The sequence below is a fragment of the Pinus tabuliformis genome, chromosome 9 (assembly GCF_031772625.1).
Source record: "Pinus tabuliformis cultivar Carrire ecotype Pingquan chromosome 9, CPIR1, whole genome shotgun sequence".
NCBI lineage: Eukaryota > Viridiplantae > Streptophyta > Pinopsida > Pinales > Pinaceae > Pinus > Pinus tabuliformis.
In genome coordinates, this window is record NC_142307.1 from 658,125,035 (window position 1) to 658,197,123 (window position 72,089).

Consider the following 72,089-nt stretch of genomic DNA (forward strand, 5'->3'; position numbering starts at 1 on the left):
TCCCACTTCCTTGACTGATGCATCACATACATCCTCAACATGTCCTCTAATATTCGGTTGACCCTCTCTGTCTGTCCATATGTCTACAAATGATAAGTTGTATTGAAAGCCAACTTTGTGCCCAAACCTGCAAATAACTCCTTCCAAAACTTGGAAGTGAACTTCACATCCCTGTCTGACACAATCTTCTTCGGAACATCATGTAGTCTAACCACATCTCGAACTAATACCTATGCTACATTGCTAGCTGAGAATGTAGACTTCACCGAAATTAAATGTGCAACCTTCGTCAACCTGTCCACAATAACCATAATGGAATCATGTTGTCTCACTTTCTTTAGCAACCCTATGATGAAGTCCATGGAAATGACTTCCCATTTCCACTTTGGAATGACAATCTGTTGTAGTAGTCCACCTGGATGTTTACATTATTCCTTCACTCGCTGAAAATTGAAACATCTGGCCACAAACTCTGCTACATCCCTCTTCAAATTCGGCTAATAATAAAATTTCTTCACTACAGTTAATTTCTTCTGATAACCTAGGTGACCTGAATAAGGTTTTGTGCAAAACTCCCTCAATATCACCTTCTTGAGCTCCTTGTTATTTGGTACATATATCTTGTCTCGGAACCTGATCAACCCATCTTCTGTAAGACAATAATCCATACCTTGTGCACCTTCACTTGTACCTGTACCCATAGCTATATTGCCACATGACCAACATCCCGCTGCAACCTGTGCATAATCTCCATATACTTGAGATCCTGCTGACCTACCTACAAGATCCTATCTTGTAAGTCTGACCCATAGGAGCTCATGGATGCCAAGTGATCTACTGGTACTCGTATGTTGAGAGCATCTTCTACCCTGTTCTATTTACCTTTGATGTGCCTGATCTCGAAATCAAAGTCGCTGATCATGGCCAACCATCTAGCCTACCTAGCATTCAAATTCAACTAGCCAAACAAATACCTCAACCTAATGTGATCACTCATAATTACAAACCTTCTACCAAGAAGATAGTGTCTCGACATCTTCAATTCATGTATGATCGGTGCTAACTCCAAATCATGTGTCGGGTAGTTTTGCTGCTTGTGCTCATTTATTTTCTGGGATTCATAACATACCACTTGTCCATCCTACATAAGGACTCCACCAACTCCTCTCTTGCAAGCATTTTCACATACCACAAATTCTTTGTCTAGATCTGCAATCTATAGCACTGTTGCATGCACCAACAACTGCTTAAGTTGCTCAAAGCTAGCCTCACATTCCTCAGTCCATTCGAACTTCTTACCTTTCCTTTGAAATGATGTGACAGGATAATAAATCTGCGAGAAATCCCTGATGAACCTCCTATAGTATCTTTCCAAAACCATGAAAGATCTCACATCATCCACACTCTTAAGAGCTACCCACTCCATGATGGCCCTTATCTTCTTTGGATCTATTGCAATGCCCTCATTGGAGACAACATGCCCCAAGTAGTGTACCTTAGTCTAAGAGAAACTACACTTGTTTAGATTAGCATACAACTGATGCTCTCTCAACAACCTCAACATTGTTGCTAAATGTTTGACATGTTCTTCATCGTTTTTAGAATATACCAATATATCATCATTGAACACAATAACAAACTTATCCAAATATGGACACAATACACTATTCATCAAGCACATGAATGTAGTTGGAGCATTAGTTAAGCCAAATGGAACAACAACAAACTCATAATGCCCATACCCCATCTAGAACGCAGTCTTGTAAATGTCCTCCTCTTTGATGCCTACCTCATGGTATTCGGATCTCAAGTTGATCTTTGAGAACACTATTGTTCGCTTCAGCTGATCGAATAAATCATCAATTATCTACAAAGGGTACCTGTTATTGATATTCACTTTGTTCAACTGCCTGTAATCAATGCATAATTTGAGTGTTTCATCTTTCTTCTTTACGAACAATACTGGTGTGCCCCATGGTGATACACTTGGCCTAATGTATCCCTTGTCCAACATTTCCTTCAACTGCAATTTTAACTCAACCAACTCAAGTGTGCTCATCCTGTAAGGTGCCTTTGATGTTGGAACTACCCCTGGCACTAACACAATAAAAACATCTACCTCTCTGTCAGGTGGCATCTCTGTAATGTCCTTAGGAAATACATCCTTGAACTATTGTAAAACTGGATACTTGATCAAGACATCTACATCCTCAACTTCCTTACCTTTATCACTAGAAATGTGCACTGAAAATAACTTAGACCCTTTCCTGCGACTATGCTTTGCTTGCATAACTGTCACCATCCTAACTGGGGTCACTTTCTTCTTACCCTGTAAGACTCTTGGTTCTGTATTTTTATCAACACACTCAATGGCTTTATCATAATAGTCTACCTTGGTTCTATGAAGATACAACGATTCCATGCCCAACAATGTACTGTATGAACCCAACGGTAATACATTCAAATGTGTTGTGGTAGGCATACCATTCAAATCAAATGCACAAGCTCTTACCTAATGATGAACTCATTTCTTTGTACATGTATCCAATTACACTAACCAAGACTCTGCATGCAATACCTTACTCAAACCACACTTTTCCACGAAGTTAGGACTAACATAGCTATAATTAGATCCAGGGTCAATTAAAATAGAAGTAACTTGATCACAAAGCTTACCACCCATCTCAATGATAGATGCTTGATGATCTTCCTATTTGTTATCCAATGCTGCATAGATACACGGAATACTCTGACCAAAATCCCCAATAGTTTGTGCCTCCTGTGCACTATATATATGAGGTCTACCACCCTGATTATGTGGGCAATCTCTCCTATGATGATCCTTTCCACAAATCCAACACTCTATAGGCTTCCATCATGTCTCCTTGTTCTGTTCTCCTGATCGGAATCCCTGTGTTCTATTTGATGCATTGAAATTCTTAGGTGGTGACACTCTCCTTGTTACTTGTATCCTGAGGTATTTCTCTCTTTCTATCCCATTTTCCTTTGTTCTTTGCATTACCTCTCTAGTATGGCTTAGTCTCTGTTTTGTGCTTCGATTGTTCATAGCAATGCCTTAGCTTTCGAATGGCCTCCTCCAATGATTTAGGCTCATCTAACTCAATTCTATCTTTAAATGCAATCGGTAACCCACTAATGAACCTTTGAATCTTGGCCTTTTCCTCTGTGAGATAAGGTACATAGTTCAGTAACTCTAAGAACCTACAAGTGTACTCATCTTCTGTCCTGGAACCCATCTTTAGCTCACAAAATTATTTTACTCTCCCATCAAGTATCTCTCTGACAAGTACTTATGCTTCAATATCTGCTCAAACTCACTCCAAGTCAAATCCTCCTGATGAATGCATCTGATATTCTTCACATCTTCCTAGCAAATGTCTGCTTTACCTTTGAGACTAAATGTAGCCACTCTAGCTTTCATGTTCTTTGAATATTCATGCAGCTTGAAGAATTTATGCATGCCAAGAAACCATGCCTTTGCATCCTATGGTTTATTTGTATCTCCATCAAATGTTAGTGGTTTTGCTTTCTTAAACTCATCCGATAAGTATCCCCTATCACTCCTCCTATAAGGATGATACCGATGGCAAGAATTTGCAAGCAGAACTAAAATCATACTTGTGTCTATCCCTTCTCCTATCAGGAGTTTCCAACCATCTCCCATCTCTGATTGTGTCATCTCTATATGATCTGTGACCACCATGAAACCGACTACCATATGCCCCATTAGTTATATCCTCCTACTCATAGCTGATTCGATGTCATCCTTGTCATTGAAAATATGACAAACTCTAAAGTATTACTACATTTACCTTTGCTTTTTTCTTCCGTGCCTGTATGATTTTGTCATTATCTGCCTTACAACTTCTTATTTCTTCCTTTAAGCTTCTCAATGTAACTGCCAGATCAGAAACCAAATCACAATGAACCAATGTACCTTATTATAGCTCGGGGAGGATAGCTTGTCTGCAATATCAACAAATCAACGTGATACATGTATAACATAATCATGACAACTTATAGAAACATAAGACATAAGCATATGACCATGCAACTGTCATTCTAGCTAGGGTTAAGTCATCAAATCATGACCTCAATAAAAACACACACCACGACCTCATGCATGAAAACCACCATCATTATGTCACTAAACACTTGACCACATGCAACCATGACATGCATAAGCGATGCATAACCATCCACACATATGCATAAATACATATGACCAAGCATGAATGAACAATACTTGAAACCAAACCTGCAAGAATGATACATTCAACCGAGCATAGAAGAATGTAACCAAACATGTAAGAATATCACCAAGCATACTATAAAGATACATGTAAGCGACATAAATTGGCATGTAACCATTCATACACTCACAATGATGCATTCCACAATAACACCTCAAATTTCACATGACGACATCACTACAACCATCAACAACATCATGCAAATGCAATAAAAACATGGAATGCAAGTGTGAGAGACACACGTCCAACTGACATGCATGCATGACCAACACATAGCCCATCCAGTCCGAGGGGTGAACCATGCTCTGATACCACTCTATAAAAACGTCCTCCCACATCTCCCCAAGCAACTGGGCAGTCAGGGTAAACATGTGACAAGAGGCCACTATGATATGATCTGACCTCCTAACTCATGTTAAGGAAGTGGAACCAACGGAAACACACCATATAGACATTAATCATTAGCTACAGGATCATCAAGAACCAATCCAATACTTTAGACAACTTTCCTTGGGGTCCCACTGAGATTTTGGACTATTTAAGGCTCAGTCACTCCCATTCAATAGGCATTAATGCGATTAGGAACCCAAAGTTGCTCTCACAGGCTTGTCTGCCAGAGACAAGAGACAAAAACTTTCAGTGCTATGCCAATGACTCCGGGATTTGAGCCACTTTTTTAGGCCTATAACCCAAGTCACTACCCAGAATTGAACCATCTCTTCATATTAGTAAAATAACATGGAAATGAAAGTACTAAAGCAAATACTTGTTCAAGACCTTGGCTAGACCCCTACTAGCCATGACAGACATTTTGTCAAACATATTGCAAATGTGTAATCTACAGGTGTAACTAACATTTCTGAGCATAGGGGTCTCATACTTAGCTGAGAATCGCTAAGAACCATTGATGCCTCAATACATAAACTATCATTCCATCCATTAGGTCATAGATAAATTGATCATTCAATTACAAGTAAAAACACGATGAAAGGCACACATGGCTGTTGTCATAAAACACATTATTACCAGTATAATAGCAGCAAAAATACTTATGAAAGTACAACCATATGGAACATATATAGTCCATCAAAATGCTTATAGGAATACAAGGATAAATAACCTTTCATTAATGATGCAAAATCCAAACCCGGGATGGGACTTCCGCATTCCACCTAACCGTAGAATGGCTAAGCCAAATCTCTCTTCACCCATTCACCCCCGTGTCATAATCCAAGAATGAATGTGGGATCTCATAGAACACATCAATAAAAACTCATCCAGGGCTTCCAGAGGCCATCCACCTCAAACCATCAAATAATGATTCCACCTCATGTCAGACATCACAAATCCATCATCAAATTGGTCTCCATCCAAGCCTTCTAGGGCTTCCAGTGCATTTGTTCCAACCAAGGCTTCCAGGAATAGTAACTCAACCCATAGTTTATGCCGAGCTTCTAGAGCATTCGTCAAACCAAGGCTTCTAGGACTAGTAACTCAACCCACCAAGGGCTTCCAAAGAATTTTTCCAACCAAGGCTTCTAGGACTAGTAACTCAATCCAAGTTGTTACAGGGCATCCAGATCGTTTGTCCAACCAAGGCTTCTAGGAACTAATAACTCAACCCAAGCTAAGGAAACACGAGAACCAACCAAAAAAAACAATGAAAGTAAACACATAATCACCATGGTTATCCATGAAATGGAAAGGTTAGGCAATCCACTATCAATCAAGGCAATCCTCCATGCCAATGACAGATCACAACCAACAAACCACATGCATGTGCCATGCATGCCAAAACTAGTGAAGGAAACATACATGCAACTTGGTACCTGTGAGAAAATCTGATGTAGCTACTGATTCCGATGCCTTCTTGCACTTTCCTGCTCTTCCTTTTCCTTCTTGCTCCAAAATCCAAGTATGCCACACCTACCAAGAGTGCTCTAAGAAAACTCTAAGTCTCCAAGAGTATGAGAGAGAGAGAGAGAGAATAAAGAGAGACCTCCAAAAATGAACTGACAAAAGGTTACCAACTGATCCTTTGAAGCCTTTTTATGAATGAGGCCTCTATTTTCTTCATTTTCCACTATTTTCCTTCAATTTCCTCATCACATGCAACATGTGACCTTTCATAAATAATTGTGCCAAAAATGTCATTTCGCCTTTCCAAAACCTTAGCCGTTACCTTTGTCAATTTCCTTAGCCACAAACAATCACAAGTAATCCCCATCAGTAGGATTTTGCCCAACATTTAGCTTGGAATAAGCGTCCCATCATCCCTGGTTATTATTTTTGCCTTTATTTACTTTTATTACATGGAATTTTCACCAGGGTAGTTAATAATATCCAATATCCATGGTAAAGTGAAGTGAGTATCCATGGTTAAAAGTCTTGTTAATTGTAAGTATTATTTCGATTGTGAAATGAGAGATGGTTTTTGGGCATGTGGTATTGATGAGCCATAGTATGGTATCGTTAATAATATCCATGGTAAAGTGGGGTGAGTATCCATGGTTACAAGTCTTTTTAATTGTAAATATTATTTTATTGTGAAATGAGGGATGGTTTTTGGGCATGTGGTATTGATGAGCCATTGTATTGGCCCATGGTATGGTATGGTTAATAATATCCATCGTAAAGTGGTGGTGAATATCCATGGTTAAAAATCTTGTTATATTGTAAGTATTGAGTTTTTTTTGGTGCCTATTAATAAAATTTAAATATGGATACAAAATTATTATTTTAATTTATATGGTGAAATGGATATTCATTTATATCTACTATTTATATCTTACATATATTCATGTGATAGAGGTGTAGATATATCTCAAAAGTAATTACAATATTTTTTCTTTTTAATTTAATAAAAATGTTATAAAATTAAATTCAAATAAAATATTTATAAAATATTCGAGTGTGAAATGAGAGATGGTTTTTGGGCATTGTATTGACCCGAAATGGTATTGTAAAAAATCCTATTTACAAGTTAATAATATCTATGGCAAAGTGGATGTGAATATACTTGGATTAAAATATTGTTATAATGTAAGTTTATGTGTTTATTAATTAAATTTAAATATGGTTACATAATCATTATTCTATTTTATAAGATAAAATGGATCTTAACTTATTGTTGTTACTTATATATTTTAATGTAATATGTATATTATGATTTTTTTTTATCTAAAAGGTTATTCGTATAATAAAAACAAAATTACAATGTAAAAAATTTGAATTTTATTGTTTTTGTTACCTTTAACTTTTTACAAACAGTACAATATCTCCCTTGGGCTCAATATTAATTTTAACGGACATGTAAATATTTACCAATTTACATATTATAAATGGGACATATTAATATAAATTCAACATATTAAGTTTACATGTAAAAATGTTTACAAAATTTCTTACATTACATCTACACATTACCCCTAAATGAGCAATGATTATATTAATTATATAAATATCATTCAAGTATGTAAGTTTGTTCAATGTTAACAATTAAAAAGAGTAATAGTTAATGTAGCATAGTCCTTGAAGCATAGTACCATTATTTAATTGATTCTCTTTACATGAAGCTTTCCGCATGGTGAAATCACTTTCACAGATAGCTACTTCTGTACTCAATAACACCTTTCAGCCATCCATTGACATTGGAAGTTATTAATTGATAAATGCATTTTCATCAAAGGCTTTTATTGCTAATATTTTAGTATGTAGTTGACGTATACGATAATGGTATTGGGCCACAAGGCCATGGGGAAGCCCATGCATTGGAAAATCATGACCTAGGGGAAGAAGTCGACCATCAACTAGTTCAATCTCCTAGCAGAGTTGAACTTCTTCCCCCTTTTGATTCTATGGATGACCGTCTTTAGCAAATATTGTTGCTTCTCGAACATATTGCCCATAATAGGCATGAGGACATGTACGAGGTCATTGGTTTCATGAATGACCTTTAATTGAACCAATGGCGTATCATGGATAGGTTGGCTTCTCTTGAACGTGGTCAAAATAGAATTCATGAGAGAATAGAGAGACGGGTAGGAAGATTGAAGCACATGGAAGGCCATGTTCATTGTGCTTTCAATCCCCCTCCATCACCAAGAAATGGACAAGATAACACAACTCCGATGTACTTTCCAGATAAAGGATGAACATTGGATGCTTCTAGGTTCTTGGGGTTTTTTGGTCTCATTTCTCTTTTGTATGTGGTTCTCTAGTATACTTCTTTTGTTTATCCTATATCAAGTTCAGTAGAAATGAGGCTGAAAGTTTGTTGAATTTATTTCCCCCATGATGTATCTTTGGTTTGAACTAATAGAAAACTTTTATTATATATATATGGATTTAACTTACCTTGTTGTACCTATTCTATTTTCTTATATCAGTGATCTGAATTTTCCATGAGGGCTTCACTGAATGAACATGGGAAATAACACATGCGTTCATGGCATACTAAACAATACCCTTAATTTGACTACATATTAGAAAATACCTCTAAAAATCACTTTATTTAACCCACTACCAATACGAACCCAATTCCCAATTTAAAAAACCCCTACTTTCACTAGATACTGTAGGTAACCATTTTTTCATTGACTTTTTTATACCCTTTAATGTTTTTTCATTAAATTTGAGCTCCATTTGTATACACATCATATAAAAACCATTTACCCCCTACTATATGTTCAATATATTATTTCATTTTTTCCTCAATATACATCCCCCAATATAATTGCACGCGGTATAATATTGTTCCTCCAGTGAAGTGGAATTTTCAACCTCCAAAATGTTTATTTTTAAATCCAATTTACATACGCTTATGGTTGTACCATGCACTTCATGCACCCTCTTGTTGATTGCATCATCTATATTACTTTCCTTCCCCTTGATATGTTCTTAATTTTGAAGTCATATTCATATAAAATTCTAGCCATATAATTTGTTTGGCATTCAATGTTAGATTTCCCAATAAATTCTTTACACCATTGGGGTATGTTCTCAATTCAATCCAATTTCCCATAAAGTGATTCCTCCACATTCTTAGGGCATGAATGATGACTACCAACCCTAGATCATGAGTGGAATAATTTTTCTCATGCTTGTTTAACTTATTTGACTCATAACATATGACATTCCCATAGATGTTTATATTTGGTCTAACAAGTCATTTATCCTTGGCAAATGACACTTATAATTCATTGTCACCTTGTTGAACTGCCTAAACTCTATAGACAACCACATTGTACCATCCTTTTTTTCTGGGAAAGAGTTGTAGGGTGCCCCAAGTTGACACATTTTAGTATATATATACCCCTTCTTGAAAATCTCTTCCACCTACATTTTCAATTCTTTACACTCTAGTGTGCTCATCCTATATGGTGTCTTGGACACGAGGAAAGCTCTTGGTACCAAATTTATGAAAAAATCAATGTCCCTCTTTGGTGGTAAACTCGGGATTTCAACAAAGACATCCTCATATTTTCTTTGCACTAGATAGTCTTTAATGCTTGGTACCTATTCCTTGAATACCTCTTCCATGTGGGATGCATTCCCTTTTCTAAGAGTTTTCTCTGACTACATAAATTCTATGTCTCTGATATAAATTGGCTGAGGAATCCCCTACACTTGTCTTTTCTACCCTTCTTCATTAAGCCAAGTGAAAGCGTTGTAATAGCAATTTGAGATAGCATGTCACTTTCTCTAACTAATCCATACCTATTAGGAATTTAGAGGAACCCAAAGGTATGGTATTTAGATATGCTTTTGTTCACAGTAAATTCATGTCAATTTGATATTATTTTACTATTTTCTTTATCCTTTTCTTAGCACCTTATAGCTTGCAGAAACAACGAACTCTAACCATGCTTGGTTCTCTTCAAATGAAATATTTCAACAAGTTTAAGATCAATATAACTATGACTAATTCTAGAGTAAATTAAAATGGTAATGGGATTGTCCTCTATGAGGGACATATTTATGCATATGCTCTCCCTCACAACCCCAATACTTAATGGGCTAAAATATTGGATTTTTTTCCCAATAAATCTACTCTCTTTGGTTCATTTTGGGTTCGATGAAGTTGATAATTTTCTTAAGAACTACTCCTAAAAAATGAAGTTTTGCATCTCTTCATCCTTTTCTCTATATTTTCCCTCTTCTTGTTATCCCAAGTTTTTTGGAAGGCTAGCTTATTTTTGTTTTTCTCATAAAGAAATTTTTCCTCCCTTATAGCTTCCACTAGTGTTTTGGGCTCATCAAACTTAATTTTTCACTATAAAATGATGGTAAACCATTTAAAAACTTTGTACTTTTACCTTCTCATCCTTAATGAAACAATCATACCTTAGTATTTCAAGGAATTTATTTTACACTCATCCATTGTCATGCTCCCTAGCTTGAGTTCAAAGAACTCCTAGAATTTCTTGTCATAGTAGCGATCAAATAAGTATTTCTTCTAGATCTATACGTCTTGAACTGCCTGTTGGGAATAATACTAAGAGGGGGGCTGAATTAGTATTTACAAATCAATAACTTTTTCATTTCATAATCAGATTTATATACGCTACTTCAGTGAAGGGAACTCGTGTGTGCACGTAACTATTCTTAAGGCAACCAATGTATATCCAGTGAGCTTATGATTCAATTAGTTCATTATATGTTGATCTTTAATCAGTGCATCGATACTTTATTAAACATTAAACAGTAACCATGTGCATTAATAATAGAATAAACCATCACATATAAGAAACACACATGAACACCAAGATTAAAGGTGGAAACCAAATGCGGGAGAAAAACTATAGAATTTCCTGCAAATTCTCTACAAATCTACCTTTGAGATATATGTTGAAAATCTGACTGTAGATTAACTCGATAATGCAATATACCAAAGAAAAATACTATAATATACTTCTACTATCAAACTTGTGGAAGCTTAAATATCGAGTTGAATCAGAGTTGAACACATATAACCATAAGAAGAAGAATCAATGCACATGAAACACAAAAAATACTCAGGGGAAAGCCTCAGCTAAAAACCCCACTATTTGTATTATCATACAAGGTGGAAATACATCAGAATTATACAAAGCCTTAGCTCTCACAGCTAGCCAACTCTTAGTACAATCCTCCTGGATGCTCACAAGCAAACAAAGCTTCTCACAAGCCTTCTCCTCTGCCCTCCAAGCTCCTATTTCCTTGCACAGTTACCTTTGGGATGATCTCCTTCACCCACTGTAACACTACTCTCACACACTGCTCTAATACATTGGAACTGCACAATCCTCAAGGAACCTTCCCTTGACTGCATGGATGAGTTTCCTTTATAGGAAAACACATGCAAACGATAGTAACCTGTCCTTGAAATTTAGCTCAACTAGGTCTTTCTCAGAATAGACATGCATGAGTTTCTAATGAGAGCATCTTCAGTTATCTGGAGTACACTTTTTGAGTGCATGCATGCATCAACTGATTGATAACTCAAAATTAGTTCCTCAAACAGTTTGTAACTAATTTAACTGGACTTAACTCAGTAAACTGAGCTAACTAATTACAACTAAAATATAACTCAATCTTATCTTCTTAATTTAAGGGATAACTCTTGCATGACTTCAGAAAGACATCTAACTATAATTTCTCCAACTAATTAGTCCATAATGAATTAATTAATTAACTCCAAGCAGCTGGTGAGACTAAATCCGAATTTTAATTCACAATTTTAATTCAAGGACAAATTAAAATTGGAATATTCTGGATTCTATTTTTATCATTTCTTGTTTCTATTTTCAACACTCCCTCTCAACAAGAAAGGAATTCAACTTGGTACCGACCCTGAACCTTTGGAATGTTCTACATGTAACGCTTCTCTCTAGTGTTGTTGCTCTAGCAATCTCCAGAAACAAAAAAACATCCAACCTAAATCAGAATGATGCCTTTGTCATCAAAGTCTCTAACTACTATTGCCTCTGTCAACTGAAAACTCTACGCTTCTGCTGACTCAGCCTTTTTGAATTGTTGTCAATCCTTCTCTACGCTCTTCAATATCTGAATGCTCTAGCCTCTGTCACTTTGATCTCTAACTACATCAATCCCACTGATTCCTCTCGCTACTATGTACTTTGGGCTCCCATAGCAAGGTACGATCCATGAGATAAAACCTCTCAATGGACCCTGCCCAATTTCAGCCTTCTTGAGACTATCACTTCACATCGCCCCACCTCACACCTGGAGGTATGGCTGCATGTGATCCCTCTGCCCACTCCAATTGTGGCTCCTCCACAATTGTCTAAGACTTCTTCTGGGGCTGCATGTTGAGAGGTAATTTACTCTCCCTCTCAACCACCAAGTCTCTAACATTTGCCTTGCTCCTCAAGGATTTTCATGCATCTTGACCCTTAAGAGCACACAGGTTCTTGACTCGTGAACCAATATATTTCACCTGTCTCGTGGCAATTTGTCTAAGGAAAACCTTTCCCTTACTGAAGACAACATCGTAGCCTTTCTCCTCCAACATCACGACCGATACCAAGTTCTTCTTCAGTCCAGGCACATACTTCACATCTGTCAAGGTGATAGGAGCTCCATGCTCCCTCTGAAAAGCAACTGTGCCTACTCCTGAAACACTAAACCTTTCGTCGTCACCCATCTCTATGTGCATCTTGAGGTCTTTCTTTTCCAAGGCACTGAATAAACTTTTATCGCCAGTCATGTGGAATGAGGCTCCACTGTCAAGATACCAACCACAAACCATCATTGATGACACCATGCATGCGATGAGCGTAAAGTCCATTTTGAACTGAGAGGTTAATGCCTCACCTTCCGATCCTTCCAAGGATCCCTTATTGGACTTCTTCGATGGGAAATTAGTTGCATAATGACCCATCTCATGACAATTAAAGCATCTCACTTTAGATGTGTCACCCTTCTTCCCTCCATGAGAAGAATTCAATTCGGAATGGGACACCTTCCCCTTCCCTTTTCTTGCCTTACTTGCTAAGGCCAGATTTTCTTCATCATCATCCTTGGATGAAGAACCATCTCATGTACTCCTCTTGATCTCCTCCTGCATGAGATCTGACCATAGTCGTTCCCAATCCGGTAGTTTCTCCCTTCCATTCACAAAATCCTGGTAGCTATTCCAGCTCTTTGGAAGGCCAAGGATAGTGAGGCTCACCATATCATCATCAGTAGTAGTTATTCCCACACTTCCAAGCTCATCTCTAGAGGTGGTGAGCTTGTTCAGATATGTGGAAATAGTATCATCGTTCTCCATATTGATTCTTCAAAGCTTATCCTTGAGCGCCAATTTCCTCTGACAGCTACTATTCTAGTAGAGGTCCTTCAATGTCTTCCACACTGAATATGGAGTATCATTCCCATGGAGACTTGAGAAAATATGGTCTCGAACTCCTTTAAGGATGATCTGTCTCTCCCTCGCCACACACTTCTTCCACTTAGCCAACTCTTGTGCATTAGTTGAACCTGGCTTTGGGATTTCTTGATCAATGAAATCATTCAAGCCGTTGTCTTCTAATACAGCCTCCATGTGATCTTTCCATGCTATGTAATTCGAGCTGCCTTCCAAGGCATACTCAAGTCTCAAGCCATAGAACACCATTGGCCAACCTTGAAGTATGATAAGAATTTTATTTGCACCTGCAACCCCAAACTTCAAACTTCAAATTCTCTTCTTCGTATACTGTTCACAACTTTGATAAACTAGGCTCTGATACCATGTAGAATTTCCTGCAAATTCTCTACAAATCTACCTCTAAGATCTATGTAGAAAATCTAACTGTAGATTAACTCGATAATGCAATATACCAAAGCAAAATATTATAATCTACTTCTACTATCAAACTTGAGGAAGATTAAATATCGAGCTGAATCAGCGCTGAACACATATAATCATAAGAAGAAGAATCAATGCACATGAAACACAAAATACTCAAGGGAAAGCCTCAACTAAAAACCCCACTATCTGTATTATCATACAAGGTGGAAATACATCAGAATTATACAAAGCCTTAGCTCTCACAACTAGCCAGCTCTTAGTACAATCCTCTTGGATGTTCATAGGCAAAGAAGGCTTCTCACAAGCCTTCTCCTCTGCCCTCCAAACTCCTATTTCCTTGTGCAATTATCTCTGGGATGATCTCCTTCAACCAGTGTAACACTTCTCTAACACACTATCAAAACTACGCAATCCTTAAGGAAACTTCCCTTGACTACATGGATGAGTTTCCTTTATAGGAAAACACATGAAATTAATAGTAACTTGTCCTTGACATTTAACTCAACTGGATCTTTCTCAAAATAGACATGCATGAGTTTCTGATGAGAGAATCTTCAATTATCTGGAGTACACTTGTTGAGTGCATGCATGCATCAACTGAGTGATAACTCACAGTTGGTTCCTCAAACAGTTTGGAACTAATTTAACTGGACTTAACTCAATAAACTGAGCTAACTAATTACAACTCAAATATAACTCAATCTTATCTCCTTAATTAAGGGATAATCTCCTTAATTTAAGGGATAAATCTTGCATGAATTCAAAAATACTTCTAACTTGAATGTCTCCAACTAATTAATCCATAATGAAATAATTAATTAATTCCAAGCAGCTGGTGAGACTAAATTCTAATTTTAATTCAAGGACAAATTAAAATTGGAATATTCTCGATTCTATCTTTATCATTTCTTGTTGTTATTTTCAACAAAAACCACCATTGTTGTTGTATCTGTCTTCTTTTTAATATAAAGAATTAGTTGTTTGCAATATTGTACTAGTGTAGACTCATACCAGTACGCAGGCACCCACCTTCAGAAGGCTACAACCTTCTCTCATTCTCCAACTTCTACTAGAAGGGAGATACAACCCCCTAGCTCTTGTACTGGCTAATATGTTTACCAGTACGTAGGCTTCGACATATAGAAGGCTACTACATTCACTCATTTTCCAGCTGCTACTAGAAGGGAGCTCCAACCCCTAGATATAATCACCAGCCATTATTGGCAGGAAGCTTCGAATTCCTTACTGAAGGCTCCAACCCTCAATATCCTCCAGGGACCACGTTTCATAAATTTTTAGAATGGATACTCTTGGTACATAAAAGCACAATATGTAGGCCACGTTTCATCAAATTTTCATACTGGACCCATCAGTAACATTGAAGCTCAAAATAAATCAGCACTGGAATACAACCATCAAATACATCTGCATCAACCAATCACTGAAACCCGATCATCAATCTCTGATATAACTGAAACCCAGTCATCACTTTCTAAATCAACCAATCATTGAACCTATGACACGAATGAATCAAACAATCACCAAACTTCTGACACAACTTAATTAGCCATTTACTCAAAACCGCATAAACCGATACTTAATCAAAATTCAACCAATCAACTGGAAAAATCAGATCACTGTAACCAGAATAAGAATCTGAACCCAGAACACTGCATCAATAACCAGAACCAACTGCAACCTCAAAAATCATGTGTCAGATTGTATACGCTACTTCAATGAAGCCAACCTGCGTGTATACGCCACTTCCTTTAACTCAACCTATGTATACCTCTAAATATATTGAATCTTAAAAAATTCTGAATCAAAACTGTACCAACCAATGAAATTTTGAAGATCTACTGTCATATTACAGAGTTCTAAATAGATAGTAGCAAGGATCACCCTTCTTATGCAATCAATCAATCAACAACACTCAATCTCCTTATGCAAACAATTTTACTTTCAGATCTAATGAAGACATCATTGACAAACAATAGTAAAACAACAGCATTGATCAGACAGATCAGTCATCCCTGAATACGCTACTTGGAAGTGACGAACCATCGTGTATATGCGCCTTCACCAAGGCAAACCAACGTATAGATATGCAAATAAAAACTTATAACTTCGCAGCTATTCCAAACTTCAGATATACCCATATCATAGCATTTAAAGGACAAAACATTTGTTAGCACTTAGATCTAGCCTATCCATTATTAGATCACATAATGATAATTCATTTCAGGTCTTATGATCATGATCCATCATTAGATGTTATCCATCATCAAACATTCAAGTGCATACTTAGTCCAAATCAAGCAAAGCATCAGAAACCCATAGCATGCATAATTTGTTTTGATATAACACTTCATAAGATATTCATTACTTGTGCACTTAGCCCTTTGATCTTCTCCTCCTTATATAGTTTTAGCCTTTCTCAGTACCTTGGACCAAAACAACACTTAGAACCTATGGTATACTTAGACGGGATCAAGTAACCGTTATTCCGCTCAATATTGTGGGCTAATACAATGGTATGGAGCCTTGGTATTCTTTAACTTTAATTTTCCTTAATTTTCCATCCCATATGCGATTTTCCTCTTGTGAAAGTGTGTGCATACGTATACGCTCTTTTTTACATTGAACCCGCTTGTATACGCTACTTGGACTAGGTGAACCCACGTATACATACCTGAAAACATTCTTTTTCCTCAATCGCTTGATTCTGATCTTTATTCCTTTGTTCCATCATCCTGTTATTATATACCATTACTCTGTTACCTCTTAATAGACCTGTTATAATGTAATTTGTCATTGTACATTACTTCTGAACTGATTCCTTTGAATTGCCCTGCATTTTTTCACATATGTAAACACAACTGCCATGCATTCTATCACATCTTGTTTATAATTTTATCAATTAGTTCATTCATCAAAGAATAACTCTTATCAAGGACAACACACACTAACAATATCCCTGTATCAAACCTCTGATATGTTCTGTAGATTCATCTAGTTACCATATAATTGTTCTGCTACAAGTGGGTTGAAATCAAGTACAACACATGCATCATAATTCCAACAATCTCCCCCATTGGACATGATGGAAAATACTTTGGTGTTTGATCACCATAACCTATAAATAACATCAAGCTACTCTCCAAACACCAAGCTACTCTCCCCCTTTGACATCAAGGGAAAAGGGCTGACTGACCAATGTTAAATGAAGACTTTTATATCTGAACTGTTGAATATGAACAATGATCATGCTCCTCCTAGGCACATGCTGGATTCCCTAATCAAATTCCCCCTTAGTACTTGTTGAGATGCATTATATCGTCCATGATCCCCCTGAGCATATGCATATTCTGCAGAAATATTTTGAGAGAATAACATGACTCTATGAATCAACTATGTGAGTATGACCTTCCTATCACTATGAATCATACATACGTCAATCACCCAGCCAAGTGGGGATACACCAAATTTGACTCATCCACCCAACCAAGTGGGTTTACATATTTGACATGATCTTAAAATTCCATACATGACTGAATATGACAATTATTATATCGTAGGTCTTTACATGACCTTTACATAAAATGATATACATGACATTTATAACAAATACCAAATATCTAAACAAGACCATGATAGTTATCATCAACTATCATACACAATAGATGATCTACACCATAAGAATCTGTCAACATCATCCAGAACAGCAACTTGTATATGTCCATCATTAGTTTGAAAGATAAACCATTGTACCTTTAATATCATCAACATGTGACAAAGTATGTCGTATATAGATACCAACTCATCTTCTTGATCTGATCAAGATCACCTTGCTCCATAACCTTCCATGAATCAACTAAGCATATGTCATATTTCCAAGCAGTAATACAAAACCATTTACATCATATCATATATATATATGTGAAACCACCATAGTCATCATATATAACCATAATATCATCATTGTCGTAACAAGAACTGCATGATATTTCCATAATTACCTCAATATATCAACCATGTATCTTCACTAGGGATTTTTCCAATATCCACATCTGATAAGCATCAACCATGATAATCAAACCTATCATCATAAAGTAATAAGTCATCATCATTATGTACTAAGTTCCAAATAACCATGTCTTCAAATAGATATTTCTTCATGAAACCTGCAATAACACCATTTTCTTGGCCAACCAACATTATCTACCAATGTGTAATTTAAGTAGTCATCCATGTATAAGCATAATATGTATCCATCATAGAGATAGCAATATGTATCTTGCAAACCCTGAGCTCATAGTCATTTGTCAAGATTTCTTGATATCATCAATAATAACAATCCTCAACCATGTGAGAGCCAAGAACTATAGGAATCCTCATCCATAACTGCACCATATGAAGTTTATGCATCTTTGAAGGCATGATGACACAACATAAAAGAAATGACACTTATCAAATAATGAAGTTGTGTACTCAAGCTTTGTTCTTCTCCATGTCCTTATGAAGATCACAATGTAAGTAACATACCATATGTACTATATGCATCATTAAAAGAGTCATCCACAATCAACCATAAATATGATCTGAATAACAACTATGTCGCTCAAGAAATATAAGTATCATATGAGATTTCATAATAGGCAACTCATGACTACAACATAGCATGATGTATCATTTAAACACTTCAACAACATAAGCATCCTCACCATTGATAAGAATCGTTATGTACCAAAGACTTCTAAACATAATGCAAACAATGCATTATTAGAAGCATAGCATATTCTCCCCCTGAACCTGTGCCAGTTGTTCACTGTCATATTTGATCATTGCATATATCAGTAAGAATCATTAAGGCACCATTATCCACTAGTTATACATCAAGTCATAAACAAATTATGAGGGTCAAAATCAATTCTAAGTAACATCCACAGACTGTAGTCATCAATCATCTAGACAAAAAACATAATTGATAATTGTCTGAACCATATCAAACCCTTTTTCTAAGTTTGTCCCACTACTTCTTCATCAAACCAAAATATATGCTATTGTGCAGTTTCAAACTAGCGTATATACGCTACTTGTCTTCAGCATATCTGTGTATGAGAATTAGAACACTGAAATTTCATACTTTTAGTTCCTCCTGAGTATGTTCTGACTGTACCTGGTCCTAGAACTTTTGTTGAAGCATTAGTTCCAAGAATATCATTATCATGATGGTTCTTTATCAATGGCTCCATTTTTCTCTTGTCTTCAAACATGTGATATTTGTGTTCGAATGAGAAGAGGGCAAGATCACACATTATCTGATCTTCCTTTTCTTGATTCTTGGTGGATTCATCTTTTTTAGATTTTCTAATATAAACATGCTTATTTGATTGCTTACCATATTGTCTTTGATGATCCATAGACTTGTCCTGAAATTCATTTGCCATATGCCCAATCTTGTTACAAGCATAACATCTCATATGTTTCATATTCCTTCTAAAGCAATGAATGGCTTTGTGACCAAACATATTGCACGAAAAACAATATCCCTTAAATTACCTGGAAGCTGATGATATTTCTGTGTGACGATTATTAGCTTGAACCAGTCTACTTCTCCATTTGGATGCAACATGTCCAAAATTATGACATATAAAACATTCAACATTATTTATCAGAGGATAGAATCTATTAACATTTCCATAGTTAGGAGTAAATGATTTTATTTGAAGACTTTCTTTCCTTGGTTGTTGACGGTGTTGACCTTTTATCTCCTTGTTGAGCATTTCAGATTTTACATTAGAGCTCCTTGCTTCAGTTTGTGAGCTAGATTCACCTTTAACAGTTTCATGAAAACCAATACCAGATTTGATAGCAGGAGACCTTTGAATACTAAGAATATCATCCAAAATATTATTACTATCTTGAAATCGTAAAATTTTATCCTTTTTTTCTAATTTTCTTTTTAGGATATTTACCTCAACCTGATATTTCTCTTCCTTTTCAAGATACCGCTTCTTCATGATTTTTTCAACTTTTCTTCCTTCTTCCACTTGTTTCCTTAATTCGAGAACTTCATTTTCTTGTTCTTCAAATGCTTGAAGTAGTTCTTCATTCTTCTTATTTGAATTTTTAAGATCTTCTTTTAGAGAGATGACCACGGCTTCAATACCTTCATAGTAACAGGTTCTTTCTATAAGTTCCTTGGTTGTTGTATCCTTTTCATTCACTTCATTTCTCAATGATGTCACTTCATCCTACAACCTTTGACATTGATCTTCCTTTTCCTCATCCTGCTTCCTTACTTTGTTTCCTTCTTCCAATTGAGCTTTTAACCTGGTAACTCCTTCTTTGAGGGTACACCCCCTCTTGTCAAATAGATCTTGTTGATCTATAATTTTGTTTGTGAGCCTTTTAACTTTTGCCTCTATATTTATTTCACTTTCACCCATAGGAGAAAATTCAGTTGTTTCATTGTCACTTTCATTATCATCAATATTGCATGAATAGATAAATGTATCACCAGAATACCAAACATTTGTACCTGATAATTCCTTTACTTGTTCATATTCAATCCGAGGTGATTCTGAATCTGAATACTTACTTCCACCTAATAGCCAATTGTCTTTCTTGCTGTCATTGTTCCTTTGATATGTCTTCTTGTTCTGAGCTGCTTTCTTCTTTTTCTTCTTTCCCATTCTCTCTACGGATCTCCTTCAAGTGATCAAGCTTCTGCCAAAGGACCCACTCCGATACCAATTGTTGGGAATAATACTGAGAGGGGGGTGGTGAATCAGTGTTTACAAATCGATAAATTTTTCATTTCATAATCAGATTTATGTACGCTACTTTAGTGAAGGGAACTCACGTGTGCGCACAACTATTCTTAATGAAACTAGTGTATATCCAGTGACTAATGATTTAGTTAATTCATCATATGTTGATCTTTAATCAGTGCATCAATCCTTTATTAAACATTAAACTGTAACCATGTGCAATAATAACAGAATAAACCATCACACATAAGCAAGACACATGAACACCAAGATTTAAGGTAGAAACCCAATCTAGGAGAAAAACCACCTTTTGTTGTTGTCTCTGTCTTCTTTTTAATATAAAGAATAAGTTTTTTACAATCTTGTACTGGTGCAAACTCATACTAGTACATAGGTACCCACCTGCAGAACGTTATAACCTTCTCTCGTTATCCATATTCTACTGGAAGGGAGATACAACCCCCTAGTTCTTGTACTAGTTGATATGTTTACCAGTATGTAGACGCCGACCTACAAAAGGCTACTACATTCACTCATTTTTCAACTGCTACTGGAAGGGAGCTCCAACCCCCAGATCTAATCACCAGCCACTACTCGTAGGAAGCTTCAACTTCCTCACTCAAGGCTCCAACCCTTGGTATCCTCCAGGGACCACGTTTCATAAATTTTCAGATTGGATACTCCTGGTACATAATAACACAATATGTAGGCCACCTTTCATCAAGTTTTCATACTAGACCCATCAGTAACATTGAAGCACAAAATAAATCACCATTGCAATACAAACATCAAATACATCTGCATCAACCAATCACTGAAACCCAATCATCAATCTCTGATATAACTAAAACCCAATCATCACTTTCTGAATCAACCAATCATTGAAACAATCATTGAACCTCTGACACAACTAAATCGAACAATCACTGAACTTCTGACACAACTGAATCAATCATTTACTCAAAACCCAATCAACCGATACATAATCAAAATTGAACCAATCAACTAGAACAGTCATATCACTATAACCAGAACACCAATCTAAACCTAGAACACAACATCAACAACTAGAACCAACTGCAACTTCAAAAATCATGTGTCAGATTGTATACGCTACTTCAATGAAGCCAACCTGCATGTATATGCCACTTCCTTTAACCCAACCTATGTATACCTCTAAAGATACTGAATCATAAAAACTTCTAAATCAAAACTGTACCAACCAATGACATTTTGAAGATTTATTGTCATATTACAGAGTTCTAAACAAATAGTAGCAAGGATCACCCTTCTTACTCAATCAATCAATCAACCAGACTCAATCTCCTTATACAACCAATTTTACTTTCGGATCTAATGAAGACATCATTGACAAACAATAATAAAACATCAACACTGATCAAACAGATCATTCATCCATGAACATGAAGATTTTCTCCTGCATGCGCTACTTGGAAGTGTCGAACCAGCATGTATACGTGCCTTCACCAAGGCGAACCAGCGTATATATCTACAAATAAAAACTTATAACTTCACAGCTATTCTAGACTTCATAAATGCCCATATCATAACATTTAAAGGACAAAAAATTTGTTAGCACTCAGATCTAACCTATCCATTATCAGATCACATAATGATAAGTCATTTTAGGTCTTATGATCTTGATCCATCATTAGGTATCATCCATCATCAAACACTCAGGTGCATACTTAGTCCAGATCAAGAAAAGCATCAGAAACCCATAACATGCATATTTTCTTTTGATCTAACACTTCATAAGATACTCATTACTTGTGCACTTAACCCTTTGATCTTCTCCTCCTTGTATATTTTTAGCCTTTCTCAATACCTGGGACCAAAACAACACTTAGAACATGTGGTATTCTTAGACAAGATCAAGTAACCGTTATTCCGCTTAATATTGTGGGCTAATACCATGGTATGGACCCTTGGTATTCTTTAACTTTAATTTTCCATCACATACGTGCTTTTCCTCTTGTGAAAGTGTGTGCATAGTATATGCTCTTTTTGTACAGTGAACCCGCTTTTATACGCTACTTGGACTAGGTGAACGGTGTATACAACTTAGAAAATTATTAAGATGTTGTTGTAGTATAGGAGGATCAAGGCTATGTAATATGCTCAAGGGTCCTCACCATATTTCAATTTTTTAAATTATTTTTACCATATGTTTTTTTTAATTCTATTTTAAAATAAAATAATAATAAATGTTCTCTATTTTTTTGGATTTTGTTTTTTTAAATTTTCCTTTTCTATCTAAGTTGTTTCTTCTTTTCTCTCATGGTGTAGATCAAATGATAATAGAGTGTGTTGTTTAAGAACTCCTTGTGACCTAGTTGTTTTAAACCCCCACTTAACCTTGTGTGTTGCCTATGGGGTCACATTGGTGTCAAATTGGTAATTATGGTATAAGCTCACATGCACTTTCGTTGCATTTTATACTATCATCATTATAAGGGAAATCAAAATTACTAATTAGGATTTGTGAATGAAAAACGAGTTCATGAATACATCTTTTTTTATCATCATTACTATTTTATGAAACAATGGTTTCATATAGAATCCTTCATTCTATCTAATAAGTCATGGTAATGGGATTGACATTGTTGTTCCTCATTCTATTCATCATAGTCATCATTTTCAACAAACATCTATTTGAAAAATTTACTCTTCCTTTTGAATATTAAAAATGTGAATTTTTTTTGTGAAAACATAGATAATGTCAAGGAACAACACAACATCTTTATTGCTTATTCTTATCCAATAACCTGCATCAATGTAGATGAAACTGATGTAGGAAACCAAAATACCCTCAACTAATCCAGTCACATAGATCTTGACGAACATGATGGATGTGGCATTATTAGTCCATGCCTTTGGCACTGTAGGGACTCTAAAGATCGCTAGGGTGTTCACTAGCAACTAATTATTGGTTTGACTAAAAATTTCACTACCTTACTAAAATTTATCCAAAGTTTTGGGCTAGCAATTTGGCTTCACGAGAATATACCCAAATTTTTGGTTTCAATCTCTTATTGGAACCTTCACGTGTCCCAAGGAAACATTCAATATCTAAGGTTTTTCTTATCCAAACTCTGAAAAGAACTAAAAACTTTCATAAATTATATCCAAATTTTTTGAATCAAGCACTTGAAGTAATGCTAACTTTTAGTCAGCATTAAATATGAAACATTAAATGTTAATTGTTTGAGATATATTTCATTTCCTTACTATAATGGTTTGTTCTTCTGATAGCTTTCCATTTCTTCTAGTGATAATAGCTCTAGCCACCTGCCAACAACTCTAGCCACCTCCTATTGGCACCGCAAAGACAAAGATGTTGGTTCTTCTATGAGTGAATAACCATTGAAGAGAAATTCACACTCCATAGAAGCTTGAGGAGTAGGAGTAGTTCAATGATCCTTCTTGGGGAGAAGGCCCTATGGAGAAGCCAACAACAAGCTAGCAACAACCCTGAATAACCTTAAGGAGCAGTTCAATGATCCTTCTTAAGGAGAAGGCTCTATACCCTATAGATGGAGAAGCCAGTAACAAGCCAACAACAACCTTAAAAATGCATATGGAGAAGGCTCTATTAGGTTGCAAAAGCCAGCAACGAGGCAGATGAAGAAGGTTGCGGAGGCTATCCTATCCGAAGGCTACCCCTACCACCTCCTTGCCCATAGCACTGAGAACTCTCCCTGCCAAGAGCGTTTCCTGAGGACTCTTCATTTGCATAATTGAACCATAAGATAAGACAAGAATTCCTCATCTACATCATAAGACTCATCATCTGCATTAGAGGTAAATCATTATAAAATTATTGTTGTTAAAATATTGTTTAATTATGATCTAATTTCACTCTATGCATTTGAAATATCAATGAAATATCAGTAAACAAGTGAAAACCCATTAGTGAATATATATTGCAACAAGAGACAACACTTTTAATATATGAAGACTTCATGGATGCTAGGAGAATAGTTCAATTTGACTAGGGGTGAATTACAGTGCACATTTTGGATGCTCTAGGAGATGTCCTAAGCACTAACTCACTAACTAACTCGGTAAGCACACAAAACAATTTAGATGACCAGAACAACCATGGAAACACCATCAATTCATGTTTTGCACATGTATGCCCATCCTTATATTCACACCTTGTCTCCACTCGGCATAGATGTGATGGTGACAGAGAGAGGAGCCAACATCTCCTACAGGAGAAGAAAGAAGCAATAGTGACATAAAAACATGGGACAAATTAGGTTGGAAAGGTTCGTTGGGATTTAAAATTTTGCAACTCTAATGCCTCGTAGAAGTGGACAATGAATATGTTATACATATGCATGATCACCTCTGATTTGGGAAGCGAAATTGCCAAGGATAAATTTTCACATCACCTTTGGTGCTTCACTAAGAACATTGATGATTGGTTGCACAAGAAATCATCTGTAAGAACTCAATCATTCAAACTTTTAAAATAGTTACCCATTTTCTGTAGAAATCTGTATCCGTCACATTTCACCTTAGGAATGTTAAAATTTAGCCATAACAAGTTGTGTACACATTCTTAATTCTCCCTCCAAATGAACAGACTATAACCGAAGCACGGGGAAATAGGGTGCTTCCTGAAATGCATAGCACCAAGCGAGTGAGGACAAGCTCACAGTACCAAAGGAGTCACCAGTTATTGGTTAAAGACATCATGAATTTGTAACTTCTCAAGACTAAAGGGCATCTCGTGGAGTGCATTTTAAGGGTGCACTCGCCAAATCTCATATGGCCTTATTGGCATGATTATCCCTACACTAACTGTTTAAAGGCTCAAAACTATAGTAGTGTGTGTGAACAAAAGTGAGTTCGACAACCATATGGAAATAGAAGGAATTTTTAGGAATCCTAATATTATTTCCTTGAGGGCCTACTTCCTAGACATGGGGAAAAATGCACTTCCATTTCATAGGAAAAAACCACTCCAACAAATGCACAACCCATTGAACTATCATAGAAAAATCCATTTCTATAACAACCCATTTAAACCTATGTCAAACCAAATTTTAATCGAATTTGGGGAAGTGGGCTCTTAATAAATACACGGCTATCATAAAAATGCTAGAAATGATATGAATTGATTAGCTAGCTTAGGCTTTGAGGAAATAAGCTTCCCTTTAACACAAGAAGGGCCAGAAGAAATTTTAACCCTAATACATTTAATCAAAGGCATATCATTGAACTTAGCATCAAACCAAAAAACAATAATGCTAAACGTGCTAAGAAAATCCAAAATTAAATTTTTCTTTTAAGATCTGTATATTGTAAGAAAACAATACCTTGGAGCCAGGAGGGCACTTATATTGTTGTACCACTGAGATACTTTAGGACAGCTAGGTCCAGGGGCTTTGTCATACGCAAGAGAAAAGTCTTCATAGCTAAGAATTCGTATATTTGTAGTGGCTAACATATGCTCAAGATCCATGCTCACAAAGTAGAAAATCTCAACCCTTAGCACTAACAATATTGTGACATGAACTGTGTGGCTCTAGGTAGTTCTCTGTTATAAAAAATAGTTCAGGAAAAAAACATAGGAATCTAGAATAAGGAACACTGTAAACGTATTATAAACACGGGAAGCTATGCATTGTATGTGGTTATTCGGGAGAGAATAATAGTGATACAAAGGGGCATGTGTCTTGCATGCAAGCACGACATGCATATTGGACAATTATTATTTTCTTTAACGCATATGGTTGTTATGCGTTCAAACACATGGGCAACATGCATGTAGTGTTGACACGTCATGTTGACATGTAGCGTTGACATGATAGTCACTAATTTTCTCAACCTTAATCAACTTATCTGTTGTGTAATTCAAATGAAGAGCATGGATGGATCAACTTATTATTTGTGTTAATTTAGTGAAGAGCACAACTTAAAATTGATATGGGTGCAAGTGAGATTTATTCCTTAAAGGTTAGAGTGGATTCTTCATGCATTTCAGATTCTAGGAGTTGGTGTTGTCTATTTCACAAGATCAATTGCACTATATACCAACCCTCACTGAAATCCATGTAAATAAATCCTCAGCTTCTGATATTTCAGGGTATGCTTCTCAAAATTTTATAATTATATGTTCGTAATCAAGGTTTGGTTTTTGAAATAAATTTTCCCATGGATATTTTTGCACCCAACCCTGAACAGTTGAATCCATAGATCTATTCTAACTTCATTCTAATCTGTTGTTGAAATTATGTTGGCATTTTTTTTTCTTGCGTGGAACTTATTTTGCAATGACAAGTGTCTAGATTAAAGGTTATGGTGAGAGTTAAAAATGTTCTTTCAGAGATACAATTGCATTTATTTGTAGGTACTAGTAAGTGTTGACTTCTCTTGTAAAATGATTTTGTTCCATAATTTACTTTCCAGAGGTGAAAGCTATCATCTATGCTATTGTGGGATGCTAAGGGGCTTACGTTTTGTGGTATATCTTGTTCCTATACATGATGCAAAATGTATACTTAAGTCATTGATCCCATCGTAGTTATTTTGACATATACGTCCAAGCTTGTGAGGAGAGGAATGCATAAATGTGATTATATATCAAATACCCTGTAACCTGAATGCTTAATTTGAAGAGTCGCTATCATGGGAATTTAAATAGTCAAGATCATGGTCCTCTTCTCTTTGGATTGTAGTTTAGATGAAAGACCCTAGAAGGAGGAAACCCCACCTGGCGTTGATGGTTAAACACCCAATGATTTATATTTTTAAATTAATAAATAAGGAAGGATAACAAGCCTTACTTTCCAATTCTAGAATCAAGGCTTGACTTGATATAGGTGACAGGAAAGCTTTTAGCTTCTTTATATTTATTTTATGATATTAAAGATTAGCATGTAGATGACTTCTTTTTGAGGGATTTATTTATCAGATTAACATCATCTAAGGATGCATTTGAAAGGTGACTGACTGTGCTTGGGCTAGAAAACAAATTTTTGATGTAAATGTAGATGGGAACTTTCTTTCCTAAGGGAAAACCAACATATTAAAGATAAGACAATAAACAAATTACCTTGCCTCAGTGGTGGAAGTCTAGAAGGGTTGATAATGTATTTGAACATAAATTTCAAAAGCAACATGGAGTCTCTTGCATTGTGGGTCATTTATGAAGATTTTTTGTTTTACATTGTATTCCTTTTGGCTACGTATTTGAATAGAAAATTTAAAAGAAATGTAGACACTCTTGCACTTCTAATATTTTCAGGCTTGAAATCCCTTCCCAGAGCAACCTAGGAACTCTTTGACAATGGTAGTTCACATGTTTACATTTAGGATTACAACAGTTGTTTGTGTTAGTTTCTATAGCATCGAATGTGTTCTAGCCACAAAATTTGGTGGAGTGGCTAGAATACATTAGATCTCCAAAACCCATAAATCGTTTCTGGAAATTCCACCTAGAAATGACTAATTAGATTATTGACTAGTTTTTAAATATCTTGTGTGTCGAAAATCAGGGAATATGGTTAATTAAACAGAATTAATTAAGTCAAGGTGTGAATCATCTAAAAAATCACACGGATCGACTCTAAGATGATCTTAGCCATTTATTAAGATTTAATCTTGGTCGTTGGTGCTCCATTAATGGATTATAAGAGGAATTCGATGAGAACTTGGAGAAAAAACACCAAAATACTAGAAGTTCAATTTCCTTTGAAGACCGATTTCCAGAGTAGCAACAACCGGTTTCCAAAGAGCCAAAGACCGAAGAAGTGAGTGAGGGGAAGGGATTGTGAGTCTGGAGGATATTTTCCAAATCCGGAGAGTCAACTACAGGAGGGCCGAGTTTTCTTAGTGAGGTTGTGCAGAAGCTTTAGAGGCAACAATTCGATTTGGCCAGACAGAGGGTTGATTCAATTGCTGAAGGCCTGGAGGATTTCTGGAAGGGATCAGCTAGTCATTCTCAGAGTATGGATTGGGAAGATGGCTTGATCAGCCACAATTCTAGGCAAAGCATACCAGTGACTATGAAAACTTGATGAAGATATTAACGTAGGGGTTTCATGGAGCCCATTCAGAGCCAGTTTTCGAGCTAGATGAGTGTCGGGTGAGACAAAATTTTTCTCACAATTTTTTTTTGGTGAATTTATCTTGTAGTGGATTGACAATTTGTGCATCCAAATTGTACTCATATTTTCACTATTACATAATAATACAAACCCTCACTTTTGCACCAGTTTTCCCAAATTGGGTTTTTCTAGGGACATTTGTCAAAAAATAACGGTGCAATTTTCCTTATGTGTGTGCTAGTATTTTATGAGTTTCCAAAGCTATTATTTCCATGCTATTTTATTTGTGAAGGTTGCAGTGTGAGTAATTTGGTATGTCATAGAAAATAAATTGTTAATAACTAAAAAATAGAAGAATTAATTATAGTTGTTGCAATAGGATTCCAATTTTGAAATTTTCACATCGTATCAGAACGTAAGTGATCAGTCGAGAAGCTCAAAAGCAGAGAAGAAAATTTTGTTTCTTAGAGGGAGCAGTAGGCCAAAATTTTCAGTGGCTACCTAGTGCTCAGACAGGCGGGTCGAATTACTGGGGCACGAGTTTAATTTTTCAATGTAGGATTGGCAGAAAAATTTGAATTGCTCGGGATTGTGATTCCAGTAGTCAAAGGGAGCAGTAGCAGCCCATATTTTCACTGAGCATATTTTTGTTTAGACAGAGGGGGTTTTGCAACAGTAGAACCAACATCGGGTGGAAGAGAAAATAACGCACAATAGAGGGAAAATTTATCTCAGGGAACTTTGAGTCTTAGAAGTTTTATTTTTCCAGCAAATTGGCAGTAGCATCTAGCAAATCTACACATTCCAAAAGGCAATGTGAGTAATAGAGCAGCAACTAGGTAGAAGGAAAGAGGGGGTTTTTTTATAGTTTTTGATATGGCCAAAGTTAGACTTAGAGATCAGGATAGGTTGGAGGGCTCCTCCAACTATGTCATTTGGAAGGCCAGGATGTCCTTCCAGTTGGATGAATATGGCCTGAAGCTCTACATAAATATTGTTGTAGCAGTTCCCCAGGATCTGGATCAACTGAAGGAATACAAAATGAAGATGGTGTGGGTGAAGTGGTTGGTCTTGGATGGAGTCCGGGACCATATTGTCTCAAACATAGTTGGAAAGGATATTGCCAAAGAGATGTGGGATTCTCTCTCCATGCTATATTAGGGCACTTTCGAGTAGCGGAAGTTGTTCCTGGAAGAAAAGTTGAGATGCATTAGGATGCAGAAGTGGGAAGGCATAAATCCCATCCTACCATGATTCTGGAGGTTCGATACCATCTTATAGTTGTTGGGGCAGCACCTCAACCAACATAACTAGTGAGATTGAAACTGAACAATGTCTCAGAGGAATGGCAAGTTTTTGTCCAAAGTGTAATAAGAAAAGACAAGCTACCAAAATGGAACAGGATGTGGGCAGACTTGCATCAGGAGGAATTGAGGCGAGCTCTATTAAAGAGCTCCATCAGTGGCAGTAGTAGCAATTGATCGAGGTGTTGAAGGAGGAGGAGAATGTGTCTCTCGCATCAAAGGGTCCCCGTCAGGGATAGGGGGCACAAAGAAGGAAGAAGAAGGACCTATCAAAGGTCAAGTGCTTCATATGTGGTGAGGTCAATCACTACAACACATAATGTCCTCTCAAGAAGAAGGATAAGTCAGAGAAGCAGCAACAACGGGCAACATCAATTCAGATCGACAAGTTTTTCTCCAAGTTGGACGAAGAATTCACGATGTTGGAAGTCATACCTCCAGGAGTGAGGTGGGGTGACTTGGAGTTGTAGTCCAATAGAGCTGCAGAGATTGAGCAAGGTCCTTAAGGTGTCCACCTCATGGATAATTACCTAGCTATGGGGGCCCATAACATTTAGTAGCAGGATGTATCAGTGGGAGTTGATGCAGTCAGTACCAGAGTGACAGTTGCAAACTATTGGCAATCAGATGTTGAGGAGTGCAATATAGTGTTGATAGTAGAGCAGGTGGCTCAGTGCAGAGTTAGAAAACACAAATTCTTTAGTGATAATGTATATGTTACTAGTAGTCAGAGACTCGAGAGATAGATGAATCATACTGAACATAGTTGATTTAGTATTTTTTATGCTTCTCAGTTGCAGTAGTTGTAGCTGCAACAACAATAGATGAGAGGGAGATGTAGTTCAGATGAAGTGTTGGAATTAATATGGCAGTGTCAGTAGCAACACAGATGCAACATCAAAGTTGCATCGTAGTTGGTCGGCAGCAACAACAAGACAGAGGTGATACAAAGAGAGGGTGTTGTGGCAGGATGTGCAGCACTAGAGAGAACACAATCCTCACTAATAGGGGGTGTTATTTTCTATAGCATCGAATATGTTCTAGCCATGAAATTTGGTGGAGAGGCTAGAATATATAAGATTTCTAAAACCCAGAAATTATTTATAGAAATTCAACCTAGAAATGACTTTACTATAATATTAACTAGTTTTTAAACATTACCTAGGTCTAAACTTAGGGAATATAGTTAATTAATTAGAATTAATTAAGTCAACGTGTGAATCATCTAGAAAATAACACGGATCAAATCTAAGGTGATCCTAGAAATTGATTAAGATTTAATCTTAGTTGTTGGTGCTCCAACAGTGGATTGTAAGAGGAAGTCAATGGCCACTTGGAGAAAAAACAACAGAACACGAGAAATTTGATTTACTTGGCAGATTGATTTCCAAAGTAGTAACAGTCAGTTTCTGGAGTGCCATAGATCGAAGTAATGAGTGAGGGGCAAGGAAACTGAGTCCAGAGGATATTTTTCAGATCCAGACAATCAACTATAGGAGGATTGAGTTTCTTTAGTGAGGTTGTGAAGAGGCAACATAGAAGCTTCAGAGGCAACAATTTGATTTGGCCAGACAGAGGGTCGATTCGGTTGTTGAAGGCTGGGAAGATTTCCAAAAGGGATCAACGAGTCATTCTAAGAGGCTGGATTAGGAAAACGAATTGATTATTTGCAGTTCCAAGAAGAGTGTAGGAGTGACTGCACGGGCTTGATGCAGAGGTTGATGCAAGGGTTTCGTGGAGACCATTCAAAGCTAGTTTTGGAGTTGGATCAGTGTCGGGTGAGACAAAATTTATCTCACTAATTTTTGTGGTCAGTTTCTCCTGTAGTGGATTGCCAGTTTGTGCATCTAGATTTTACTCAGATTTTCATTGCTGCATAATAATAAAACTCCTCACTGCTGCACTAGTTTTCCCAAGATGGATTTTTCAAGGACATTTGTCAAAAAATAATGGTGTCATTTTTCTTGTGTGTGCGCTAGTATTTTCTCAGTTTCCAGTGCTATTATTCTCATAGTATTTATTTGTGAATGTTTCAGTGTGATTAATATGGTATTTCTTGTAGCAAATAAATTTTTAATTTAATTAACAATTAGAAGAATGAATTCTAGTTGCTACAATAGGATTCCAGTTTCAATTTTTCACATGGCAACAGAGCGTAAGTGATTAGTCGGGAAGCTCAAAATTTGAGGAGAAAATTTCGTTGCACAAAGGGAGTAGCAGGCTGAAATTTTCAGAGGCTACACAGTTCTTAGATAGGCAAGAAAAATGACTGGGGCAAGAGTTCAAATTTTTAGAGCAAGATTGGTAGAAAAATTCAAATTTCTCGAGATTGTGATTCCAACAGTCAGAGGGAGCAGCAACAGCTCAAATTTTCACTGAGTAGATTTCTGGTTGGACATAGTGGGTTTCACAGTAGCAGAACCTACATCGAGTGGAAGAGAAAATCACACACAATAGAGGGAACATTTCTCTCAGGGAACTTCGAGTCTCAAAAGTTCATTTTTTCCAGGAAGATTGGTAGTAGCAGTTAGCATATCTATGCATTCCAGAAGAGAGTTCAAGTAGCAAAGCAGTAGCCAGGTAGAAGGAAAGAGGGGGTTGTCAATAGTTCTTGAAATGGCCACAATCAGACTTAGAGATCAGGATAGGTTGGAGGGCTCCTCAAACTATGTCATCTGGAAGGCCAGGATGTCCTTCCTATTAGATTAATAAGGCCTGAAGCTCTACATAGACAATGTTGTGGCAATTCCCCAGGATGCAGATCCGCTGAAGGAATACAATAAGGAGATGGTGTGGGCAAAGCAATTGATCATGGATGGAGTCTGGGACCATATTGTCTCACACATAGTTGGCAAGGATACTACCAAAGAGATGTGGGATACTCTCTCCATGCTATATCAGGGCACTTTGGAGCAGTGAAAGATGTTCCTAGAAGAAAAGATGAGATGCATTAGGATGTAGAAGGGGGAAGGAATAGATCCCTTCCTCACCAGGATTTTGGAGGTTCAAGACCAGCTTACAACTATTGGGGCAACGCCTCAACCAACATAGCTAGTGATATTGGCACTGAACAATGTCTTTGAGGAGTGGAAAGTTTTCTTCCAAAGTATATTGGGTAAAGACAAGCTACCAGAATGGGACAGGATATGACCAGACTTACAACAGGAGGAATTGAGGTGAGATTTGTTAAAGATATCCATCAGTGGCAGCAGTAGAAGTAGATCAAAGGTGGTGAAGGAGGAGGAGAATGTGACTCTCACATCGAAGGGTCCTAGTCAAGGACATGGGGAACAAAGAAGGAAGAGGAAGAACCTTTCAAAGGTCAGGTGCTTCAGATGTGGTGAGCTCAGTCACTACAAAACACAGTGTCCTCTCAAGAAGAAGGACAAGTCAGAGAAGTATGACATGTAGGAAATGTCAGCTGAGATCAACAAGTTGTCCTCCTGAATGGAGGAAGACTTTGTGATGTTGGCAGCCATACCTCCAAGAGTGAGGTGGGGTGACTTGGATTTGTAGCCCCAAAGAGCTACAAAGATTGGGTAGGGTCCTTGAGGTGTCCACTTCATGGATCATTACCTACCTACGGGGGCCCACAATATTAGGTAGCAGGATGTATCAGTGGTAGTTGATGCAGTCAGTACCAGAGTGACAGTTGCAGACTAGTGGAAGTCAGATGCTGAGGAGCATAGTGCAGTGTTGACAATAGAGCAGGTGGGTAGTGAAGAGTTAGCAACATCACAAATTATTTAGTGATAGTGAAAATGCTAGTATAATTCAAAGACTCGGGAGACAAATGAATTATATTGAACATAGTTGATTCATTGATTTGGATGTTTCTTAGTTGCAATAGTTGTAGTTACAATAACAACGGATGAGAGGGAGTTGCAGTGCAGATGCAGTGTGAGGAGGAGTATGGCAGTGCTAGTAGCAAAAAATATGCATCATCAGAGTTGCGTGGTAGTTGGTGAGAAGAATTAGCTAGACATCAACAACGTGACAGAGGTGATGCAGAGACAGGGTGTTGTGGTAGGATGTGCAGCACTAGAGAGAGAACATAGTCCTTACTGAGGGAGTGTTAATTTATGTAGCATCAAATGTGTTCTAGCCACAAAAATTGGTGGAGAGGCTAATACATGAGATCTCTAAAACCCATACCCATTTATGGAAATTCCACCTAGAAATGAATTAATTAGATTATTAACCAGTTTTTAAATATTTCTTAAGTCTAAACTTAGTGAATATGGTTAATTAATCAGAATTAATTAAGTCAAGGTGTGAATCATCTAGAAACTCTCACAAAACAACTCCAAGATGATCCTAGCCACTAATTAAGATTGAATCTTGGTTGTTGGTTTTCCAAAAGTGCATTATAAGAGAAATGCGATGGAAACTTGGAAAAAAAACACTAGGACACCAAAAGTTCGATTTCCTTGTGTTGTGGCCACAACTACCACCTTATTAAAACATGCTCTGATAGCATATTCTAAATGGGCCCCCTATAAGTCTAATCTATCATCTCTCTGAATGATCCTTTCATCCCAGTAATTTTAACTCTATGGAGGGCCCAATCTTCCATTCACAAATGGGTAAAGCCCTTAACAAATCCCTCACTTAAGCTCTTCATTTCTATGTTTATCGGATTTGTTTAACCCCTCAAAACCCTCATCGCATTATTCCTCCCACCACAATGCCTTATAGCGGAAATCCTTCATGCAGCATGCATAAACCCTTTTTGAGGCTTATGGAAATAGCATAAGGCATTCATGGCTTCCGGACCCAACGGGTTTTATTAACTCAAATGTATGCATTTCGGGTCTGGAGTTCCATCGCAAATCTCTCTTGGCCCAGCCCCAAAGCCACGTGTATAAACAGTGCACCCCTGGTCTCTAGACTCGCCGGCACTATGAACCGCATTATATACATTGTCGGGTCCGGCCCCAATCGCATATTGCATATTGGCGGAGCCCAGGGCCTTATACATATTACACGTAGAGATATAGTGGACCCGATGACCAATCAAATACAGTACATATATTTTCGGGTCCGAAAGCCCATCACATATTGCCATCGGCCTGGGTATGATGCCTTTACATAAAGCGCTCTGCTGTCTTCCGGACCCGACGGAGTTATTAACCGGAATATATGCGCTATTGGGTCCGGTTCCCAATCGCTCATCACATGTCGGCGGAGTGCGGGGGCATACAGTTAGTAGGGAGGCAGAAGCCGGACCTGTCGATGATTATAAAACCAGGCATATTTATTTTCAAGTCCGCCCCAACGACCATACGTGGATTTTTCCCATTGTCCATGTGTTTGCGATGAAACATTAAAGTCGGGGTTTTCCAAAGGGAATGGTAACATTGTGGACCTGAAGAGATTTATGAACATTGACATATATGTGTTTTTGGGTCTGCCTCCCGTATCGCATATCGCAATCAGCGGGGTCCCAAGGCTTGAACATAAGGTGCACAGCGATGTGGCAGACCTGCCGATCCTATTAAGCATATCATATAATATATCGGGTCCGGAGTTAATCGCTTATCGCTATCGGGAGGCACAAGGCTTATATATATGGCGCGCTACCATCTACCGGACCCGATGGTTTTATCAACCATGATATAGTATATATATATATATATATATATATATATATCGGGTACAGAGCATTTCGCATATCGCAATCGACCTGATCCAAAGTTTCATATATAGCACACCATAACCTCCCGGACCCGTCGATAATTACAAAGTCGAGCATATAATTTTTCAAGTCTGCAATTTGATTTCGGTTGTGTTTTGCGACAATTTTCAATGTAAACCGAGTTTGGCTTGCGAGGCTTAATTTATGCATAAAGATAAAAACCAGGGGCCGATTCTCTCGCGATTGTCATTCTTTATGTTATAAATGTTTCATGGATGGGAAATTTGTGTTTTTTAAGCATTTTGCAACATAACTATATATGTGTAACTGATGTTGGTCGTCTCTACAGGTGAGGACCGAGAGAAGGCAAGCGAGACCTCAGGATGGATGCATAAGCTTCAAGTTTGACTCCAAATAAAAGATGCATGCACCGATCCGAAGAGCTTGCATATGCATTTGAAGATCAGGTTCTATGGCGTGGCGGTCATATGTCCAGGTGTTGCCCATGTATTCCCAAAAGACAAAACCGCTCCAGATTGCATCATGAAGAGATCACAAGCAGTCATCCTATCTAATCAATAACCATTCAGTGCCAAGGAAATGAAGCGCCCTAGTGACAAGAAACGCCCTTTACGTGTCGACTGTGACACCGACTGTTTCACCTGCTTCTTTTGATCAGCATAATGAAGGAAGGAGATGGAAGGCGAAGAGGCAAGGAAGACCGAGAGCGAGAAGATTTTAGCATAAATACTACCTCCGAAGAGGAAAAATGGCTTTTGATTATGGAGAATAACAGTGTGCTTTATTGTGAATGAGGAGGACTGTTTTTTAGAGAAGAAGGATCCTTTAGTTTCAGACTCATTGTAGTGTTTTGGATCAGAGTGTTGTTACTGGCATGACTGTAAATATGATTTATATTTATGCATATTTATGACTTACAGTTCACTATTAGTCTTGTTAAATTGAATGTGATTCAGTTTCACGGTTAACTTTTGAATGGTCTCTAATTTGAAACTAAATTAAACATTAGTTGCAGTTTTAATTCCATAGAAGAATGTGGATTCCTATATGAGTGATTGGATTGCCATTTAGCTTTAATACAGCCTTGTCCAGCTGTGAATTCAGTGATTGATTCATTTGGACCTGAATCTATGCATGATGTTTAACCTTCTTTATCACGCTCCTGCTGAACATATATATGATGTTTAAACCTCTGTATCATGCTCTTGCAGGACAAATTAGAGTAGTTAGAAGTAGTATAGATGGGATTTAATACATAGAGGTTAGCTATTTCATTTTGTTGATTTAATTGAAGTCTTCCTCCCGGAAGCAATCTTTCGACATATTCAAGCGGTTTACGGGGTGCCTTAAAACCCGTCGGAGCTAGCCAACCCAAATGAAAGCAGGTCTAATTGGGGCTTGCGATCAGGTTAGTTCCCTTTGTTGGCATCGTGTATATTTTCCATGTCAATACCTTGGCAGATAAATTTCCAAAGTAGCAGCAGTTAGTTGCCGAAGAGCTGAGATCAAAGCAATGAGTGTGGGGCAGGGATAGTGAGTCTGGAGGAGATTTTCCAGATCCGGAGAGTTAGGTAGAAGAGGGTCGAGTTTCCTCGGCGAGGTTGTGTAGAGGAAGTGTAGAAGCTTCAAAGGCAAAAGTTCGATTTGGCCAGACAGAGGGTCGATTCAATGTTTGAAGGTCTGGAATATTTCTAGAATGGATCAGCTAGTCATTATCATAGGTTGGATTGGGAAGATGGCTTGATCAGTTGCAGTTCCAGGTAAAGCTTACCAGTGACTACGCAAGCTTGACATAGGGGTTTCATGGTGCCCATTCAGAGCTAGTTTCGGAGTTGGATCAGTGTCAGGTGAGACAAAAGTGTCGGGTGAGACAAAATTTGTCTCACTAATTTTTGTGGTCAGTTTCTCCTGTAGTGGATTGCTAGTTTGTGCATCCAGATTGTACTCAAATTTCCACTGCTACATAATAATAAAAACCATCACTGCTACACCGATTTTCCGAAGTTGAGTTTCTCTGGAGAGATTTGTCCAAAAATAACAGTGTCATTTTTCTTATGCATGTGTTAGTATTTTCTCAATTTCTAGCACTATTATTTCTGCAGTATTTTATTTGTGAAGGTTGCAATGTGATTACTTTTGTATTTTCTGTAGCAAATAAATTGTTAATTTAATTAGCAAATAGAAGAATTAATTCCAGTTGCTACAATAAGATTCCAGTTTTGGAATTTTCATAGTTTGAGGGCCATTTAATAGTGTTATTAGGGAAAACTGGGTAGCAAATTACATGTTCTAGAAAGCTTAATATGGTTTTAAGTTAATGTGGAATTTTATCAAGTGTGGGTTCTACAAGGGATATTCCTTCAACTTATATCATGAGTGCATTCTACTAATGAATTAAATCATGCAACAACTAATTATAGCTAATTATATTTTTACATTTACATCCTTGTTTTATAGCTTCACAATGGATTTTGAATCTAGCAATGTGGTAATTTCAAGAGTGCAAAGGTGGCCTTATATCAAACCTTTATTGAAATTGCAAACCGAAGTTGTCGAGTAAAATTGCAGAATGAAGTTATATGTCTATAGGAACTACCGCTACACAGTTTCCCTTATTTGTTATGAAATTGAATATTGTAGGTAAGTAGATTTTTAGGAGGGTTTTATATTGGAGCCACTATTCAGTGTCCATCCATCATGTTATTATATATGGAACTTTCTTCCAGTACATGAAATTTAAGTGGAGCGTAGCAAAAGACATCTCATTTGAGACACTCACTACATGAGGAGACTTTAAATGAGAGAATGAGAATGTTGCAATATACATAGTCTATCGCATAGTTACCAAGTTCGACTGAATTCGGCTGAAACACATAGTTACCAAGTTCGACTGAATTCGGCTGAAACACATAGTTACCAAGTTCAACCGAATTGGGTTGAAAATTTCGAAAATTTGCCAAATCGGTTCAGTTCAGCCATTAATACCGCAAATTCAAATTCGGTACAGTTAGAAAATTATTATCCATTTCCCTATCCAATTAAAACACGTGATCCCCAATGTCATCAATTTTGCAATAGGTCGAGCAATGGCTCGGTAGTAGACACCAACACGTAGCAAAACAACATAATTGGTTGGGTTGTAAAGAAGTAACTCATCATTCAAGAAAATTTTTATATTTGACAAAAATTATTTTCAAATTTTTTTTTGTAGATATTTGATAAAAAAATATATTTTCCTCCAACTCTATTAAGTTGGTATAAATTGAAGCTGAATAAAAAGTATATTTTTATTCGAATTAAGTTGAAAAAGATACACAAATAATTATAAATATATTAAAATAAATTATATAATATATTATATGGTCTTTACTTTTGTGTAATTAAATTTATATATAATTATTATAATATGTATAAATGGATAGTAAATTAGAAAATTAGAAAATAAAATATATGAAAACACGGTAAAAGAATTTAGACGAGCAAAAAGTTTATAATCTTTTAAGTGTTCATAAAATGTATATTAACAAATTTTTACCGTATTTTTATTGAAATTTATGCTATTGATTTTTTCCAGAATCAAATACAATTCGGATTTGGTAACTATGCTCTATCGTAAACCTATCAACGACCTCGCATTCAAATATCGTCGAGGAAAAATGAAACCCATGGAATGGTTTGACCGGAAATATTGGAGGGTAAGGTTGGAGGAGAATTACTTCATAACCATAGTCCACCGTATGTGGATCAAGGACCTCACATTCAAATTAGGGAAAATGAAAAACGCATGAAACGGTCTGACTGGAAGCGTTGGAGGGTAAGGTTGGAAGAAAAACACAAAATCTACATAACCCCATTCATGTCAAAGAGTCCAAATAGGTCACTTCACTCCACTTAACAACTTTGGGCTCTGGTTGTTATTTTTATAGAATTCAGTGCGATGAATTCATGGTCATCAACTTTATTGGTCAATTGGACAAGCGAAAAGGTGACGTGACGTGTAGACGAGTTATAATTCAAATAAGCTTCTAAATCTCGTAAACATGTACTAAAGCGTGTGAATGGAGAAATAAGTTGGAATTCAAAGTCAATAAAAAAATTAATGAAATAATGGCCGTGAGTCTCCTAAATATCAAGTTTGTAAGCAATCATGTATGATCGGTTACTGAAAATTAAAATATTTCAAAGAAGTGAAACGCTGATAAAAAATAACTTCATTAGTAATTGCTTATTATGAAGTATTATATAAATCATTAGATTTAAAGTTTAAATTTCCTATGAATTGAGTAAAAAAAATTATAATTATTAATTACCATCATATGATGGTTTATTTTGGAATAAGAATTCCAAAATTTTAACTTCATTATCAATAATTATTAAGTGGGTGGAAAAAGTTTAATCTTCATGGAATATTTTACAACATTCTTAATAGTATATACAAACTAAAAGTTTAGAGTGGACTTGTGTAATAAAGCCACAATTTTTCCAGAAATCTAACTATATGAAATTGATTCAGCACCATCAAGAATTTCTATGGCACTCAAAATCCTGAAGCTTGACAGTTGTAACCCAAATTTCTAAAAAATTTCGCTGGATTTTCTCAAAATCTTGCAAATTGATTCAACACCATCAATAATCTCTAGGGCACCCAAAATCCTCAAGGTTGAGTGTTGTAACCCAAATTTCCAAAAATTTCGGCCGAATTTTCTCAAAATCTTGCAAAGTGATTCAGCACCATCAAGAATCTTTAGGGCACCCAAAATGTTTGAGATTTGATCCCTCTTGGTGCTGGGTAGATCTGGAGTTAAAATGGATATAGCCTTGTTTAATTATTGCTTATAAATATAAATTTTTATTTTATTATTTTATTTTTAAATTTTTAAATTTTTTTTCTTAATTTTACCGAGTAAAAATGTTTTATTAATAATTATATTATTATTTAATTTTCATTTTATTTTTATTTAATTTGACGGAGTCAGAATGTTTAATAGGACAGGACAACATATTTTTTTATACTGGTTTAGAAACACCTCTTGGCCCAATAAATAATATTGATAATTTAAAATAAAGTTATAATTGAATTAGTTTTAATAATTTTTTAATTTTAGCAACTTGACATGTATCATGAAGTAAGTGTTTTGATGTTTATTGTGAATTGTATATTAGTGTTTACCCATCATATAAGTTTTACTTATTACTTTCAATTTTATTATGTTTTAACCTGGCTTGTTAAAGAATTTAGGATGAGAAGCCAGAACATATTTTTTTAATTATTAATTAAAAGAATTTGATCAGTTTGTAAAAGAACGAAGAATAAGTTAAATAACTCTTGAAACAGTTACAAGTAGTTGCCCATCTTTTCCCTCAAAAAGGAAAATGACAGAACCCTGGAGGGTTGGAAAAACGAGAGTAAGGGACTATGTTGCCGAGAGTTTCCTTGAGCTGGAAGAATCAGTGTGTCACGCCCCCAGGCCTACGGTAGTCTTCCAACCGTGTCCGGCGAGGTGCGGCACCACCGTACACTTTCTTTTTAACAATACTCATGCACATGGACTACGCCTTTCACATAAACATACTTAGTTTGTGTTTCGCAACCAAGTAAAAGTATTAACCTTTATACTTAATGAAGCCCATACTCATTCATTAACCATTATGCAATTAACCAAGATAATAACAATTGCACACAAGTATAAAGGGAGGGGCAACTCCCGAACAAGTCTGCCCGATAACAATATATTATGAAAGTCTTCAATAATACATCATACAAGTGTGCCTGGCAAAATCCAAGGCCAACACTTAGAAATATTTACAATCAAGGCAAGACAGCCTTTACAACCATATGCCAACCTCTCTCGGTAGGAGGGTGCTCACCCGAGCCACCAGAACTCCTCCAACTCGGTTCTGCATAAAACTGCCTTAGAATCGACCTTCGTTCAACCCACGTCAGGCTCCGGTAAAACTGCGCACTTTTCCCTTCAGCGCATGAGTTATGCGCAGTCCAAACTGCGCCCTTTTTACCCCTGCTCCCAAGTCGTAGAAGAGAAGTGTTGAGCGAATTGCTTGATGCCAAATGAAGCTCTGCGCCATCCATATATATGCTAGCTTGCCATTTGGTGAAGGGGTGTCAAGCCATTAGGCCGACCCCTTAAATTCGTTATACAAGCCCCTGCCTTAGTTTAATTGCAAGTCGGCCTTTGCCCATGGCAAAGCCTCCAACGCATGGTATAAGGCTTCGGCCCTTTTCCCACTTCGCACTAAGTGTAACACATATGTCGCATGAGTTCGTCGCATTGTTTTGTCGCAGGCTGGAACCGTCGTTCACCACCGCCCGCTCGTCGCATGGGTCGCCCGCCCATCGGGCGCGGGTCGCCCACGGGTCGCCCGCCCATCGTGCACGGGTCGCCCACGGGTCGCCCGTTTGTCCGTCGCACCAGCTCGTCGGGTGACCGCACCCGTATGCCAACTCGCTGCGCCTGTCCGTCAGCTCGTCGGGTGACCGCACCCGCACGCCAGCTCGTCGCGCCTGTCCGTCAGCTCGTCGGGTGACCGCACCCGCACTCCAGCTCGCCGCGCCTGTCCGTCAGCTCGTCGGGTGACCGCACCCGCACGCCAGCTCGCCGTGTCTGTCTGTCGCACATCGACTCGTCGGGCCGCCCGCCCATCGTGCAAGGGCGCCTGCCCACGGTCGTGCGCGCCTACCCGGGTCGTGCCCACTGCCCAACCGCCGTGTGAAGAGGTGTGCGCCCGTCGCGCACCTGCCCGGGTTACGAGGGCCTTACATCCTCCTCCACCTGAAATCGTTGTCGTCCTCGACAACACACCATCCTGGTAGCTCTCCACCAAGACCGTCATCAACCATGATGTAGACCCCTCCATATAAGGCAAACATCACTGCAACATATATAAGGCTCCGTCTCCATCAGGTCATCCTCTCCATGTGCAAACTGCCCATGCATATCAACAAGTGCTACACACCCCAATCATGTGTCAACACTCATCTCCACGATCCCATGCTCAGGTCCATGGAAACCCCATCTTTCTGCAGCATGTCATGATCATCACACTTGCTCAAACATGTTTAAGGGCTCACTGCCATGAGCAGCTAACAATGAGCCCCATCTTCTATGTTACCTAAGAAGATGTAGAGGGGAAGAGCCTGGAGGCTCTCCCTCACTAATCAGCTCAATCCATCTGTCAGGATCCTCAAACTCCATCCTTTGTAGATATGCCTCCCGATCTTCCTTCTGGATATTCGGCCTCACATACACCTCATCAATATCATTGTCATCATCCTCCACTAACTCTAGCCTTCTTGACAAGTCCAAGATGCTATCTGAAAGGGATCTAATGACCAATGACTGCTCCACAAGCTTTGCCTCAACAATGGACAACCGCTTGTTCACCTTCTCCTTATCTTCCATTTGCATTCCTCCTAATTTACGATCAGGCTTTGTCACACCAATGGTTGGAACACCAATGGGTACATCTTCCCTTCCATCATAAATGAAGAGTTTCCTCAAATGTGGTACAACCATAGCTTCGTATTGTTTCATGAATTCCATCCCCAATACGGCTTCATAGTCATCAATCCTTACTATAGTGAAGTCCACCTTCCCGGTCCATCCACCGAGTGTAGTGTCCACTTTCTCAGCTATACCAAGGATGTTCATAGGAGGAGAATTCACTGTCTTCATTTGTGCCTTCACCGGTACAAATTTCAGCCCAATCCTTCTCGCAGTATCTTCACTCATGAAGTTGTGTGAAGCCCCACTATCCACCATAGTGAGTACATCAACACCTCCAACCTTCATCTGAACATACTCCAACCTGTTTCTTTCTGGATCTCTTCTAGAAGTCACTTCCGTAGTAGCAGAGGCACCAACTATCTGCATCATCCCTACCGAAGCATTATCATCATGCTCATCATCAGATTGTGCAGCAGCGGCCACCTTTGGTTTAGAGGGACAATTCTTCACCACGTGTGGTCCTGCACATATCCAACATTTCAAAGGCTTCTTCGCTTTCGGACTATCATCCGATTTCGAAGCATCATCCTTCTTCTTTTCCTTTGGCTTGTCGGGCTTCTTTTTCTCATTAGAAGTCTCATCATAATGATCCATCAACCTATCAACCGCAGCAAAAGCCTCCTCAAGTGTTCTGATTTTCTGCCTCTTCACCTCATTGCGTGCCCAAGGCTTCAACCCAATAATGAAGTTGAACACCTTGTCCCTTTCCGCCATGTCAGGAAGTTCCAGAGCCGCACTTGAAAACTCTCGCTGGTATGCTTGTAGGCTTCCGGTTTGCTTAATGAACTTAATCTTCGTCCTTGCTTCCCATGTTTCATCCTGAGGACTAAAATGGGTCTGCAAAGCCTTCTTCATATCATCCCACGAAGTGATGTCATCAGCATTGCCATTGATAATCTGATCCACCCTCCTTCGCCACCACATCTTAGCATCCTTTGTTAAGAACTGAGTAGCTACCTTGACTTGTGTCTCACCATCGGGTAGACTCAATCGTTCCAAATACTGTTCCATGTCCCATAGAAAGTTGCCAAGAGTCTTTGCACTCCTTGTACCATCATAAGATTCCGATTCTTTGACCTTCACATGAGGCACTCCTCCACCTGAGTTATGTCTCACGGCCCTCTTCAATACCGCAATCTCATCTTTGGCTTCATCAAGAGTTTTGTTTACTTTGTCAAGAGTTCCCTTCAAGTTCACGATCTCTGCAAGACCCTGATCCCTTGCTTCTTCAACCTCCTTGACCCTTACTTCAAGTTGTGTACACATAAGATCAGTGTACTCATACTGTGTCTTGAGCTCATCATGCTGTGCCCGGAGTTCTTCAAGTTCTTCCTTGGTCTTTAAGATGGCTTCTCGTTCCTTAGCAAGCGAGTCCACATCTTGGTTCCAGGAAGTCTCTAAAGTCTCCATTCTTTCAATCACTTTCTCCATGAACCTAAGAGTAGTATCCTTCACTGTGTCCTTCATTGTGTGACTAGATCCAACCTGAGAATTAGATGCCATTCCTAATGACTTCTTTCCCTTCTGCGACCTAGTTTCAACCATTCAACAAGTCACCTACAAATAGAACCAACCCTTGTTTCACTTCGTGTGAAACGGTTTCCTTCACCTGCGAGAACCTTGCCAAATGCCCAACTTCCAAGTGTGTGAGCAACCCTGCTCACTAGCTCTAGACCGAGCTCTGATATGCTTCAATACCTGAACCTTGTTCAAGTCTCTACGAGCAACCCTGCTCTGATACCACCTGTCACACCCCCAGGCCTATGGTAGTCTTCCAACCGTGTCCGGCGAGGTGCGGCACCACCGTACACTTTCTTTTTAACAATACTCATGCACATGGACTACGCCTTTCACATAAACATACTTAGTTTGTGTTTCGCAACCAAGTAAAAGTATTAACCTTTATACTTAATGAAGCCCATACTCATTCATTAACCATTATGCAATTAACCAAGATAATAACAATTGCACACAAGTATAAAGGGAGGGGCAACTCCCGAACAAGTCTGCCCGATAACAATATATTATGAAAGTCTTCAATAATACATCATACAAGTGTGCCTGGCAAAATCCACGGCCAACACTTAGAAATATTTACAATCAAGGCAAGACAGCCTTTACAACCATATGCCAACCTCTCTCGGTAGGAGGGTGCTCACCCGAGCCACCAGAACTCCTCCAACTCGGTTCTGCATAAAACTGCCTTAGAATCGACCTTCGTTCAACCCACGTCAGGCTCCGGTAAAACTGCGCACTTTTCCCTTCAGCGCATGAGTTATGCGCAGTCCAAACTGCGCCCCTTTTACCCCTACTCCCAAGTCGTAGAAGAGAAGTGTTGAGCGAATTGCTTGATGCCAAATGAAGCTCTGTGCCATCCATATATACGCTAGCTTTCCATTTGGTGAAGGGGTGTCAAGCCATTAGGCCGACCACTTAAATTCGTTATACAAGCCCCTGCCTTAGTTTAATTGCAAGTCGGCCTTTGCCCATGGCAAAGCCTCCAACGCATGGTATAAGGCTTCGGCCCTTTTCCCACTTCGCACTAAGTGTAACACATATGTCGCATGAGTTCGTCGCAGGCCGGAACCGTCGTTCACCACCGCCCGCTCGTCGCATGGGTTGCCCGCCCATCGGGCGCGGGTCGCCCACGGGTCGCCTGCCCATCGTGCACGGGTCGCCCGTTTGTCCGTCGCACCAGCTCGTCGGGTGACCGCACCCGTATGCCAACTTGTTGCGCCTGTCCGTCAGCTCGTCGGGTGACCGTACCCGCACGCCAGCTCGCCACGCCTGTCCGTCAGCTCGTCGGGTGACCGCACCCGCACTCCAGCTCGCCGTGCCTGTCCGTCAGCTCATCGGGTGACCGCACCCGCACACCAGCTCGCCGTGTCTGTCCGTCACACATCGACTCGTCGGGCCGCCCGCCCATCGTGCAAGGGCGCCCGCCCACGGTCGTGCGCGCCTACCCGGGTCGTGCCCACTGCCCAACTGCCGTGTGAAGAGGTGTGCGCCCGTCGCGCACCTGCCCGGGTTACGAGGGCCTTACACAGTGAGTGGGGAAAGATCGTGGATAACAGTCAAAGGGTACGAGACTTGAGGTTGGACCATAGTCCTGACGCCCAAGGTACCAGACTGCCTTTATTCACTGCCAGGAGTTGGAAGAGCATGGAGGGAGATTTTGGACGTAATTGCCATAAGTAGTGTTTCTGTGTTTGATAATCACCAATAGGAAAGGATTATTTGTTTTATTTTTACGTAATGAATAGATAACATGCTAATTAATTACTAATAAAATTTTGTCATTTGATAATAGGCATATTGTCTTTCATTACATTTTTAGTACATTCGTACATTTGCAGACATCATTGCATAAAATAAGTAATGATAATATTTAACCTTCACCCACTAAAATAGAACGTATCAGCTATTTTAAGCACTAAATAAAAGAACGGATTACAGTAGAAATAACAAATATCCCTTTTACTTTCTGAATTTGATCGAGCCCTCGAAGATGATGTCGTCTGGGAGAAGCGGAGTCTGGAGAGAGCTCTTGCTCTCATCAAGGTCCTTGGGCACTTTTGCCTTCCCCTTCTATGGGGGGACATATGCAGGCAACTTTTTTGGAGGGTGCGCAGCCTCGGTTTCTTCCTCCATGCACTCGTCCTCGTCTTCTTCAAATATGAGGTCCTCTAGGTCTTCTTCCTCCTCATCGGTTTCTAGGTTAATTGCTTTCCCTTTTTCCTCCATCGTTAATATGGTGCGCAGCGGGTTTCGAGGGGACACACAACTGCAATCATTGGCTATTTATCATTCTTTGGTCGTGGCATGCACGGTGATTTAGGGATTTCCGCAACAATCCTGACGTCTTTAGGGGCATCTTCTATGGGTAGGGCCTGCGCGGATTCTTCGGCGGTCATCTCTACGATTTCCCTGGCTTCTTCGGACGCTGCCATCTCGTTCGTCCATAAATCTCTCTACTACTCACTCAGGGGTTCAAACAACGCTCTACACAGGACAAACAGGTTTTGGTTCAGGATTCTGAGGGCACACAACAGCTCAATTTGCAAATGACCAAGTGTTGTTTGTGGGGCAGCCCTTTGTAATTTATAGTGCCTCTTGAATTTGAATTTGATTGTTCCCCCCAAATCCGGTTCATTAATGCTTCCTTGGCGGCTGATTTTCCCAAATCTTGCCCATAAAGCATGTCTGAAATGTCTGCCGCCCGCTCCATTTGGTCTCAAGTCAAGCATCATTGTAGGTTTTAACCCCGTATAGAAATTACCTACATACGAATTCTAGAACACAGAAAATAAACAATGTGAGAGCATAACACATAAAACACATATACACAGAGATTTTCCCACTGGATCCCAAAACCGGGACTACCGACTTGATTTTTCATTATGTTACTTTCAATGTTACAATACATATTTATACATGCCGAACCATCCAATACCATGGACCAAAAAACCATCACGTCCAATACCATGGACCAAAAACCATCGTGTCCAAAAAACGTGTGAAAAAATCATGCACAAAACCATAGGTGGGTCCGCCCAACCTAACATAGGGTCCAAAACCAAAATTTTTCGGGGTGCTACCCTGGACCCCATAAAGTGGGGTTACGGGTACACCTCAAACCCCCTGTGACCTCCCTCCCTCTAACCCCTGGTTAACTACGTGGGTTAGTCATGGAAAGAATATAACACAACCCAACATTCTCCCACTTTTCGTTTTCTTTCCACAAGGGGCCACAAGAGAGCTTAGTCATTTTTCCAGCTCTGAAACGCCCATTGTCTCTCTACACCAAGAGAACTTCTCAAAGCTCACAGATTTTGTCGATGCATCTACAGTATTCTTCAAAGTGTCCACCTTTATCAGCAACACCTTTTTGTCTTCTATCATATCCCTCACAAAGTGATACTGAACATCAATGTGCTTTGTCTTTGAATGATATGCAGGGTTCTTTGCCAAGAAAATTGCACTTTGGCTGTCATAGTCTATCCTTATAGCTTCCTGTACTAACCCCATACTTGAACACAATCTCTGCAACAAAACTGCTTCCTTGCTTGCATGAGTGGCTACCATGTGTTCTGCCTCTGTAGTTGATAGTGCCACTACAGATTGTTTCTTACTCATCCAACTGACTGCACCTCCAAATAGGTTAAACACATACCCACTTGTAGATCCTCTCTGATCCAGATCTCCAGCCTAGTCTGCATCAACAAAGCCATGAATATCCAACACTCTGTCCAATCCTGGTCTTCCTTGGTAGCACAAACCATAATCACTAGTGCCACACAAATACCTGAAAACCTGCTTCACTGCTATTCAATGCTCCTTCCCTGGTTTTGATATAAACTTGCTCAATACTCCCACTGCATGTGCAATGTCTGGTCTATTATAAACCATTGCATACATCAGGCTACCGACTGCACTTGCATATGGAACATGGAACATTTCCTCTTCCTCTTCTTGTGTCTTGGGACACTGTTCAGTAGATAACCTCACACCTACAGGAATAGGAACCTTCATCGGTTTACTATCCTGCATATTAAACCTCTACAGTATTGTCTTGACATACTTCCTCTCGTTTAACCAGAGCTTCCTCTTTTCCCGATCTCTTTTAATTTCCATGCCCAAAATATAGTTTGCAGCACCAAGATCTTTCATGTCGAATTTGGAGGAAAATTGGGTATTCAAATCCTAAATAATTTCTTTGTCATTGCCAACCAGCAACATATCATCCACATACAAGACTAGATAAATAACACAGTCACCAATTAATTTAAAATACACATAGTGATCTGCTTTGCTTCTGGTGAAGCCAAGTCCTCGTATAAATGTATCAAATTTTTGATACCACATCCATGGTGACTGTTTTAACCCATACAAAGACTTCTTTAACTTGCATACCAGTTCTTTCTTACCCTTCACTACAAAGCCTTCAAGTTGCTTCATGTAGATTTCCTCTTCCAGATCCCCATGAAGAAATGTTGTCTTCACATCCATCTATTCTACCTCAAAATCAAAAGTAGCAACAACAGATAAAAGTAATCTAATAGAAGTTACCTTGGCAACAAGAGAAAAAATATCACCAAAATCAATTCCCGGCACTTGGGAATAACCTTTGCTACCAACCAAGCTTTGTATTTCTCCACTTTTCTTTCTGCATTTGTCTTCTTTTTTAACACCCATTTGCTGCCAATGGGTTTCCTTCTAGTCGGCAACTCCACCAGATCCCAAGCCTCATTTTTGTGCAAAGATGCCATTTCATCAACCATGGCCTCTTTCCAAAGTTTTCCATCCTCTGAATCTACTACTTCCTTCACAGTTCTAGGATCATCGTCAGTAATAGATAAAGCAAAATTTGAACAGAAAGCAGATGGAATATACCTTTCAGGTTGCCTTCTTTCTCAGATTTATCTTCTCACAACCGAAGTTTGTGGCTCTTCATCTTCTGATTCCTCCTCTACTGTAGAGTCTGATTCTTCCTCCTTTAGCTCAAACTCTATCTTCTCAGGTTCCTTTCATTGGACTTCATGTTTAATAACATATTTCACCTCTTTGAACACCACATCTCGGCTATACATAACCTTCCGTGCGACTGGGTTCCAAAGCTTATAACCCTTTAAACCATCCTTATACCCAATAAAGATGCACTTTTCAGATTTACTATCCAACTTGGTTCATTTCTCATTTGGAACATGTACATATGCATCACATCCAAATACCCTCAGATGTGAAAGAGAGGGTTTCTTACCAGTCCATACCTCCTGTGGAGTCTTATCCTCCAACGCTGATGAAGGTGACATGTTGATCAGGTGACATGCAGTATCCACCGCCTTTGCCCATAATTCTTGTCCTAACCTGGCACCACTGAGCATGCTTCTTGCCCTTTCCATCAAAGTCTTATTCATTCTTTATACAACTCCATTTTGTTGAGGTGTATATGGAGTAGTATTTTGTCGTGCTATACCACACTTCTTACAGAATTCTTCAAATTCCTTACTACAAAACTCTCCACTGTTATCTGTCCTCAACACCTTTATCTTCTTCTTTGTCTAGTTTTCCACCAGAGCCTTAAATTATTTAAACCTATCAAAGACTTCAGATTTCTTCTTAAGGAAATATATCCATGTATTCCTTGAGAAGTCATCTATGAATGATACATAGTACATAGACTTACCCCGTAATGGAACCTTCATAGGTTTAAACATATCACTGTGCACAAGCTCTAATATCTGTTTCGCCTTCTTGCTAATAGAGGGGAAACTCACCCGATTTTGCTTCCCATATACACAATTTTTACAGAAAGCAAAATCCAGAGAGCTATTACTCATACCTTCTACCATACCTTTACCATGAAGTATTCGAAGGCCCTTCTCTCCAATATGTCCAAGCCTTTGATGCCACAATATGGTCTTCTCTCCAGAGACCACTAGATTTTCAGCTCCACTTTCGAGAACCACAGAACTGTTGCACCCATAAAAAACAATGCTACCTTGCAGCTTGTACAAAGTTCCAATCCGAACTCCCCACATAAATACCAGTGCTCCCCGAACCATCTTCTAGGTATCCTTCTCGAACACTGTTTTACACTTGCATCATTCAGCTTGCTTACAGAAATCAGATTTCTAGCCAATGCAGGAATATGTAAAACACCCGGAAGTGTTCTAACCTTCCACCTTGCAACTTCAAATTTACTTTTCCACGACTAATGATTCTAGCCTTCCTATCATCCCCCAAGAAGACATCACCACCATCGTATTTCGCATACTCACAGAACCACTCTCTATGGGGAGTGAAGTGAAAAGATGCACCTGAGTCAATCAACCATGCCTCATGATCTACATGTGTACTTGAAGAATCCAAGTACACATCCCCACCTTCATCTGAGGTGGTTTTCACCTTTGTAGAAGGAGCATCATCAGATCCCTTTCCTTTATCAGGAGCTTTAGATTTACAGTCCCTTTTGTAGTGCCCTTCCTTTCCACATTTCCAGCACACCACCTTTACAGGTTTTTCTGGAGATTTAGATCTCCCTTTAGATTTAGATCTTCCACTCGATGACTTATTTTTGTTTCTGTTCTGGGTCCGCCCTCGTACAGAAAAGGCATCACCATTTTGGCTCTCCATATTTTTCTGTCTCATCTCCTCTGCCAACAAGGCTGAGACTAGTTCATCAAACTGCAAGGCAGTTGCATTGCTACCTATTACAATAACCAGACTATCCAACGAATCTGGTAGAGAACACAACAAACTGATGCAGTTATCTTCATCTGAAATTTTAATATCAACAGATGCTAACTGACTTACCACAGTATTAAATGCATTAAAATTCTCTGTCACCGAGTCTCCATCTTTCATCCTCAGATTATACAACTTTTTCCGCAGGAACAATTTATTCACTAGAGACTTAGATTGGTACAAAGTCCCTAACTTGTCCCACAAAGCCTTCGCCATAGCTTCCCCTGATACATTCAACAATACTGAATCTGAGACACACAATAGTATTGTGCTCTTTCACTTTCGATCCAACTTCTTCCATTCTTCATCGGACACTCCCGTTAGTTTAGTACCCGGATCTACCGTGATCCACTGGTCTTTATCCACCAACAGATCCTCCATCTTGAGTTTCCACAACTCAAAACTCTGACCATTAAATTTCTCGATCTCTATCTTTCCACTACTCACCATCTTCTTTCACCACCAGAATCAATCTCGCAGATCTCCCACTGAACAGGGTCTGCCATAGGCCCGAGCAAAACCCCTCAGCAACAAAGGCATCCCTTTGAAGCCAAAACTAATCTGATACCAAATGTAGGTTTTAATCTCGTACAGAAATTACCTGCATATGAATTCTAGAACACAAAAAATAAACAATGCGAGATCATAACACATATACACGGAGATTTTCCCATTGGATCCAAAAATCGAGACTACCAGCTTGATTTTTCATTATGTTCCTTTCAATGTTATAATACATATTTATACATGCCAAAGCATCCAATACCATGGACCGAAAAACCATTGCGTCCAATACTATGGACCAAAAACCATAGCGTCCAAAAAACATGTGCGAAAATCATGCAAAAAACCATAGGTGAGTCCGCCCAACCTAACATAGGGTCCAAAACCAAAATTTTTCGGGGCACTGCCCTGGACCCCATAAAGTGGGGTTACGGGTACACCTCAAACCCCCTGTGACCTCCCCCCCTCTAACCCCTGGTTAACTACGTGGGCTAGTCATGGAAAGAATATAACACAACCTAACAATCACATCGTGAATAGTGACTACAATGGTCACTTTCCAGCCAACCCGTGCAGCACCGCAACCCCCCTTGCACAGTCGCGGACCTTGTGACACTTTGCTCCTGCACGCAGCCCCAACATCGTGCAGCTCCCGGGCATAGTAGTTTATAGTTCCACGCCTCCTTTCAACTGCCTGGAGCTCTAAGACTGTACTTCCCATGGCTATTCAGGTGGCCGCGCCACCTGTATAGGGTTTCAACCGATCATTCATCACTTTTCCTGGAAAAAATCCACCTTTTATTGTTATTGGTTGCGTCTCGCACTTTACCATCTGTAGCGCACCACCATGGGTGATACCTTTCGTAATATGCGGTCTAATCCAAGGCATTAGGCTGATCAACTCTCGGTGGTAGTTCCCAAATTCGTCATCGTAATCGTCCGCACCGTGTTTTATCATCCTGAATTTTTTTTCAAGAAAATCCTTCGTTATTTCTTCCTGAAGCTTCTTGATTTCCACTTCCACCAGAGCGCTTTTCTCCCTTAATCACACCCTTTCTTTCATAAGTTCTTGGAGCCTAAGATCACCCTGTCAGATTTCTTCCTCAGGTCCCAAGCATTTTGCTTCGTTCAACTGTGCAATCCATTCTTCCAAGGCTCCATGAGCCATCATGTCTACCAGTGTTGTTATGCGCGGACTAGGAATTTTGTACTCTATTGGGACTACAGTATTCCCTCCATACTCCAACCTTGGAGGCGCCTGTCCCATCAATTTCTTGTATGTTGTCCTATAAGCCCACATAACTATTGGTACGCGTAGGTCCCAATCATTCCTCTATGCATCATATACTGTCTTCAGTGCTTCGCACACTTTGTTAAAGGATTCTGCGTGGATAACCTTCTCCACACTCGTTCTTTCCATACTCTGTTGTCCCAGCTGGAGGGGTCCTTCGCACAATTGCCTCGCCCGCACATGCTTACTGACCATGTTCCCGAACGCGAAGTCCCTGTGCCTTCATGCGGGTTGTTTAGCATATTCCTATACCCATCTGGACATATGCGCGTGCGAATCATTTTGTTCGTCATACTTGTCTTTTAGACTCATTGGAGGCTTCCAAAATTTATGTGCATCATTCTCCTGCATTCGCGCCAGTCCTCAAAGCTTCCTTGGTGTGTTCCCCACCACCTCGCATGCGTCGCGAGTAGTACCCATTTCAAAGCCTCGAAATGTTGATGTTCTAGCACTTCTCTTTCAAATCGGTTCAAGAAAGAATCTACCTCACTTAACCCATCGTACGTAGGTAGATCCCTTACTTCCATTGATACGCAGTGCAACGATCTTTTCATCATGTTTTAGTTCAGCATGGTTACCTCATGTAACCGGTTCTACCATCGCTCTATCTCTTTGTCCGAATCCGACGTACAGGAGCTTTCGCACTCCCATGAGATTCGTCCATCCATGGTGGGATTTACCCAGTCTTGCTCGCGCACGGTTATCTTGTAGATTTAGCGTGATTCTTTTGCAGGGTCCAAAGGTACAACTACGCACAGATACTTTTTCTCAAAAATCATCTTGTGCTTCTTCAGATTTATCATCCCGTTCAGGTCAATGGCCCAATCTATTCCTAAGAGCACAGGGTAGGAATTGCTGTCATCGAAAATCTCTATCACTTCAAAATCTGCCAGAGTGCTTGCTCCTTTAATATCCACGGTGATTCCCTATAATATTCCCATAGGTAGGATCTTTTTTTGGTTCACCATTCATAGTTGGATAGGAGACCACTGCAACATAGGCATTCCCATGTGCTCCTAAGTCTGCTTCTGCAGAACATTTGCATCTGATCCTAGGTCCAGAATCACTTGGTCCATCTCATATTCCCCAATCTGCGTGGTCAACCTCATTTCTCTTCCCGTCCTCGTCGTGTGCTTTCCAATCTTTTGGACTACGCGTGGTTCTCCTGGCACGGTCCCAACACATTTATTAATGAGTTCCTGCAACCCTTTTACAGCCTTACTGTCACGCAGTAGCTTCATGCATGTTTCTAGGAATGTTGTGAGCATTGATGGAACCATTTTTGGCTCCGGTCTATCTTTACTTCCTGAAGTGGAGGCATCAACGAAGCTCTTCCTGGCTTCCATGAAGGTTTCCTTAGCATGCTACAAATCAAACTTTGGTTCTTTCATTGGAGCCTTGCGAACCCAAGTACTATCTTCAAATTGCTTTCCTTTATCATCCCCTGTCGTAATTCCACTTCGAAGCACAATGTTCACGTTGGGGTCTTCCTCGTGCGGCTCAGACCTCGTCATTTGCAGGTTCTATGTTGAGGTAGGTTGGAGCACTCCTTTGTCGTGCAGCCTAGCTATCAATGTGGGACAATCCTCCATCTCATGATCAAACAAGGTACAATACATACACGATGGACGCGTTGGATTCGTATAATCTGTTATGAAACCAACTCACAAAAAGATAGAAAAGATAGATCAATGCCTTAGAATTCAGCCTCTTCGAGGGGGTAACCTCCTTTACATTACATAAATGAACAATTCTTTGATGATTCAAATGACAAAACCTCCTTTCTATATATAGAAGTCTAAGGAGTACAATATAACCCAGCCAACCGAATAATAATAATATAAGGCCACAAAAATAAAAATAGAGGGATTTTATGGGGCACAGTAATAACAATATGGGGACAATAGGGGCACAACAATATTAATAAGGGATACAACTACAATAGTAATGGGGTAATCACTAGTATTATAGGGACCCAACATGCCCCTCTCCTTCAAAAAAGTGTTGTCCTCAACGCTTGAGTAGTTCTGGATGCTTCTGTATAAAATTCTCATCCTCCCATGTGGAATCTCCAGCAGATAAGTTTTTCCACCTGATAAGATACTCTAAAATTGATTGATTTCGTAGCTGTTGAGTTCTTGTTTCTGTGACTGCTTCCGGTTCCAATATAATTTTTCCTTCCTCGTCAAGTTCTGGCAATATTGTTTGAACTGGGAGCTTGTCGCCTATAACCTTCTTTAAACATGAAACATGGAAAACTGGGTGCAATCGAGAAGTTGCAGGAAGCTCCAATTTGTATGCCATAGTACCAATCTTTTGTAACACCTTGTATGGACCATAATACTTTGGTGATAATTTATTATCCTTCTTAGCTTGCTTGAGGGACATTTGCTTATATGGTTGTAGCCGTAGGAATACCCAATCACCTACATCAAAACTTCTTTCGCTGTGATGTTGATCTGCCTATTGTTTCATTCTATTCTATGCCAACACGAGGTTATTCTTTAAGAGTTGGAGGACTTGTTGCTGATGTTCGATGTGATGTTTCACTGCTTGAACCTTAGAATTTTCTCTTAAATATAATGTGATGGATGGTGGCTGATATCCATAAAGTGCCATAAATGGGGTCATTTTTGTTGTTGTATGGAAGGAAGTGTTATACCACCATTCAGCCAAAGACAACCATTTGACCCGTGTGTCTGTTTATCAAATACAAAGCAACGAAGATATCCTTCCAAGCATTTGTTTACTATCTCATTTTTCCCATCAGATTGAGGATGATAAGATGAGCTATGAGCTAACTGAGTACCAAGGCAAGAAAATAATTCTATCCAAAAATTTCCAGTGAAAATGGGATCTCTGTCACTTACAATAATCTTTGGGTTTCCATGTAGCTTTTGAATTGTTTCCATAAATGCAGTAGAAACTGTACTAGATTTAAATGGATGTGATAATGCACAAAAGTGTGCATACTTGGTAAGTTTGTCAACTACCACCATGATGACACTCTTTCCCTTAGACTTGGGTAAAACTGTGATAAAATCCATTGAAACCTCCTCCCAATGTTGGGTTGGAATGGATAAAGGTTGTAATAGACCCAGTGTCTTAATTGTTTCAACTTTATTTTGTTGGCAAATCAAACATTCTGCCACAAAATTTTGAATATCTGATTTAAGTCCATCCCAAAAAACTTCCTTCTTAACCCTGTGGTAAATTTTTAAAAATCCCGAGTGCCCTCCTAAGGGAGAAGTGTGCAATTCCATAAGAATCTTTTGTTTTAGTTGGGAATTTTTACAGAGGTATAAGCGATCCTTGTACCATAACAAATCATTTTTCCAGCTAAATGTATCAGATGTACTGGAATCTTGTTGTAACTTTCGAATAAGTGCCCACACTTCTTCGTCATTCTTCCATTCCTCATTTGCTTCGTTTATCCAATCTGGTTGGATAATAGAAATGGCGCACAACAATGCTTCCACATCCTCATCCTTTCTTGAGAGTGCATCTGCCACCACATTTTTCTTCCCTTTTTTGTAGATGATTTCAAAGTCATAACCCAACATCTTTGTGACCCACTTTTGCTGCTCTTCAGAGGATAATCTTTGTTCTAAAAAGTATTTAAGGCTATCATGATCTGTTTTTACCTTGAAGTGTCTTCCCATTAGGTAGGGTTACCATTTCTTAAGTGCATGGAGTATTGCAAACATTTCCTTCTCATAAATAGCTTTGTGTAAAAACTTTCCCTTGATTGGATGACTTTCAAAAACAATGGGTCTTTCATCGTGCATTAAAACAACACCAATTCCATTTCCTGAAGCATCACATTCCAAAATAAAGGTTTTTGTGAAGTCTGGTGTAGATAAGACAGGTGCTTGGCACATTACCTCTTTAAGATGTTCGAAGGCCTTTGTTTCTTCCGGAGTCCATGAAAATGCATCTTTCTTCAATAATGTTGTTAGAGGTGCTGCTATTCTCCCATAATTCTTAACAAACTTGCGATAATACCCTGTCAACCCGAGAAATCCTCGCAGATGCTTTATGGATGTGGGGGTTTTCCATTCCTTAATGGCTTTAATTTTGCTAGGGTCTACCTTAATTCCTTCATGAGATACAATATGACCCAAATATTCCACCTCTTGTACTCTAAAGAAACATTTGGATCTTTTTTCATATAATTTTTTCTCCTCCAATAGTTGTAGCACCCTATCAACATGTTCAACATGATCCTTCCAAGACTTGCTGTAGATTACTATATCATCAAAAAATACTAAAACAAATTTTCTAAGGAATTGTTTGAAAATGGAATTCATCAAACCTTGAAATGTTGAAGGTGCATTGGTAAGGCCAAAAGGCATGACCAAAAATCCATAATGACCCTCATGAGTTCTAAATGTTGTTTTAGGAATGTCTTCAGTCTTCATTCTGATTTGATGATATCCTGAATGAAGATCCAACTTGGTGAAGTAAATTGATCCATGCAATTCATCCAGTAATTCATCAATGACGGGAATGGGAAACTTATCTTTAATAGTGAGCTTGTTGAGCTCCCTATAATCCGAACACATGCACCATGATCCATCCTTCTTGTGCACCAATACTACTGGAGTAGAGAAAGAATTTTGACTCGGTTGAATTATACCAGCCTCTAGAATTTCTACAACCATACGTTCAATTTCACTCTTTTGGGCATAGGGATATCTGTACGGCCTGATGTTTGGAGGAACACTTCCTGGAATCAGATGAATAGCATGATCATGATCACGAATAGGTGGGAGACCTTTGGGAATCTCAAATACCTTGGAATGATTGTCTAAGACTTTTTGTAGATTTGGATAAATAGATGGTTCCAATGTGGAAACATCTAGCGAACATAATTGTGAAATTACACCTCTGTGTTCCGTTTTTAGAAGCTTTGTCATACCATTAGAGCTGATTATCTTTCTTGGTTTCCTTGCAATACCCCTTAATTCCACTTCCTTTCCTTCCACAGAAAATTTCATGAAAAGTCCTTGAAAATTAACAGCTATTGTACCCAAGGATTGTAGCCATTGGACTCCTAGTACAACTTCAGCACCTCCCATTGGAATGGAAAACATTTGGCTAGTCAATACATATTCTCCCATGGATATCTTGATATTATGGCACTTTCCAGAGAAATTTGTTATTCCTCCATTTTCAACCATCACTTGACACTCTGGTGCTGGATATAAGAAGTAATTCAATTCTTTTGCTACCTTACAATGAATAAAATTGTGGGTACTTCCTCAATCAATCAACACTAATACCTTTTTCTTCTTGATTTGTCCTTCTATCTTGATGGTTTGAGGAGTGGTAATTCCTGCCAATGCATTACAAGATATAGTTGGATTCATTTCTTCTTTATCTAGGCTTTGTTCCTAGAGTATATCCTCTTCTTTTGACCTTTCTTGCTCCTTTTCTTCTTCCTCTTCACAATCTATGTAGAATAATTTCTTCTCAACACACTTATGACCTTTAGTGTATTTGCTATCACAACTGTAACAAAGCCCTTTTGCTCTTTTTTCTTCCAATTGTTGTGGTGTCAACGTTATAGGTTGTGGAAGACTAGGGGCAACAACACTTCCATCTTTATAGTTGTGAGTAGTATGCTTCCTGGTTGCCATAATTTTGCTTTCCATTTTTCTTGCTAACCTAAATGCCTTCTCTAATGAATCAGGTTCCCAAAGGCGAACATCATGTTGGATATTATCCTTTAAAGTCCCTATGAACACATCAATCCTATGCTCCTCTCGAATATTTTTTACCCTTATGTTCAATTTTTGGAACTCCTCAATGTGCTCCATTATTGAACCCTTTTGTGTGAGACTTATCAATTGGCTAAAAAAAGTGTTGCTTTTTGTATCCTCATAGTGTGCTGTCAATTCTTCTATAAAAATTGCCCAAGTGATAATTTGTTTACGAGAGAAAAGCCATTGATACCATACAAACTGATTTGGTTCCAAATATAAAGTTGCAATACATACCTTTTGTGTGTTTTGCACATTATTGAGATCGAAAAATTGCTCCATCTGTAATATCCATGTTGCGGGATCCTTGCCATCAAACTTCCTCATATCGATTTTTGGAATATGGTGGGTCTTCGATCCCACATTAGAGTCTATGAAATCATGATTAACATTTCTTTTGTTCGCATCATGAGTTTCCTTTACTACCTTTTCACCATTAGTAAGTATTTCTTGTAGAAATTTTGTCAAATCTGTCTTCAAATCTACCATGTCTCTCTTCAAATCTGCCATATCTCTCTTCAAATCAATCTTCAAATCATCCATCTTAGTTTCCATGCCCTTTATCTTAGATTCCACGCCATTTATCTTAGCTTCCGTTAGCTTTTGTGAGAGTGACATTTGTTGCACTTGGTCTTGTAATTTTGATATATCATGTAGCATTTCTTCCTCTTCTTCATGAGTCATGCTAGAGCTTTCAAGTTTCTTACTAGGTGTTTGCATTTTCTTTCATCGGGGCATCAGTTACCGATAATAATGCTCTACTATGCCCTTTGAATTCCTTCAAAATAAATTTTCAAACCAAGCTTAAGCAAAAATTTAAAAAAATCTACACACCTTTTTTCACTTTGTAGGAGCTCGATATTTCCTTTCATGTATCTCTGTACTTTCTGATCATCCAGTTCTTAAATTGTGACCTATAGTAGCCCTTTGTGTCCTCTTTCCAATGCCACTAGTCTGATCCAAATTGGATTCTCCAAGGAAGAGTTATGTGAAATCTCCCACAGTGATTTGATTATAGACTAGTTCAGTAGAGCGAACTTGTACGACGTGCCACGAGTCACTGTTACTACCTTTGGCTTTGAAAAATATATACAAGAAACTGCAATCTGTCCTATTTTTTTACCTTTTTTAAGAAATTTCAATCCGATTCTCAGAGAGAAAGTTATGACGATTTTCCCCAGGTCACCTGTTTGGAATGTAATTCAGGAGTTTTCAAAAGGAACAACTTCCTCAGATCATATCTCCGCAAATATAGTCTGAAAAGCTCTGAAATTCAGACCCTAGGTTTAGCACGATGTCTTCTCAAATGGGTTTGTTTTTTAGCTTTTGAAACATCATAGAAGAAAAGTTATAGTGAAAATTCCACGATGACCTATTTGGAGCAGCGAAACCCTAGAATCCAAAGCTTTGATACCAAATGTTATGAAACCAGCTCACAAAAAGATAGAAAAGATAGATCAATGCATTAGAATTTAGCCTCTTCAAGGGGGAAACCTCCTTTACATTACATAAATGAACAATTCTTGGATGATTCAAATGATAAAACCTCCTTTCTATATATAGGAGTCTAAGGAGTACAATATAACCCAACTGACCTAACAATAATAATATAAAGCCACAAAAATAACAATAGAGGGATTCTATGGGGCACAGTGATAACAATATGGGGACAATAGGGCCACAACAATATTAATAATGGATTCAACTACAATAGTAATGGGGTAATCACTAGTATTATAGGGACCCAACACAATGACGGGCATAATGTCCTGGCCCTCCGCAATTGTAACATATAAGCTGTCAACGACCTCTTCCAGGTCCTCCTCCTCCTCGGCCTCGTCCGCGCCCCTGAAATCCAGTTCGCGCCACTACTGCGTTCTGGTCAACGGGTCGCGTTTCAGCCTAATCTCGTAGGTGGGAGTCCTAACCATCACGAGTTCATAGCTTCTACAGGTGCGCTCATCATGTTCCATTGGTCTACATAAATTACAGAAAAACTGTAGTGAATTTTGCGTGTACATCTGCAACAAATGGTAGTTGTACATAGCATGCTTTCCTCCTATTTGAAAAATCGCACACCATAATGCAGGCACCGCACTAGGTCCTTCTTATGCCTCCGGACTTAATGGCATCGGTCCTCCTGCCACGAGATAATTCACGAACACTGGGCAGTGGTCCTTGTCATGACCCTGACCCTTACATTTAACACACAATACCTCATTGGGCACCTTTGGGCGAGTTTTCTTGTCTTGTTTCAGACTCTGCATCTCAAGGCACAAGTTCTTCAACTGCACGTGGATCTACTGAACTCCCAGGTTAGGATCTTGTATCAAGGTTTCATGGAGCCTCATCGCGATCTCCAAGGCCTCGGCCTGAGTTGTTAGCCTCTATTGTGATAGTGCGTTCCTTAAATGCAGTGTTAGTGATGCTACAAACCATTCGTGGTGTTGTCCATCCGTCAAAATCATATTAGCTTCACGAATTGTGCACTTCTGTCTCTAATCCAACTCCCAAGGAGTCTCACCTGGTAGCATCATGATCTCCTTGAACCCAATGATCGATTTCGCCTCTAACTTTGGTCTGCAAAATTCTTTGTTCAGTGCAGTTTGGATGTCTGTGATCCCCACATTCGGATTGTCATTAGAATACTTAATATACTAGCTCAGCGCGCGATCCTGCAGAGCGCTGACCAACATCGCTTTATTTATATTGCATAACTCCCTGTGCTTCCCATACAGCTTTTATCACGAACCAAAACTGGTCTGGATCTTCATTTCCTACTCCCTTTAACACCAACAACTTTATCACACTTGCCATATTGACTCGTGGTGGTGGCTTAGGTGGTATTGGCGAAGATGGGGGTGAAAGTGGTGAAAATGGTGGTGGTGTGGGTGGGGGTGGTATGCGTGAAATCCTCTACCTTATCAAATTGATCGCAATTCTTGGTGAAACCTTTGAGAGCTCTTCTTCGCCCCCTCGCAGAGGTGAAATCAAGGGGCTAGTTTCTAGTTCTGCACTACCTGTGTTTCTGTAAATTCTCCCACTTCGCGTAGCCCTGAACATCAATGTATTCACATAATTCCTTTTCACACTGTAGCATTTTAATCTAAGTGTTCAAAGACTTAACGTACTTACCTCGTAGTCCGTTGAGGAAGTGTCGTTCTACCTTGTTATAGTTGACTAAAGTATCTATCGTGAACTTAGTAATGAATCCTCCTATAATTCGATCAAGCCAGTGATGAACAACATGCGTGATCTTATCCTCTGATGCTTCCAATCTGTGCACCAATTCTGGATTCCACACAATAGGATTATCAAGTTTCCACCTTCCTTGCCTATCTGCTAGCCTCGCAATCCACTCGTACAACTCAATAAGGAAAGATGCGAAGAAAATTTCGTGGATTTCTGTGTACAAGTAGCAGTCTAACCACTTCTGCTTTGATAGCTACGGATTCCTATTCTCCTACACCGTGAACTCGTGAATTCTCCTATCCAACCAACCTTCAATTTCTTTCTTATTTGGATTCCAATGATATGACATCGGACATCTCTGTGCAGATTCCGGTCCCGGCAACGGAACCATTTTTTGGCTTGTCGAGGCCTGACCCAAGTTTGGAGTTAATTAGCCAAACAAATACCTGTACTATTGCCCCTTTCAGCAACAGTCCACAGAGCGCGGATTGAGGTCTCACCAGAAGTAGTATGGGGTGGTGTTGGAACCAGGTTTCTGCACCCTTGAGGTGTTTGAGGGGTTGATTTGGTCCAACTGTGAATACCTGAGCGCAGGTTACTCTGCACACTTCCCTGACCTGCGGAGCCTTCGTGCCCTCATATACTTGCCTTTGCGCAGCCATAAGCAGGGGCTGTGGGGCTTTTCGCACTGCTGGAGCAGTGATCTGCACTATTTCCCCAAGTCACACCGTAGATCTTACTTATCTTCTTATAATAGTTAGTTATCTTCGCATAAACAGATACCTTGTATTATATTCACTTACTCAACACATTTATATAAGTTCGTGCAGTAAATAAATAGTAAACTTGCAATTCATACCCAATAATGCATAAGACAGGAAAAGATACACAGAAATATGGTAAAACTTCTCTTTATTAATGCTTCTAACAGTTACAGACTCGACTTGCCCTGCGCACTCAACTGCAGGGGTCTGCGCACTTAGCTGCAGACTACTAGGCCTCTGCGCACTCAGCTGCAGAGCCTTCTCCTACTCTATGACCCAAGGGCACGGCTTACACTTCAACTCAATGCTTCATCAATTCCTTAGATTCATTAATCCATGCTTAGATTCTTTCTACATTTAAAGCCTCACTCTATTTATACAATTCCATGGTCCGCAAACCATGGGTAGATTTTTCAAACTGACATTACATTACAAAAATAAGGGCGGACAACCCTATGACTCTATTACGACTTTGCGCTTCGCGCCCACAATTTGCGGAGTCTTTACAATGGACTTAGTCAAAACTTGGGCTTTAAGCCCTAAAACATGCCTTGGGGGGATTCCACGCCCAACCATAGGCATACTGTCTTTCGTTACATTTTTAGTACATTCGTACATTTGTAGACATCATTGCATAAAAGAAGTAACGATAATATTTAACCTTGACCCACTAAAATAGAATGTATCAGCTATTTTAAGCACTAAATAAAAGAACGGATTACAGTAGAAATAACAAATATCCCTTTTAATTTCTGGATACAAACTGTCTTGCTGAAATTTAAGAGTATATTGTGTAAACAAACCAAAATTCGCATACTGTCAATCTATAGGAATTAACAAGTATTTCTCTAATTAACCTTATCAGGAAAACATACAAAGAATGTCAAAGATATTGAAATCTCACTCAAAGGACATTACTCCAGCATTATCAATTTAAGATCGCTGGAGCTTTAACCAGAGTTGTGTATTAAAAAAAAATATAACCTATGAGGGTTTGTATGGCTCTCGATCAAGTTCTCAAGGAACCCCACGTGCGCCAATTACCCAAGCTAAGATTTATCTAATAAAAAAGAATGACAATCCTAAACTTTAGCGGAGAAAATAGAGATAGTAATAATTTAAATTATAATGTCTGACATTGAATAGCCATAAGCCAAATGAATGTTTACAGGCAGCCAACCCAACGATATAGAAAACCCCGATGGCAAGTCCTCATCAAAAAAATATACAGAGAGAATTTGGAAGTGGATGACCACAATAATATATATAAACCATTAGCTAAATTATATATATGCAAAACCTCCACAAAACCCATAATGACAGTACAGAAAAGTTAATATTGTGCTTATGATAGGTTTCAACCATTTCCCATCATTCTTACAGTAACCACAATTTCAGTTTGAATGAAAGCTGTAGCATTCTAGTCGGCGAAAACCCTTAAGATTTTAATACAAGGAAAATAAAACAATCCCTCAACTAATGGAGGTTTTTTGCGTGAAAACAAATCACCAGGACAAGCCGGAGGGGTGACCAACCTGAAACTGAAGACAATAATTGTTGTGAGAGAGAAGTCTCACTCCGGAACCTCTTTAGAGGATATATATATATATATATATATATATATATATATATATATATATATATATATATATACTACAGCCAGAAGGTACCTACAGACAATAAAATGCCATTAGAATAAGCCATGAAACCAAACGGAAGGAATATTTAACTGCGAAGCACTTGTATGGAGAATGATCTTACCTAAGAGTAGGATTCCCGAGCGATGGGAGGTGAGGTATACCTGAAAGAGCACGACGTTGTCATTAGGGGTTCTCAGGGGTAAATCTTACATGAATTCACTCTGGTTGTAGTACCCATTACCTCTTGTTACAGTATGAACCCAAACGTGTTCCTCCGGGGCCAAAGTCCAGTTATCGATGATTCTACTTGTTACATGCGCTGAGTAAGGGATGTAAAAATGTATATCAAACAATGAAAGATTCAAAATACCAGGTGAGTTTTGGGTGGTTGTATCACCTCCATGTTACACTTGTAAGCCTGTAGAGATGGTCCTGGCGGGGAAGTTGTTCCATATTTTCGTCCGCCATCTGGGTCACCCTCTGTCATAGAGTTGAGATTCAAACTTCACTGCATGTCCAAATGACCCATGACCTTGTTGAGTTTTGCATTATTCTGCTGGATAAAGCCCCAAGCCATGGAGACCGTAGATCTCCTCCAATCTGACGGTGTAGGTGAGGCCAGGTGCTGGGGTCTATATTTTTCTAACCAGTCTCGTCGTCAATAAATGTAGGACTGTAGTGTCATTGGAAGGGCCTCGTGCAAGCGAGGAGGGATTTAATGCTGAAGGGATCACTGTACTCCCGAGGTTTTATCACTTAAACCGCAAACTAACCCGAAGTGCCTCGGTGAAATTTATAAAGTGTAATGGTAACAATTTTTTTTTTAATTATTAGTTTTGTGTATGAGTTTGTTACAAATGGTATCAAAGTGATAGGTTCACACACTGAGACTTTTGGGATCATTATATACATACAGATATGAAAAAAAAAAATATATGTTTGTATACAAATCCGTAAAAATAACTCAGTAAGTGTGAATGTGAACTGATGGAGGAGAATCCAGACTTAGCCAGCAATGTGATTGTATGTTCACATGTTGTGGCTTACAAAAGATGAATTTCATTGACCTGAGTGGTCAAAATCAGTTTTAGTAGAGAGGGTTGGATCTCTCAAATTAATCTTTATCTCAATTATTGTAATAATTAGAATATTGTATTATTTTTAGACTAAGAGATAAGTTTTTAGTATAGGTGTGTGTCAGATCTTGGAAATAGGGATTTGATTGTTAGACTAATAAAAATAGGGATCGAGTTGTCAATGTAGTTAGGATAGGATTTGATTCATAAAAGAAAAAAGAATGTAATGATAGAGAGATTACATGATTGAGAATAGAATGTGTAAGCGAGGGTTTGAGTGACAGAGATAGGGTTTGAGATTGAACAGAGGTCAGACAAACTGTTGTAATTGAGCCGAGAGGGCCAAGACTCTCTAATTTCCATTTTGTCAAATAATTGATGAAGTGTGGTGTGGAAGCATCATTCTGGTGTAGAAATTCAATTGTAGCTATGTATCGGCGTTATGGACTTAATTGGGTATTTTTCTCTGTTTAAACAGTTTATTCATAAATCACAGTCAAGTGTTAAGGGTTAATATTGAGCTTAAGCACTAAAAACCTTTCCTTAAGTGCTTTTCCTTAATGTATGAATTAAAGCACGTGGGTTGTATTTGATAAGTGGGAAGCGATATATCGCACGCCCAAAAGGTTGTAAATGGTATTGGGAAATTTCACGCGATTACCTTTAGCGGTCGACACATAGCACAATAAAACCACTTTTCTCGTGTGCTCTCGACTTGATATCATCCATGCAAGAATCTGCGTGAGATTGTGCGACAGCCACTCGATTAGACAGGTCACATCGATGGTGGAGATCGTCTGGGAAAGTTGATGAGCAGACGATGCGATATTTGTTGGATCTGGAGAAGTGAGATCAACGGTGCATATTGAAGCGCTCAACAAAAGGAGAAGTCAATGAGGGACCGATAGTGATTGGTCAGAAAAGCGGGACCCTCAGGGGGAAAATACACCTACATAACCTATTTGCACACAACTGATTGGCTCTAAAGCTAAACAGTAGTCGAATTCCAAACTACCACCCGATTTTTCATCAACCTCCTGCGTCATTTTGGTATCAGAGCACAGAGATTAAGTTTTGCTACAGTAAACATACCACCGAGGAGAGGAGTTGGCATATGTCGGGGAAGACTTGTAGCAAATGCAGTTCTTCTGGATGAGATCCAGAGTCTGCGTACAAGGATGGAGACAATGGAGACTACATAGAGGAGAGAAATTGATGAAGGAGATGCCAGTGCTATAGAAGAATATTTTGAGGAAGAAGAAGAGGATGAAAGTGAAGCTGCCAAAGTTCTCAAGATATTGGGAAAAGAAAGTGGAAGTCCAAAGATGGAAATACCTTTGTATGATGGGAATCTCAATGTAGAAGAGTTGATGGACTGGATCAGTTCATTGGATAAGTATTTTGACTATGAGGAGGAGGTTGATGATAAAAAGAAGGTGAAATTTGCAGTTATGAGATTGAAGGGTCATGCAGCTATCTCATGGGATGAATTACAAACATCCAGAGCAAGAAAAGGGTAGTTCAAGATCAAACAATGGGATAAAATGGTAAGTAGATTGAAAGCCAAATTTATGCCAAAATATTATCTGTTAAATATTTTTAGACAGTTATAGAATTTGAGGCAAAAATCAATGAATGTTAAAGAATACACAAAAGAGTTTTACAAGCTGAGCATTAGAGAAAGACATGCAGAGGATGATGTAGAAAAGGTAGCCATATACATAAATGGGTTGATATATGACATACAGGATGAAATCGACTTGCTGAGTCTGAAGACAATTGAAGATGCCTATCAAGCAGCTTTGAAGATATAAGAGAAGATGTTGAGGAAGCAAAATCAGAGGAATAGAGGAAAAAGTTCAGCAAGAGGTAGAGGAACTACCAGATCAAGATTTCAACACCCTTAGGGTGAAGTAGGAAGTTCAAGTAGTAGACCACCATGGAGAGGAGAATTTAGTAGAGGAAGATTTGCACCCAAAGGAAGAGGCCGAGGAAGAGAAATTCAATGTTATACATGTGGAGAATGGGGACATGGACCATGGGACTGTCCTCATAATAAAGCAACAAACCAGAGGAATGTGAATGTGGCTGAGGCAAAGGAAGAGAAACCTCAAATTGCAAATAAGGAAGAATCACTTGAAGTAGGAGAATCCTTGTTGTTGAAAAGGGTATTGCTTAAGGCAGAGAAAGAGACAGGAGAACCAGCTCAGAGAAAAAGTTTATTTAGAATTACATGCAAATCCAAAGGAAAATGTTGTAAAGTGATAATTGATAGTGGAAGCATTGATAACCTTGTTTCTACAAAAATGGTGGACAAGTTGGGATTAGTGGAAACAATACACCCTACTCCTTACAAAGTATCATGGTTGCAAAATGGACATCAACTTATTGTGACAGAACAATGCAAGGTAGAGATACAGATTGGTACTTATAAGGATGTGATATTGTGTGATGTAATGCCAATGGATGTATGCCATGTGTTGCTGGGAAGACCTTCGCAGTTTGATCGGAAAGCTATTCATGATGGGAGAAGAAATACTTACACTCTGGAGAAGGATGGAAATAAACACACATTGTTGCCATTGAAGGATGAAGCAAGCAAAGAAGTGCCTGGAAACAATGTTATGCTAGTGAGAGGGAAAGAATTGCTGCAAGAAATCAATAAGGATGAACATATGCATTTTGCTATCATAAGGAGACCTAAGGTAATTTTAACTTTCACAAATTTAGATGATTTATCTGAAGAAATAAAAACTCTATTGAATGATTTTGTTGATATTATTGTGGATGAGTTTCCAAATGCATTACCACCCATGAGGAGTATTAGTCATCATATTGATCTAATACCTAGAGAAAGTTTGCCAAACAAAGAAACATACAGGTTAACTCCTCAAGAAAATGTAGAAGTTGGAAGACAAGTACAAGAACTGATGGATAAGGGATTAATCAGAGAGAGTCTTAGTCCATGTGCTGTACCAATAGTACTCAGTCCAAAGAAAGGTGGTGATTGGCATATGTGTACAAATTCCAGAGCCATAAAAAAGATTACTATTAGGTATAGATTTCCTTTACCACACATGGATGATTTGATGGATTGTTTAAGTGGGTCAAAGTATTTTTCTAAAATAGATCTGAAGAGTGGATATCATCAAATAAGGATTAGAGAGGGAGATGAATGGAAGACTGCATTTAAAACAAATAGTGGGTTGTATGAATGGTTAGTGATGCCTTTTGGACTCACTAATGCACCTAGCACATTCATGAGATTAACGAATAAAGTCTTGAAGGAATATGCAGGCAAGTTTGTCATTGTTTATCTTGATGATATTCTAGTTTTTAGTAGAAGCAAAGAAGAACATCTGAAGCATCTTAAGTTGGTTTTAAGAACTTTGTAGAAAGAGAAATTGCTGATAAATCTAAAGAAATGTAGTTTCATGAAAGAAAAGTTAGCCTATTTGGGATTTGTAGTTTCTAAAGAAGGTTTGAAAATGGATCCAAAGAAAGTCCAAGAAATTTGGAACTGACCTATTCCAAGAAACATATTTGAGGTAAGAAGCTTTCATGGTCTTGCAAGTTTTTATAGAAAATTTATCAGAAGTTTTAGTCAGATTTGTGCACCAATTATTGAAATAATCAAAGAGACTAATCTGCCATTCAAGTGGACAGAAGCAGCTGACCGAAATTTTAAGTTGCGGAAGAAGAAATTACAGAGAAACCAGTTTTATCTTTACCTGATTTTGGGAAAGTTTCCTTAGTTGAAACTGATGCTAGTGGAGTTGCAATTGGAGCAGTTTTGAGTCAGGAACATAGACCAATAACATACTTTAGTGAGAAAATAACTGAAGCTAAGAATAAATATTCTTCTTATGATAAATAATTTTATGCTATTGTGCAAGATTTAAAAAAGTGGAGACATTATTTGCTACCAAAGGAGTTTGTATTGTATTCTGACAATCATGCATTGCAGTTCATAAACAACCAGCCAAAATTGAACCACAAACATGCCAAGTGGGTAGAGTTTTTATAGAGTTTTAATTTTGTGAAAAAACACATAAGTGGTAAGTTGAACAAGTTGTTGATGCTTTGAGCAGAGTAAATTTCATTGTGCAAGAATTAAACGTTGGTGTTTTAGGATTTGAAGAAATGGTTGATATGTATAAAGATGATGCAGAATTCAAAGATATTTATGCAGTTGTACAAAATCCAGTAGTTCATAATAGAAGCCAGTGGTTGGATTATCTTATCCAAGGAGGTTTATTATTTAAAGGTAATAAAATGTGTATTCCCAAATGTTCTATGAGGGAAAACATAATCAAGGAGAAACACAGTGGAGGATTATCTGGTCACTTTGGACAAGACAAAACCTTTGCTCAGGTAAATTCTTTTTACTATTGGCCAAAGATGCAAACTGGGATGCATTTAGTATGGATTTTGTTTTGGGATTACCTAGAACTCAAAGAGGGAATGATTCCATTTATGTTGTGGTAGATAGATTCTCTAAAATGGCACAATTCATTGCATGTAAAAAGACTAGTGATGCTACACATATTGCTAATTTGTCTTTTTCAGAAGTTGCAAGGTTACATGGATTGCCTGTAATTATTGTGTCAGATAGGGATACAAAGTTTGTTGGGCATTTTTGGAGAACTCTTTGGAAGAAACTAGGTGCCAACCTTAGTTTTAGTTCAGCATATCACCCTCAAACAGATGGACAGATCGAAGTGGTAAATAGAAGCTTGGGAAACATATTGAGAAGTTTAGTGTATAAGAATCCTAAGCAGTTAGATTTAGCACTTGCTCAAGCTAAGTTTTCTTATAATGACACTCCAAACCGAAGTACTGGAATGAGTCCATTTCAGATTGTTTTTAGAATGAATCCAAGAGGTGTGTATGAACTCATAGCTTAGGGTAAACAAGAGACAAGAAGTGCAAAAGATGAAGGGTTTCCATAGCAGATGTAGAGACTAAAGAAGATGTCAAAGACATATTGCAGGAAAGAAGTGGAAAATACAAACAGAGAGCTAATATGAAGAGGAGAGAAAAGGAATTCCAAGTGGGAGATCTAGTGATGGTATACTTGAGAAAAGAAAGATTCCCTGTTGGGACTTATAATAAACTAAAGGTGAAAAAGATAGGACCATGCAGAATTGTGAGGAGGTTTTCAACTAATGCTTATGAAATTGAATTTCCAGAAGGGATTGTAATATCACCTATCTTCAATGTTGCAGATTTGTATCCATACAAGGAGACAGAGTTAGAGTTGTAGAACGAACCTACAGGAGATGAAGTTCAAACTTTAAACTGGGAAGAACAAATGCCAAAGGCAGTCAAGAAAGAGGTGGAAGCTATTTTGGAGAAAAGAGTATCCAAAAGAACCAGAGGACAGGTTTATTTTCAGTATCTAGTCAAATGGAAGGGACAGCCAGTAGAGGATGCTAGTTGGATAACAATAGCAGAATTACAGAAGTATGGAGTAAATCCTGAAAGTTTGATGAAGAATTATTTTCTTCCCCAGGAGTCTGATGCAGGAGCATCCAGACTTAGCCAGCAATGTGATTGTATGTTCACATGTTGTGGCTTACAAAATATGAATTTCATTGACCTTAGTGGTCAAAATCATTTTTAGTAGAGATGGTTGGATCTCTCGAATTAATCTTTATCTCAATTATTGTAATAATTAGAATATTGTATTATTTTTAGACTAAGAGATAAGTTGTTAGTATAGGTGTGTCTCATATCTTGGAAATAGGGATTTGATTGTTAGACTGATAAAAATAGGGATCGAGTTGTCAATGTAGTAAGGATAGGATTTATTCATAAAAGAAAAAAGAATGTAATGACAGAGAGATTAGATGATTTAGAATAGAGTGTGTAAGCGAGGGTTTGAGTGACAGAGAGAGGGTTTGAGATTGAACAGAGGTTAGACAAACTATTGTAATCAAGACGAGAGGGCCAAGACCATGTAATTTCCATTTTGTTGAATAATTGATGAAGTGTGGTGTGGATGCACTATTCTGGTGGAGAAATTCATTTGTAGCTGTGTATCGGCATTCTGGACTTATTAGGTGAGTATTTTGTCTTTGAGGTTTCTGCGAGTTTCATGATTATGTAGATTATCTTCCGGATACATTACATTAGGTTTCTTTTTGATCAACGTTTCGAACCAGCAACGGTGATTCATCTTCAAGATGTGA